Below are 72089 nucleotides of genomic sequence, written 5' to 3' on the forward strand. Positions count from 1 at the left end.
TATTATAATTAGTGCAGACTAGATTAAGTGAAGGCACGAAGTTAATATCTAATTTGATGTGTCGATACGAGAATTCTCAGCTATAAACTGTGACGTTTATGAGAGCAATAACCGAGGGCAGTTAATAGTTGTTCTGCTACGATGCCCTTTACTCCTCAAAAGCGTACAGCGTGAGAGTATTCAACCTGAAAACCGTGGGGGTGGTGGAGGGGGAGTTTCTAGGGCAAGGGAGCGACAGGAAGGTGAATCAGCGAAGACAAACTGAACAGGAAGCTGCTACATGATAAAAAATTTCAAGATAATGCACCGGATTCATAAGTCGGGTTATAGTATTTTAACTCGTAATAAAACATTCTGAGTTGGAGTTCTTAAGACAATGGACAGTCATTTGGTGGGAGAGGGGCTCGATTCGATGATCGAAACTCAAGATCTATGCATTCCACGATTATCATAAAATTCTTATTGGCTGTCGACCATTTCGCTTGATTATTTTCACATTCGGTCTGCTACTCGAAAAAATTTCGTGGAGGCTAACACTGGTCTTGGAAACCTACGTAACTTTCTCTGCTCGTTCCAGGTAGAGCCGAGTTGACTTTTCTTTCTATTTTGCGTCATCAGTCTTTCTGACTGGATTTATATGGCCCACTACGAATTCCTCTCCTGTATCAATCTCTTCATCTCAGAGTATCAATTACAACCTATGTCCTCAATTATTTGCTGAAAATATTCCAATCTCTGTCTTCCTGTACAGTTTTTACGCTTTGGACCTCCCCCTAGCGCTGCCATGGAAGTGATGCCTTAACGGATATCCTACCATCCTGTCTCTTCTTATTGTGAGTGTTTTCTATATATTCCTTTCCTCTCCGATTCTGCCGAGAATCTCCTCCTTTCTTATCAGTCAACCTAATTTTCAGCATTCTTCTGTAGCACCACATCTCAAACGCTTCGACTGTCTTCTGATCCGGTTTTCCCGCAGTCCATGTTTCACTACCATACAACGTTTGCAGCGTTCCATTTAGGGGCAAACAACCACTAAATCTCCTCATCTGTTCTTCCTAATATTAGAGATATTTCCCTTTCTAAAGATTTAACTGTACTCCTTCAGAGCGATTTTATACTTGTGGCAATTTGCAATTCAGTTTTATGTAACTTTAATTTAGTTGGGCTGAGTACATCGTAATGTAAACAAAAAAAATTAAATAATATACATAGTGAATTTCAGAAATTAAACAATGATAAAAGTTATAATAATAACCATCATTATCACTATCCATAATAATTTACTTCATTTAATAGATTGTAACAACGGGCGCAGTATCAAGAACGTTTCGAATTTAATCCCGTTCACATAAAAAATATTCAAAGTTTTCAAGATACGTCGTGACTAGTTTACATTCGATTCATCTAACTCATCACATTTTTGTAATACGGTATTTTTATAGGAAGCAAGAAGAGTTGTCTGAAAGAGAAAAATCATTCCAAACAGTGACTGCAAATGAGTTGGAAAATTTTTTATTTTCGTTTATAAGGGGCAGTCAAATGAAAACCGTCACAATGGGACCATGAAATGATTCCATTAAAAAGTAATCCTCATACTCATTTGTCCCACTGGGAGACGAGACAATCGACTCATGTTTCGTAGAACGTGCTCGGCCGCTGACGCATCCACAAACGCAGCCACTCTTGCACGTCCTCTCGTCACTGAAACCGACGTCCTCGCATGTCCTTCTTCAGGTCGGCGAAAAGTGGAAATCACTCGTTAGATGATTTGGCCAGTGTGAAGGATGTTGCAAACCAGATCGGTGAAGTGTATACATAGTCCGACTGGCATTGTGGGGGCGAGCGTTATCGCACTTTGTGGTAAATGATATACACTGAAGTGCGAAAAAATAGGTATAGACACGTGTATTCAAAGAAGTGACTGGCAACAGACCTTGGTATATCTTATTGTTATTATACTGAAATATTATTCCCACGCCCGGGTTCCCGGGTTCGATTTCCGGCGGGGTCAGGGATCGTCTCTACCTCGTGATGACTGGGTGTTGTGTGATGTTCTTAGGTTAGTTAGGTTTAAGTAGTTCTGAGTTTTAGGGGACTGATGACCATAGATGTTAAGTCCCATAGTGCTCAGAGCCATTTGAACCATTTTGAACTGAAATATTATAGACTGAAGCACCAAAGAAACAGACATAGACATGCGTATTCAGATACAGAGATATGTAAACAGGCACAATACTGCGCTGCGGTCGGCAACGCCTATGTAAGACAACAAGTGTCTGGCGCAGTTGTTAGATCGGTTGCTGTGTAAGTAGGCTGTTTATGTTTTCTTATTGGCAACGTTACGTAGCGCTCTATATGAAAATCACTGGCTGTGCTGTGTGCAGTCTGTGGCTAGTTTGCATTGTTGTCTGCCGTTGTAGTGTTGGGCAGCGGCAGCTGAATGTGAACAGCGCGTAGCGTTGCGCAGTTGGAGGTGAGCCGCCAGCAGTGGTGGATGTGGGGAGAGAGATGGCGGAGTTTTGTAATACAGGATGTTAATTATGAATATTAAGGTAAATACAGTGTTTGTTCTCTATTAATATCTTTCATTTGCTAACTATCCCTATCAGTAGTTAGTGCCTTCAGTAGTTTGAATCTTTTATTTAGCTGGCAGTAGTGGCACTCGCTGTATTGCAGTAGTTCGAGCAACGAAGATTTTTGTGAGGTAAGTGATTTGTGAAAGGTATAGTTTAATGTTTGTCAGGGCCATTCTTTTGCAGGGATTTTTGATAGTCAGATTGCGTTGCGCTAAAATTATTGTGTGCCAGGTTAAGCACAGTCTTGTACAATTGTTCTAAGTGGACATTTCATATGTAAAATTATTCTAAGGGGACGTTTCATATGTCGACCCTTAGCCTAGGATACCTCACTGGAATCTTCTGATTTTTTCTTGTAGTTTGTGTATTTAGTGTAGCTTTTGTTTATAGCTAGCGCGTAATTGTAGAGAGAATCTCCTTTGTAGTTGCAGTCTTTCATTGTTGTACTGTAAAACAGTTGTGGCATGCATGTAGATTTGCACCAAGTATTTCGCAGCTGCAATTAACTAGATATTATTTTCAGTGCTATGTTAATGTGTTCTCTTATTTTTGCTATTCAAATTGTGCTTTTCTGTGTTATCGTGTGAAATATTGTGACAATAATGGCGTGTGAAAAACGTAACACTAGGCTCCAAACTAAATTGAGAAATAATAGTGACGACGAGCGTAGCTTATCAGCACCACTGGGTAGTGAATTAACTAATATTCAAAGTAGTAATTTGGTAACTGTGCATAGGGAAATGGAGCGGGCGTCAGACAATGGCGTAGGCAGTGAAACAGGTAGTGAACAGGGAAGCATTATCGATCGATCGGTCGGCAACAGCTCGCCTCAGGAATCCGAAATGACAGGACACAATTTTGCAAATACTGTAGATTCAGGTTTTGCGTCCTCACCGTTTTCTCAAATGAGTCAAGACACATTTTCTGCTTGTCAAAATGTGAATGCTGCCGGTGAAAACGCACTGCCAAAAAGCATAGAGAAACAGATTCCAGACACTAATACATTATTATTGCAATTAATGCAACAAATGGAACAAAATCAGAGACAGATGAGACAAAATCTTCAAAAGTTAGACACAATGGAACAAAATCAGAGACAAACACAGCAAAAGCTTCAAAAGTTAGACACAATGGAACAAAAGCTTCAAAAGTTAGACTCAGTGGAACATATGCTTGAACAAACACGTGAAGATTTAACTACTGAGTTACATAAAATAGAATCGAAATGTCAGAAAGTCTGTAATGACGTAAAAACACAAATTTGTGAGCATTTCCAACCTATTTTTTCGCGTCATGAGAATGTATTACAGAATCACGAAGCAGCCATAAAAGAACTGCAAACCATTGTTCATGAAAATCATGAGACCTTGTGGGCTAAAATTGACTCAGTTGCATCTACCGATTCGGTTACGCAACTGGCAAAAACTCAGGAAAACTTAAAGAACACAGTAGATTCGATTTCAACACAAATGGACACTCTGAAACTTGGTTCAGAAAAACACACTGAGGAAATGTGTTCACTATCGGAGAAAGTAGCTGAACTTTCGGATCAGGTCACTAACTTATCTACAAAGGTAGATGATGATCTGAATGACACAAGACCCGTAGCCTTCACTGACACAGAACACTATGAACAAATAAGAAAATTCAAACAAAATCAAAATCAAATTAATACACAGTATAAAAGAGAAATCCGGGAAGTACAAGATCAGTTGACGCAGGTTATACAAGAATTACGTATTTCAGAGGACACTCGCGCTCTAACACGGGAAGAGGAACTTAGAAATACGGAAAAGCCACAAAATAATAACACAGGGCATTTCGGTAATTATGAAAGAAATTGGCAAGGTACACCGAATTTTGAGATGGAACCGCCGAAACGACGTAACAATGACCGATATGTGACTCGCCGACATGATGATTTTGACTATAAGCTGTTCATTACTACACGTAAATTCAAAACATTTAAGAATTCTGGCAACGACATTCATCCACAAGCGTGGCTCCATCAATTCTCTCATTGTTTTCCTCCCAACTGGTCATTAGAACACAGATTAGAATTTATGTGTGGCTACTTGGAGAATGAACCAGCTGTAAGAATGCGATCGGTCATTCACGATTGTCACAGTGAAGGAGAATTTTACCACGCCTTCCTCTCAGCATATTGGTCTCAAGCTACACAAGACCGCGTAAAACATAGCATCATGATGATGAAACACTTTGAACAATCTGAATTTTCCAGTCTTGTCAAATATTTTGAAGACATGTTGCACAAGAATCAGTACCTATCAAACCCATACAGCCCCTCAGAACTCATCCGCATTTGCTTAATCAAACTGCCTGAACATTTACGACACATTATTTTGGCAGGACGTTGCAAAGACGACATTGAAGCTTTTCAGGGACTGTTACAAGAACTGGAAATTGACACAGACAGTCGTGGGATGCGAAAACAGGAAATCAATCACTACAGGTCACATCCGTCACAATTCCGTGACGACAGAAACAATAAATGGCCACGACAAACCTATTCTTACAACGTAAATCGTGACCAAAACAGACATCACCCGTATGATAACCACTGGCAGAGTAATAGTTACAGGGAAAGATCACCTTTCCGCAGTAATGACTATCACAGAGACAATCAGAGAAACAGACAATATGGGAACCAAAATAACTATTATCAAGGGAGACAGAATAACTTTAGACGCAACGGTCCAGCTCGCAGTTACGACGCAGGCAGAAATTCTCCACCACGTAACAGACAAGAAAGAAACTATGTAAACTACCGACATGACGACAGGCGATATGATCGTAATGACAGACCTGAACTCCATCAGAACTGGCGAGCTTTAAACAGAGCTGGGCCCTCTGGGCAAGGCGAATTTGTGGAAGTTAGGCCTCCTAATCCCAATAACGGCGCGCGCCAACAAAGAAACAGACAATGACTCGCACCGCAGGCAGCTGCGTGCGTCGGCTGGCTCCGAGAAAAATAACATTGACGCTAACCTTGAGCAAAATTCCCGTATTCTTTACGGACGAATACCGCATGATACTTGCATTCAAGTTGAAACGCTGCGTACTGAGAAGAGCAAAGGGTAAAAGATTGCACCACATTTCTCATGTAAAACCATTTATTGACAGATAATCTGCTTTTTAACTTAGTCTTTGCAATTTTCACTTCATGCTACTTGTACAGTTTGTCAGACTTAAGAAACTGTTAACATGCAACTATGTTTTAAAGCTAACTAACTATCCAGTCAAGAACATAGCTAACTTAGACAAGTAATTGCGAATGCATTGTTATTGCGAACAGACGACACAGTGTTGTTATTTATACATTCCTCCTTGTTAGTTGCACGATTAGAACATTTACCAGCCCTGCTAATGAAATTTTCATGCAACATTTTGGTTTGCTTGAGAGTGGATTCTGGATTTGAGGTGCTTTCTGTGAAATGCCAGATGACACAGTGGTTAGTTTATGTGACAGCTACACGATTTTATCACGACGCTGCTAATGCGTGACAATTTACAATGTTGCTTTTGCGGTGTATCTGTTTGATATCTGCACAGTTTTTCTGAATTCTTCTATAAAGTGAGACATGTTTTAGTAGTAACTTTTGTGGTATAGCTACAAGGAGACAGCCTTTTCTGTAGCACAACAATACGTTACAGCACTGTACTTTCTTCATCACGGCAATAATCGTAATAAGTATGATATCTATACGCAAAGCATTTCACTTTTGTGTATCATGAGGTAAGTACATTGACTTCTGCAGAACTTAGCTTTCGGAGGACAATAACTACGACACTTCCCAGAGATTATCTTACAGCAAGACGCATATTTAGCGCTACAGGACACGTATTTGAATGATTGATTTTGTACTTAAAACATTTATTTTTAGAGATTTTTGAATTACAAAGAAAGTTTTTCGTGATACATTTCATTCCATTGCTGTAAGCTATTATACCTGAGGATACAATTACAATAAACCTCAGGGGGGTACACGCCTACTTTGTGTACCATGTGTTTGGCAAGCACAAGGAGCCCTAGCTAATATGGTATTTGCTTATACAATTTAACACATCGGTACCATATTTCTCTAACACATAAATTACACAGCTATCTGATCATTTAACAGAGAAACAAACATCTTTTTACTACGTCAGCGACACATGTTTACGCCATTACAGAGTTGGATTACTTCACACTTAAGAAATTGTACTTTGTCTGTACTTTGTGCACTGTTCATATTTTTTTGGAACCATTGTGATACTATGAGAACTTTGAATGATGTATTTGGTAAGGGAGTATGATTTTAAAGTACGTTGGAGGCAGATGACACTTTTGACATGAGCAGAGAATTTTGTTAGGTTTTGAAATTATTGGAGGAAGCTACGACGATTTTGAGATTTGACTGAGGTTTTATGATGTTATTTTTACGACGACGATGTGTATTATGCTGTTGAGGTAAGTTTATGATCCATAAGCTGATGCTATATGAGTTATTTGATTATGCTATGTATCTGTTAGGATGAAATATGGAAAAAGTGTCGACGAATAAGGTAAGGAGTAATGAATAGTGGTTAGGGACTCTTGACTTGTGAAAAAGGATGTTGAAAACCAAGAATCGTACTTTGAGAGTTATGAAATATGTGTAAATGCGTAAATGTATCACAATGCAAGCGAAAATTTTTTGGACTCTGTTATGTCAATTTGATTTTGTCTCTACAGATTTGTAACGCAAAATTCTTGACCTGTGAAATATTTTTATATGAGACTGTCACTGTAGTGGAAACTGCTGTCGTAAATATTTCCATAAGAATGTTAAGTGACCACCTGCATGTGCGTCGTGGGCACACAGCTGTGTCAGACACCTGGAGAACAAGCCATTAGTTTGAGTGCCTCGTTAGAAGCACAGGTAGAAAAAAACAGAAAGGGAAGGCCATTGTCCGCGCTACTGAAAGCATACTGTGGAGCTCGTAATTTGTGATATTTACTGAAATGCCTAATGAAACGATGCGAAACATTTCACAGCTATTGTCTTGCTAGTTGAGAAAAATGCCATATGGCTTGCTTTATGTATTTATTTACACATTTTGTTTAATATCAAGTTTCTAGCTGCACTGCAGCATTGGTTAAAATAAAATTTAATATATGCACTAATATAAATATTTTATGCCTACAGATCCAGTAAATAATTTTATGATCTATCCAAAAAAATGAGGGAGCACAAAAAAGGACATTTCCCTTCACAGGAATTGTATAAATTATTTTTTTATGATTTGGTAACTTATCTACTAGCGTAAGTTTTTGTGATGCATCACTCTAATGTTAAGATGTGACATAGGTATTAGACATGGCCATTTTAGTGTAATATTTTTTCTGCTTGAGCTATGTCATGTTTAGGTATAAGTTGCTGCTGTTTGTCAGGCATAGTGTTACTGAATTTGACTTTGTGTTACTCTTCTAAGCTAGTTTTTCTTGTTTCCTGCATTGCCTTATATTAGTTGTAATATTGCACTTGCTTTGCTAATTTATGCTGCTAGCTTTGCCAATTTGCATTTTTTGTCATTTCTGTTTGTGTTGATTTGGTGTGATGCTGCATTGCCTCGTCCCTTGGTATATATATCTGAGCTCAGTAGATTTAAGTTAGCTTAAGAGGGGGTAGACTATATAAGAAACTGACTATGGAGAATAGGTAAAGAATGCATTGCGAAGAAAGATTTGGGCCCCAATGAGTATTGTACAATCAGAAATAATTATTTTGAAAGAAATATGAATAGAATACAGGAAGGAGGTATAGGTAGGATTATCTTGGAAATAAATAATGAGGTAAGAAATATGTGAACACATAAATACAGAAAGCATGCTTGGATAGGATTTTTTTTGGTGGAAGCAAAGGTTGAAATAAGACGAACGATCTATGGAATGAAGGGAGATCTCCAAGCAAAATACTGCAGTAAACCAAACCCTGTCCTTTCCTCTTTGCTGCTTTTTCCAAATATGTAATTGTGTGTTGTCCTTTCCTTTTGGTGTTATCCCACTATGTGTTTGTGTACCCTTGTGTATTTGTGTTTTTCCTGTCTTTATGTGTTTAGCTGATGAGAGCTCTGTTGTAGACTTTTTCTAATAATATGTTATTTACTTTGTAAAGATGCTTAGACATTATTTATTCTGTGTTGTTTTCATGCTCATGTGTGAAGTTGACGTTTCAAAAGTGATTCTGATCTTTTATGTATGTACTCATGTTATCATTCCTGTAACACTGATGTATATGTTTATTTCTATTCTTTTGTAAAGCCCCTATTACTACAAATATTATCTGTATTGTTATGTCTTTAATGTTGTATTTTGTATCTTTGTAATTGTATTCTTATGTTATATAATTGTAATTGACACCAGTTCATCATATTATTAACTTGTAAGCATTCATTTCACTGCACACTTTTCTGTTGGTCATACTATATGGACACTATGTGAGAAGTTGGGACTGTTAGTGTTTGCACGTGTGTTACTAATTCAGCAAGGGACTGGATAACAGCATTGCTGGTTCTAAGGACAATTCCAAAAACTTTGTGAGTGCACAAGTGGTGGTTATGGACTTGCTCTATTATCTGCAAGACTCTTCAATGGTGGTTGTGCACATGCACAGTCGCAACAGATGGCTGCTGGCCATCTCTACAAGGACTACAGTGGGTCTGCACCTCTGGTGGCCCACCAATACCACAATCTCTACCAGGACTACAGTGGGTCTACTCTGTGATGACCTACCTACCAATATTCGTCAGAACTTCGAATGACTCTGCTGTGGGTTTGCTCTGTTGTGGCCCATTACATGTCAGCATGTCAAGAGTCAGCACTATCTTACCGTTGGAAGGACAATACTACTTCTTCAAGACTGCATGGACATCCACTACTTCCGTGTGCATTGCCTTTTATTGCTCAGACTTTGATAAAAGAAATGGCAGTTTTACTGTGGTGAATGATCAGGACTGTCTTTATTGACTGTGAGAAAATTTTAGCTGTTGACCAACATTGTATTAATAAGTGTGCGCATTTGATATCTTTCTTACTGTAATTATGAAAAAATTTTTCAAATCTGTATTGGCCACTGGCCAAAAACATTTGTAAAATTTTTTGTGGGGAGCATGGGGGCTATGTAAGTAGGCTGTTTATGTTTTCTTATTGGCAACGTTACGTAGCGCTCTATATGAAAATCACTGGCTGTGCTGTGTGCAGTCTGTGGCTAGTTTGCATTGTTGTCTGCCGTTGTAGTGTTGGGCAGCGGCAGCTGAATGTGAACAGCGCGTAGCGTTGCGCAGTTGGAGGTGAGCCGCCAGCAGTGGTGGATGTGGGGAGAGAGATGGCGGAGTTTTGTAATACAGGATGTTAATTATGAATATTAAGGTAAATACAGTGTTTGTTCTCTATTAATATCTTTCATTTGCTAACTATCCCTATCAGTAGTTAGTGCCTTCAGTAGTTTGAATCTTTTATTTAGCTGGCAGTAGTGGCACTCGCTGTATTGCAGTAGTTCGAGCAACGAAGATTTTTGTGAGGTAAGTGATTTGTGAAAGGTATAGTTTAATGTTTGTCAGGGCCATTCTTTTGCAGGGATTTTTGATAGTCAGATTGCGTTGCGCTAAAATTATTGTGTGCCAGGTTAAGCACAGTCTTGTACAATTGTTCTAAGTGGACATTTCATATGTAAAATTATTCTAAGGGGACGTTTCAGCTGCTGTTACAATGGCAGGTTATTAAGATTTAAGTGACTTTGAAGGTGGTGTTACAGTCGGCGCACGAGCGATGGGACACAGCATCTCTGGGGTAGCGATGAAGTGAGGATTTTTTCCGTACAGCCATTTCACGAGTGTACCGTGAATATCAGAAATCAGGTAAAACACCAAATCTCCGACATCGCTGTGGCCGGAAAAAAGATCTTGCAAGAACGTGACCAACGACGACTGAAGAGATTCTCTCAACGTGACAGATGTGCAACCTGAGCCGTGCGTTGCTCGTGTTCCCGCCATCATGTATTTTACACCCTGTTTATGACGTACTTCCATCTCACTACGTTAATTTAAATTACTACTGTCACTGTGTTGCTGCTTTGCCAGACCGTGACCGGCGCTAGCAGCGATTATCGATGTATCCTCTCTCGTAGTATCTTTGCTCGACTGCTATTTACTTCCCCGTCGTTGTCTGTCGTAAGGGCGTTCGGGTCGCGAGTTCGGGTCTGCCAGTCAGTTGGAACGCATCTGGAGCACGGTCTGGACCTGCCAGTCTTGGTGGATCGTCAGTCGGTCGCCCTACCGGACACGCGTTTTGGCTCGCCGATCGTTCATGAGCCGGCTCTGTGTGTGTGTGTGCATCGACTCCCGATTTGTCTTCGTGTCTGCTTAGTTACTGTTGCGTATCGTTCAGGTCTTCGTGAAATTTGTTGTCAGGTTGTGTGTGTATCTACGTCTACATTCATACTCCGCAAGCCACCTGACGGTGTGTGGCGGTGGGTACCTTGAGTACCTCTATCGGTTTTCGCTTCTTTCCAGTCTCGTATTGTTCGTGGAAAGAAAGATTGTCGGTATGCCTCTGTGTGGGCTCTAATCTCTCTGATTTTATCATCATGGTCTCTTCGCGAGAATTACGTAGGAGGGAGCAATATACTGCTTGACTCCTCGGTGAAGGTATGTTGTCGAAACTTCAACAAAAGCCCGTACCGAGCTACTGAGCGTCTCTCTTGCGGAGTCTTCCACTGGAGTTTATCTATCATCTCCGTAACGCTTTCGCGATTACTAGATGATCCTGTAACGAAGCGCGCTGCTTTCCGTTGGATCTTCTCTGTCTCTACTATCAACCCTATCTGTTACGGATCCCACACCGGTGAGCAGTATTCAAGCAGTGGTCGAACAAGTGTACTGTAACATACTTCTTTTGTTTACGGACTGCATTTCATTAGGATTCTTCCAATGAATCTCAGTCTGGCATCTGCTTTACCGACGATTAATTTTATATGGTCATTCCATTCTAAATCAATCCTAATGTGTGCTCCCAGATAATTTATGGAATTAACTGCTTCCAGCTGCTGACCTGGTATATTGTAGCTAAATGATAAAGGATCTCTCTTTCTATATATTAGCAGCACATTACACTTGTCTACATTGAGATTCAGTTGCCGTTTTCTGCACAATGCGTCAGTTCGTTACAGATCCTCCAGCATTTCAGTACAATTTTCCATTATTACAACCACTCGATGTACTACAGCATCATCCGCTAAAAGCCCTCAGTGAACTTCCGATGTTTATATATATATATATATATTTATATATATATTGTGAATAGCAACGGTCCTACGACACTCCCCTGCGGCACACCTGAAATCACTCTTACTTCGGAAGACTTCTCTCCAATGAGAATGACATGCTGCGCTCTGTTATCTAGGAACTCTTCAATCCAATCACACAATTGGTCTGATAGTCCGTATGCTCTTACTTTGTTCATTAAACGACTGTGGGGAACTGTATCAAACGCCTTGCGGAAGTCAAGAAACTCGGCATCTACCTGGGAACCCGTGTCTATGGCCCTCTGAGTCTCGTGGACGAATAGCGCTAGCTGGGTTTCACACGATCGTCTTTTTCGAAAGCCATGCTGATTCCTACAGAGTAGATTTCTAGTCTCCAGAAAAGTCATTATGCTCGAACATAATACGTGTTCCTAAATTCTACAACTGATTGACGTTAGAGATATCTGTCCGACGTCCCTTCTTGAAAACGGAGATGACCTGTGCCTTACCTTTGACTAATGTGAGGAAATATGCTGGACGCCAACGGTGTACGGAACGACATCACTGGGGAGAGGGATGGCATCAGATAGTGTGCGCTTTCACGACCGGATGTTTCAGCTGCTGAGATTTCTTTCGGGTTGTATGGCCGTGGTCCATGGAATTCTTCTATCCCTGACGTTTCGTCCAAAGCTACGCTGCACATCTTCGGAGGTGCTCCCGATTGTGCTGAGTCTTGTTTTCGGACGAATCCAGGTTCTGCTTCTTTGAAAACAATCGCCGCATTTTGCTTCTCCGCAGACAGGCAGATTGGCCTCATAGTGACTGCATTCACACAAGATGTACAGTGCCAGCTCAAGGCCTTGTAGTGTGGGGTGCTATTGGCTATAACCACAAATTACAGTTGGTGTGTGTCCAGGGCACTGTGACCAGTGTGACCTACGCGAATCCACCGATCCATAGACGTAACCTTTCTGCAGAACACTCCAGATGCCATTTTTAACAAGACAATGCACGACCACATGTTTCTGCACGAACAGGTGCCTTCTTGGTGTTACAGGATGTCAGCCTTTGACCCTGACCCGCCATATTACCACACTTGCCGCCAATCGAAAAAGTATGCGACATGGTGGAACAGCGGCTGCAGTGCTATGACCCAATGCCAACCACCACAGATGAATTTTGGAACCAAGTGAATGCGGCATAGATGGCTATACCATAGGACGGCATTCGCGTCTTATACGCAACGATGCCCTCATGCATAGAACACGTTATCAGGGCCCATGGTGGACCCAGTGCCCACCAGGTAACAGGTCACATACTGAACCGAGGTGACTGAAACGCTAATAATTTCTGCAGAACACGCTAATGTACAGGGTGTTTCAAAAATGACCGGTATATTTGAAACGGCAATAAAAACTAAACGAGCAGCGATAGAAATACACCGTTTGTTGCAATATGCTTGGGACAACAGTACATTTTCAGGCAGACAAACTTTCGAAATTACAGTAGTTACAATTTTCAACAACAGATGGCGCTGCGCTCTGGGAAACTCTATAGTACGATATTCTCCACATATCCACCATGCGTAGCAATAATATGGCGTAGTCTCTGAATGAAATTACCCGAAACCTTTGACAACGTGTCTGGCGGAATGGCTTCACATGCAGATGAGATGTACTGCTTCAGCTGTTCAATTGTTTCTGGATTCTGGTGGTACACCTGGTCTTTCAAGTGTCCCCACAGAAAGAGGTAACAGGGGTTCATGTCTGGCGAATAGGGAGGCCAATCCACGCCGCCTCCTGTATGTTTCGGAAAGCCCAAAGCAATCACACGATCATCGAAATATTCATTCAGGAAATTAAAGACGTCGGCCGTGCGATGTGGCCGGGCACCATCTTGCATAAACCACGAGGTGTTCGCAGTGTCGTCTAAGGTAGTTTGTACCGCCACAAATTCACGAAGAATGTCCAGGTAGCGTGATGCAGTAATCGTTTCGGATCTGAAAAATAGGCCAATGATTCCTTTGGAAGAAATGGCGGCCCAGACCAGTAATTTTTGAGGATGCAGGGACGATGGGACTGCAACATGGGGCTTTTCGGTTCCCCATATGCGCCAGTTCTGTTTATTGACGAAGCCGTCCAGGTAAAAATAAGCTTCGTCAGTAAACCAAATGCTGCCCACATGCATATCGCCGTCATCAATCCTGTGCACTATATCGTTAGCGAATGTCTCTCGTGCAGCAATGGTAGCGGCGCTGAGGGGTTGCCGCCTTTGAATTTTGTATGGATAGAGGTGTAAACTCTGGCGCATGAGACGATACGTGGACTTTGGCGTCATTTGGACCGCAGGTGCAACACGGCGAACGGAAACCCGAGGCCGCTGTTGGATCACCTGCTGCACTAGCTGCGCGTTGCCCTCTGTGGTTGCCGTACGCAGTCGCCCTACCTTTCCAGCACGTTCATCCGTCACGTTCCCTGTCCGTTGAAATTTTTCAAACAGATCCTTTATTGTATCGCTTTTCGGTCCTTTGGTTACATTAAACCTCCGTTGAAAACTTCGTCTTGTTGCAACAACACTGTGCTCTAGGCGGTGGAATTCCAACACCAGAAAAATCCCCTGTTCTAAGGAATAAACCATGTTGTCTACAGCACACTTGCACGTTGTGAACAGCACACGCTTACAGCAGAAAGACGACGTACAGAATGGCGCACCCACAGATTGCGTTGTCTTCTATATCGTTCACATCACTTGCAGCGCCATCTGTTGTTGAAAATTGTAACTACTGTAATTTCGAAAGTTTGTCCGTTTGAAAATGTACTGTTGTGCCAAGCATATTGCAACAAACGGTGTATTTCTATCGCTGCTCGTTTAGTTTTTATTGCCGTTTCAAATATACCGGTCATTTTTGAAACACCCTGTACATGCGCTGTGAATATCCACGTCCTGTATCTAGCCATTCTGTTGTTTTCTCTGAACATGACTGTAATTTCTCTAGTATCACGGCGTGGCCTGGATATTCGGGGATGCGCAAATCCGCACACAGACATCTTTCGACGAGCTCTGCGCCAGATGCTGGCTGCACCTGCAGTTCTCCAATCAGAGTCTCGATTGGAACCTTTGCTATGTACGACACTATGTCACATCAGCCACCATACGCTGAGGGAGCCGTCTGTGTTTGCCTCCATCATCAGCAGTGTTGTGAGTGGGAGAAACTACTTTCGTCCGGCCACAGCTGTGGGCTCTTTCTGTCCTCTGGGAGATGGTTTAGTTTTAATTACAATAGATGAAATAGTAGTCAGCTTTATTACGTAAATGGATAAAAGATTTACCTAATGCACAGATTGCCAAACGGTTCTCTCGAAGAACAATGGTCTGCATTTAAATGAACAAGTCCATCAGAAACATCCTCTATCACGTTGGTCCTTGACACCTTCAGATAAGATCATGAACTGGGCAGTGTTCTTGCTAGCTCGACGCTATACTGAACTCAGCTTGAGGGCGCTGGTACACTGCGAGGGAAGGCGTACCTCCCGTACGTTATTGTGGACTGCAGGGAGCTCTCAATAATGTCTGTGGTATCGATTCGCATTGCCAGCTTCAGTGTCATAACGTGATCTCCTCACGGCATCGGAGTTGACCAGGAACTTAATCTTCCATCATTATTGCCTTCAGCCTAAGTTCTGATCTGTGTAAATTCAGTGATGATCATGAACTTCCACGACCTACTGTAGTGTAGTGATTAACTGTTCTCCAACGAAGGAGTATTTTAATTCATGTATAGTTCCATAATACTGTTCTACATATTTAAACGTAGACTTCAGCGGCCATTTTCAGAGTCAATAAAATTCTTCAAATTAGCAAAAACAGTTCGAGGAAGGCCACTTACAGCAGTGGCCGAAATGTCTGAGAATTTTACACAATTACAATGCAGTCACATACCTAGAAGAATTTCATTGACTGTCCCACATTGTTTACCCGAGTTTTGTTTCCATTGCGCCTCAAATAGCTCACGCCTTAGCGTTGGGACTGTTTTGTATTCCACGAATGGGTGCTGTTTCTTTTATACAAAAATCTCGTAAGTTAGTACGGAGACAACTGTCTAAAAATTCCTAACCAATATGCTTTAGGGCCTATATGTGCGCTGTTATAGGGCGCATTTTATAAACGTCATTCATATGTTCCCGAATAGTTTAAAACTTAGTTTGCCGGAGAATGGATTTATATTTAGGACAGCCATCCATTTCCGCTTATCAGTGCGCGTGATTGGCGTGCGCACTCTGAAGGTAAGCTCTAACTGATGTGATTAAACTTCGGAAAAAGATCCATTTCCATCTGTCCAGGGAGCTACATTTTATTCGTTTAAAACCATCAATCAGCGTGGAACCCATAATGAATTGGCGGGCGGCGACCGCGATCGCCGCTGATGAGGTTTCGATTACGCCTCCGTAATTACGCGCCGCAAGAGTAATTTAGCAATTTGCGGCGCAGCTGGCGCTGATGGGGGCCGCCTGGAAGACGCAGCGCCGAGCCGAGCCGGGCCCGATTAGCAATGCGCCGCGGGTAATCCCCGCTGGTGGCGGAGTGTTGGCTGCCGTGGCTGCCGCGCGGGCGAGGCTACTCGGGTCGCCGTGTCCCGTCTCCTCGGTAACTAACCACTTGTTGCGGCAGGTTGCCTCCACTCCCAGGGGCGCTCTCGTTTCACGCTTGTGGTCGGGCGTCTTGTTTGTCTTAACGCTCTGTCAACACTAATTACTGCCAAGTTTTGCGTTGACTACAGTCTCGTCTCCATAATTTGATCTGTGGGTGTAGTCTGGACTGGCAGACAGACAGCACATTGTATTCTACACTACCGGCCATTAAAATTGCTACACGAAGAAGAAATGCAGATGATAAACAGGTAGTCATTGGACAAATATATTATACTAGAACAGACATCTGATTACATTTCCACCGAATTTGGGTGCATAGATCCTGAGAAATCAGTACCCAGAAAAACCACCTATGGCCGTAATAACGACCTTGATATGCTTGGACATTGAGTCAAACAGAGCTTGGATGGCGAGTACAGGCACAGCTGCACATGCAGCTTCAACATGATACCACAGTTCATCAAGAATAGTGACTGGCGTATTGTGACGAGCCAGTTGCTCGGCCACCATTGACCAGACGCTTTCAATTGGTGAGAGATCTGGAGAATGTGGTGGCCACGGCAGCAGTCGAACGTTTTCAGTATCCAGAAAGGCCCGTACAGGACCTGCAAAATGCGGTCGTGCATTATCCTGCTGAAATGTAGGTTTTCACAGCGATCAATGAAGGGTAGAGCCACGGGTCGTAACACATCTGAAATTTAACATCCACTGTTGAAAGTGCCGTCAATGCGAACAAGAGGTGGCCGAGACGTGTAACCAATGGCACCCCATACCATCACGCCAGGTGATACGCCAGTATGGCGATGACGAATACACACTTCCAATGTGCATTCACCGCGATGTCGCCAAACACGGATGCGACCATCATGGTGCTGTAAACAGAATCTCGATTCATCCAAAAAAATGACGTTTTGCCATTCGTGCACCCAGGTTCGTCGTTGAGTACACCATTGCAGGCGCTCCTGTCTCTGATGCAGCATCAAGGGTAACTGCAGCCATGGTCTCTGAGCTGATAGTCCATGCTGCTGCAAACGTCGTCGAACTGTTCATGCAGATGGTTGTTGTCTTGCAAACGTCCCCATCTGTTGACTCAGGGATCGAGACGTGGCTGCACGATCCGTTACAGCCATGCAGATAAGTTGCCTGTCATCTCGACTGCTAGTGATACGAGGCCATTGGGATCCAGCACAGCGTTCAGTATTACCCTCCTGAACCCACCGATTCCATATTCTGCTAACAGTCATTGGATCTCGACCAACGCAACCAAAAATGCCGCGATACGATAAACCGCAATCGTGATAGGCTACAATCCGACCTTTATCAAAGTCGGAAATGCTATGGTACGCATTTCTCCTCCTTACATGAGACATTACAACAACGTTTCACCAGGAAACGCCGGTCAACTGGTGTTTGTGTATGAGAAATCGGTTGGAAACTTTCCTCATGTCAGCACGTTGTAGGTGTCGCCACCGGCGCCAACCTTGTGTGAATGCTCTGAAAAGCTAATCATATGCATATCACAGCATCTTCTTCCTGTCGGTTAAATGTCACGTCTCTAACACGTCATCTTCGTGGTGTAGCAATTTTAATGGCCAGTAGTGTAAATTTACAGACACAGAGATGACAAAAATCAAGGGGCAGCGATGTGCCCATATAGTATCGCGTACACAGGGTGCAAAAAGGCGGTGGATTGGCGGAGCTGCCATTTGTATCCAGGTGATTCATTTGAAAAGGTCACCTACGTGATTATGGCCGCAAGATTGGAACTAACAGACTTTCAACTCAGAATGGTAGTTCGAGCTAGATACATGGGGCATTTTATTACGGAAATCGTTAGGGAACTCACATTCTGACATCCACAGTGTCGGGAGTGTACTGAGAACATCGATTTTCAGGCATTACCTCTGACCACATACAATGCAGTGGCTGACAGTCTTCACTTAACGATAGAGAGCAGCGGCGCTTGCGCAGAGCTGTCAGAGCTAACAGATAAGCATCATCAGATAACCACAGGAATCAATATAGGACGCACAACGAACGGTTCCGTTAGGATAGTGCGGCGAAATCTGGCGTTAATGGGCTATGGCAGAAGGCAACCAACCCTAGTGCGTTTGCTAACAGCACGACATCACGTACAGCGTCTCTCCTGGCTCGTGACCCTATTGGTTTGGTCCTGGACGACTGGAAAACCGTGGCCTGGTCAGATGAATCCCGACTTCAGATGGTAAGAGCTGATGGCAGTGCTCGAGTGTGCTGCATACCAGATGACGCTAAGGACCTATGTTGTCAACAAGGCAGTGTGCAAGCTGGCGGTGGCTCCATAACGGTGTAGGCTGTGTTCACATGGAGTGGACTGGGTCTCCTGGTCTGGTTAAAGCGGTCATTGGCTGGAAATGGTTATGTTCGTCTACTTGGAGACGATCTGCAGTTATTCATGCACTTCATGTACCGAAACATGTAACCGGACCACAACTGTTGACAAGTGGTGATAGGAACATTCTAGCGAATGATTTGGGCAGCCAGCCGGCCGAAGTGGCCGTGCGGTTAAAGGCGCTGCAGTCTGGAACTGCAAGACCGCTACGGTCGCAGGTTCGAATTCTGCCTCGGGCATGGATGTTTGTGATGTCCTTAGGTTAGTTAGGTTTAACTAGTTCTAAGTTCTAGGGGACTAATGACCTCAGCAGTTGAGTCCCATAGTGCTCAGAGCCATTTGAACCATTTGGGCAGCCAGATCGCCCAACACGAGACAGAATCGAGAGGTGAATTCGTGCACAAAATCCTGCACCAGCAACACTTACACAATTATGGGGGCTATAGAGTCAGCATGGCTGAATATTTCTGCAGGGGACTTGCAACGATTTGTTGAGTCCATGCCATGTCGAGCTGCAGCTCAACACCCGCCAAAAGGAGGTCTGACATGATGTTAGGAGGTGTCCCATGACTTGTGTCACTTCAGTGTATACATCAACATATATAATCTTCAAACCACTGTGAAGCACATGGCAGAGACTACGACCCATTGCAGCAGTCATTGGGGTTCCTTCCATTCACGTATGGAGCATGGAACGGATTATTATTTAAATGCCTCTGTGCCTCGTGCAATTAATCGAATCTTGTCCTCACGATCCATCTGGGAGCGATACGTAGGAGGTTTTAGTATTGAGAACAATGTAAAATGTTTGCCTTGTCATTGATCCTCCACGTATGCCAATACACAATAGAGGACTTCAAAAATTAAGTTACACATTATTGCGGCAGGCCAAGTAGCTTTCTCCAAATGCTACACTACTCTTCAAAGTGACGCAGATATATGACACTACTTGCCAATATATTCACCGAGTCTATGTAAACAACGGTCGGAACGTTGTGCCAATCGTTCAACTCCTCAACAATAGAAATCGGCACCTTGGCAAAGGAGCCATGCCTGAACAGCTGTGTGAATATCCTCACTGTCAGACAATCTGTAGCTGCTGCGAATCGCTTTCTCAATTGCCTCATTGTAGTCTGGTTCGATGTCCATGGCTTTCCTTTCCATCAACATCGCCTTCGTCTGTGAGGTCCTGGTTAAATTATTGCCACTGTTTCACTACAACTGGCAGCGAATTGCATTTGGTCCACATACTGCCAGAATTTCACGGTGAATCTGCGTGAAGTTTAGACGCACTGTCCTGGCTACTTCAACTTTGGAAGACGTTACCAACTGCCCCGCCATTTCTTTCCTATGACGTAATGCACCTTTCATCTCTACCATAGCAGCATTTTGTCTGCAGCAGATCCAAATCATATACACTCTCCTCACCATTCCACTCTCATTGCGGAATAGTGTGAGCGTGGTACACATGAGTAACTTACTTTTTGAAAACACCTCATGTACCAAAGCAAATAAAAATCACGTGTGAAAATACTGAAGTACTGTAATAATTTTTTGCGCCCTACATGAGAATAAAATTGTTGTGTCTAGACAAGACAGCCTAGACACAATGAGAGGAAGCCGAAAGGCACGCGGTTAAACTCACGCAGGCTGGCGTGAGGTCTGAAACAGGATACGTAATGAATGCTATAAAGAAAAGTACGTAGCTTCTGGAATACTTAACTTTAATCCACATTTGTAGAACATCGCTCTTGATGATACATTAATATAATCTCAATATCAATTGAATACGGCGCCTTGCTAGGTCGTAGCAAATGTAGCTGAAGGCTATGCTAACTATCGTCTCGGCAAATGAGAGCGTAGTTGTCAGTGAACCGTTCCTTGCAAAGTCGGCTGTACAACTGGGACGAGTGCTAGTACGTCTCTCTAGACCTGCCGTGTGGTGGCGCTCGGTCTGCAATTACTGACAGTGGCGACACGCGGGTCCGTCGTATACTAGCGGACCGCGGCCGATTTAAAAGCTACCACCTAGCAAGTGTGGTGTCTGGCGGTGACACCACAAAAATAATAAGCCTTACGGTGTCGGGTACGACTGTTGCTATTTTTAAAAATATTAGTAATTCGATTTATCGATATCTAAATACTATCGTTGTCGGCACTCGATGTATTGAAGAAAGGTATCGATATATAGACGGCTTATAAAAACATCGGCTGCAAATTGCAAATATAATACCGGTTTTAGAGCTGTGTATTTAAATACTGATTAGATATCCTATTAGATATTCTGTACATCAACAAGCTAGAGGCCTTCCTCTCCTCGTTAGAGGAAGAACTGAAAGGAAAACAATGCACATTAGGGCTTGGCGATAATCACTTTGTTAACGAAGATAACTGCAGGTAAGTGGCACAGTAAAAGGTGTCAGATGGGTCCGTCGTTCGGTTTCGTCACGTATTGGATCTGCGCAGAACACTTCATGTCGACTTCTCTGTTTTTTCATTTCTGCCAACGCCAGAAACTTAGTAGCTGTAGCGTCAAAACTGCGTGATGAAGTTAAACGTTGCAGCTTCCACCAGTAGTGCGGACCGCCGATTACGTCAGCATTAGGCTCACACGTCTCCGCCCACCGCAAAGAAAAGTCTTGTCACTGAGGTTTTTGTTCAATATTTTCAGTAACTGTCTTTGAAGAATGCCGATGTGAAGAATCAGCACACTAGTTGCGTTAAAAATTGTTTTTTAAGGCAGATGGTGTGCTACTTCTTCAGCCCAAAAGTATTCCTTAACACAATTAACGTAAAAGTATCTTCTATTACACTAAAACTTTCTCAAAACGGAGTCGCGTGGGACTAAAATAACTTTCCAAATTGGACAAGTTTGCGGGTTACACAGAACTCACTGTGATACGTAAAATTTGTTAGGTATCATGCACAAAAGTACAGTAAAAATTATTAATTATGCATATGCTGTATTTACCTACCTTCACTGCAGCATAGTAGATGTTCATTTACTGTATATTGGACGATGGAACACTCGACTATATTTTTACTCGAACTTTAAATTCGATTATTATTGTATGTACATACATATTATTCCCACGTTTATTTGTTTTACATTTCATTTTTTTCGCCACATATTAAGTAGGGAAACTTGTTTTAATTTCCTGTTCAAAATTGTTTTTTTTAGGCAATTTTTTGCACCACACAGTAGTTACAACAAGTAGGAAGAATTTGTGTGTGCTGCAAATTGCACAACATCGTTTATGCATGCAGTGGCTTCTTCAGACGTATTAATTTTTCTGGGGACATCATTTTGTTCCTCTTCTTTTTCATCATCCCTTGTGTTGCGGATTTCTATTAAATCTGTTCCTGAAGTGAAAATGGAGTGAGTTGACAGGAAGTCATCACTTCGAATGTACTCATCTGCTCCACATGAAATGTTTCGCATTTTCATTAATTCAGCAATTGCTGCTGCATTTTATTGAACTTCGATGGCTACAGAAGCGTCTTGTTCTTAACCCCAAACCCCGATTTGTTGAAGCACTTGGTGACAGTTTCAGTTTTTATTTCCTTTACTGTCAAGCCAATCCAATTTACTGCATCCAGGACAGAAACTGGTCGTGCAGGAGCAAACGCACTTTGGGCTTCTACAACACTAAGAATAAGAGATTGCATCAATGACACTTGAATGTGTAAATAAACTCCTGGTCCATGGGTTGTCTGAGGCTGGTTGAACCTGGAGTGAACCAAGCCAATTTCACGTTTGATAACATTACTTTCGGGCAACAGGTTGCATTGTCTAGGAAAAAGAGAACTTGGCGATTTCTTTTTTTCATTTTGTCATTGAAAGAGCCCAGACATTCTCCCATATGACCACTCACCATCGACGCCTTTTTATTGCTTCGCCATGTGACGGGAAGCTTACTGACGTCTATGCTTTTTGAAATAACGAAGTTTTGCCTTCTTACCAATCAGCAGTGGCTTCTACATTTCACCTAGTACGTTTACACATTGCAGTACAGTGAGTCTTTCCTTGGACCTTTTTCCGCCAGTGCACTTTTCAGCTCGAATTGCTAGAGATTTTTAAGGGAGCACGCGATAATACAATCCCGTTTCATCGGCATTGAACACGTCTTTCGGATCATAATTCACAATTCAGTTGGACAGTATTGTCTTCCATTCTGTTGCTACACTTTCCTGCACATCCTTAGCTAGCTTCCCCACACACTTCATTCCACACGATGTTGTGCCTAGCTTTGAAACTGCCCAGCCATCCTGTGGATGGCTTAAACTCCGTAATTCCAAGCTTTAGCGACTTTCAGAGTCTTACTCTGCAACGTGGGTCCAGATAAAGGTAGGTTTTTTGCCCGCGCACTTACGAACCATTCCCACACACATTATTTCGTTAATTTCTTCACTTCCAGTCTTCTTCCCCTTTCTTTTCTTCTGCCGGTTCCATTTCATCCACTCGTCCCGAATCTTATCCTTGTTTCTTAGTGTCATAAATTTGTGTTTTACCGCATTTGAAACACAACATAATTTCGCGCACAGAGAGTTTGTCTTGCTCACTCGCCTCGATTACATTAATATTTTCGTAAAGTGTTAACGACGCATGCCGTTTATTCGTCATCATGTTACTGTATCTCTCAAAATGCTATTAGTCAACTGGAACTGGCAGAAAATAATGACCTTGCTGGGTGAAGCCATTGTTTAACGGAACAATACCCACTTCTTTCAGTGTGCGCATTGCAGCAGAGTGTTGGTAGATTCGCAATAATGTTCCTGCATGCGTCGGCGTGCGTCAATAATGAGGAAAATGAGAAAGCCGACAAACAGAGCGCTGAGGAGCGGACCAGTTCCTTTGATGTTCTGTACCGACAGTGAGCGTAACTTATTCGTTGTTGCACAGAGCGGCGCGTTTTAGGTCCACACCAGCAGCGCCGCGCTGCGCTGGACATCTTTTCCTGGCCACTTAACAGATGAGTTAAAATTTACGTGGTTGTAGAGTCTTGAATAACTAATGATCCGTAATACAGTAGTACTGTATAGGCTGTTTCCCGCACTGTACAACCCTAGTTGGAAATCCCCTGCAGAAATACTGAGCTATGCTGTCTGTATAGTCAGCCATAATATCGGTGCAGGATTTTCTAAGATGTGGTTTCCGTTTCAGCTTTACACACGTTCCGCTTTATACAAAAAATCAGCAGATAAAAGTTCATTGAATGCGTCGGGACTGAAAATACTTGTACGGTTTAGGCAGATTTCCAAATTATACATGTGCCGATTTGAGCAAATTTTACTGTACAATTTGAAAAGAAAACTTCAGGTATCTACCGAAAATTGTAATAAAATACATAAGAAAATATAAATATCGACACAAGAAATTGCCATTTTGATACCGATATATCGTAAACTTTCGCTATATGTATATCGAATTTCTTGGAAAAGTATCGATATATAGATAGTTTGTCAACAGCCCTAGTTGGAAGTCCCCTGCAGCAATACTAACAAGGGAACATCCCCATCGCACCCCGCTCAGATTTAGTTATAAGTTGGCACAATGGATAGGCCTTGAAAAACTGAACACAGATCAATCGAGAAAACAGGAAGAAATTGTGTGGAACTATGAAAAAATAAGCAAAATATACAAACTGGGTCGTCCATGCGTAAGATAGGCAATATTAAGGGCAATGTGAGGCGAGGATCACCGTGGTCCCGTGGTTAGCGTGAACAGCTGCGGAACAAGAGGTCCTTGGTTCAAATCTGCCCTCCACTGAAAATTTTGCTTTTTTTATTTTCGCAAAGTTATGATCTGTCCGTTCGTTCATTGACGTCTCTGTTCACTGTAATAAGTTTAGTGTCTGTGTTTTGCGACCGCACCGCAAAACCGTGTGATTAGTTGACGAAAGGACGTGCCTCTCCAATGGGAACCGAAAACATTTGATCGCAAGGTCATAGGTCAACCGATTCCTCCACAGGAAAACACGTCTGATATTTTGTATACGACACTGGTGACAGCATGTACGTCACATGACAGGAATATGTTGTTGATCCACCTAACTAGTACACTTGGCGAATGGGTGAAAAGTTTCTTCTACCTTGCCTGATTTAGGTTTTCTTGTGGATGTAATAATCACTCCAAAAAAGTGATGAAAACATAAGAGTTTTTCACATAAACTGAAAATAAAAAGTTAAAATCTTCGGTCGAGGGAAGATTTGAACCAAGGACCTCCCATTCCACAGCTGTTCACGCTAACCACGGGACCACGGCGCTCCTCACCTCACACTGCCCTTAATATTGCCTATCTTACGCATGGACGACCCAGTTTGTATATTTTGCTTATTTTTTCATAGTTCCACACAACTTCTTCCTGTTTTCTCGATCGATCTGTGTTCAGTTTTTCAAGGCCTATCCACTGTGTCAACTTATAACTAAATCTGAGGGGGGTGCGATGGGGATGTTCCCTTGTAAGCTATGCTGTCTGTATAGTCAGCCATAATATCGGAAGTGTTGCCGGTGCAGTAATTGACCTCTCGATTATGTCCTGGGTTCGAAGACATTCGTGTCGGGCGATCTGTATAGCCAAATCATTCGCTCGAATTCTCCAGAATGTTCTTTAAACTAGTCGCGGACAGTTGTGGCCCAGTGACATGTTTGGGAACGTGAAGTCGACGAAAGGCTGCAAATGGTCTCCATGTAGCCGAACACAACCATTTCCAGTCAATGATCGATTCGTTTGGATCAGAGGCCCAAGACCGTTCCATGTAAACACAGCCCACACCATTATGGTGTCGTCACCAGTTTGCACAGTGCTTTGCTGACAACTTGGACCCATCCCTTCTTGGATCTGCGCCACACACGTACGCTACCATCAGCTCTTACCAGCTGCAATCTGAACTCACCTGACCAGGCCACGATTTTCCACACACTTGTAGTACAATCGATATGGCGACGAACTAATGAGAGGCGCTGCAGGCGATGTCTGCTGTCAGAAAAGGCACTCTCGTCTACAAATCTTTAACATATTGCAGCGTGTCAGCAACTGTGAAATGTACAGCAAATAAACAATTTTTTTTTCAGCCTTCAGTTGCAAGGTAATTTTACGTTCGCCTTAATGGTTTTAATTTTGACTGACATAATCTTATGATTATGCGTCTTTACTGTTTTAATTTTTAATCTGTGACGTCGCCAGTGTTTGGCTCACAAAATAATTTAATTTTTTGTTCTGAAGAAGATTTCATTACTGGAATCGAAACCTAGGTAAACGAGTAAAATTACCTTGCAACTGAAGGCTGAAAAAAAATTGTTTATTTGCTGCACTCTCGTCTGTCGTCTGCTGCCGCAGCACCCATTAGCACCCAATTTCTCCCCACAGTCCTAAAGGATACGTTCGTCGTACGTCCCACATTGATTTCTGCTGTTATTTCGCGAAGTGTTGCTTGTCTGTTAGCAGTGGCAAACCTTCGCAAATGCAGCTGCGTTCGGTTGTTTAAAAGATGGCCCTCGGTCACTGAGTTGTCCCTGCTGAGAGGTAACGCCTGAAATTTGATGTTCTCGCCCCGCTCTTAGTGTTGTGGGTTGGCAGGAGAGCCAACACCGGGTACTAGAGGAAGCCGAAAGGCACGCGTTTTAGCTCACGCAGGCTGGCGTGAGGTCTGGAACCGGACAAGGAAATTAGACTTTAGAAAAACGGACGTAGCTGGTGGAATACTTAACTTTAATCCATAAATGATGAGCGTCGCTCTTGACGGTACATGATTCACAGCATCAATAGTAACTGGTAATGGCGCCTTCCTAGGTCGTAGCAAATGACGTAGCTGAAGGCTATGCTAACTATCGTCTCGGCAAATGTGAGCGTATTTTGTCAGTGAACCATCGCTAGTAAAGTCGGTTGTACAACTGGGGCGAGTGCTAGGAAGTCTCTCTAGACCTGCCGTGTGGCGGCGCTCGGTCTGGAATCACTGATAGTGGCGACACGCGGGTCCGACGTATACTAACGGACCGCGGCCGATTTAAAGGCTACCACCTAGCAAGTGCGGTGCCTGGCGGTGACACCACACTTAGCACTGTGGATCTCGGAACATGGAATGGCTTAACGATTTCCGAAATGGAATGTCCCTTGCGTTTAGTTCCACCTAACATTCCGTGTTTAGAGTCTGTTAATTTCGGTTGTGCGACCATAATCACGTCGGAAACGTTTTCACATGACTCATCACAGCTCCGACAATACAATGCCTTGTTATACCTTGTGTAAGTGATACTACCGCCATCTGTATATGTGCATATCGCTGTACCATAACTTCTGTCACCTTAGCGTGTTAATTACGAGTATTAGGTAACAATATTATAGTTCTAAATAGACAAAAGATCACAGAAACCCATTAATCGCTTAATAAATTTTATGTAGGCCATTAAGTACAATAAATGTTTCTTGTTACGGGGCTCTGAAAAGGTTTCTACTATTTAGTTGATATGTCATTGCTAGGAGATCCTATGGATAGTCTGGCTCTTCCATTTAAATAATCGGTTGGCGAACGTAAAACTGGAAGTAAGTTTCAGAGGCAGAATTCTTCGTCATAATTGGAACCCAAAATATCTTGGTGTCATCCTCGACCGTACACTATGCTTCAAACAACACCTTCTTAACTTAGCTCAAAAGTAGGACTCGAAACAACATTCTCCATAAGCTATGCGGAACTACCTGGTGATCTTCAGCAACCACCCTGCGATCTTCAGCTCTGGGCTTGGTGTACTGAAGTGCTGAGTATTGTGCACCTTTTTGGACGAACAGTCATCGTACAAGGCTTCTTGACACCCAGCTGAATACGACAATGCGCATAATATCTGGCGCAATCAGATCTACTCCAGTTTCCTGGCTTCCACTGTTAACCGGTATAATGCCTCCTCATCTATGCAGATGTTCTGCCCTAATGAGATAATTCCACAAGATTTCCAGGAATTCTAACCTACCCGTGGATAGCGATCTGCCACTTTGAAATCGTAAGAGACTGAGATCACGCCATCTAGCTCTATGTGATGCAGCTGACATGGTTGCTAAGGATTTCAGACCTCTTGAAGAATGGGAAGATCGGTGGGAAGCTGTGACAGATGTTAGCCTGCATAACATCTTCTCAGGTGCTAAACTTCCAAGAGGATTCGACCTACCACGCAAGACCTGGACTGCTCTCAACAGTATCCGTACCGTCCATGGCCGATGCAGGGATGCTCTCTCTAAGTGGAAGAAGCTGCCTGATCCAGCCTGGGACTGCGGGGCTCCATACCAGACTGTTCACCACATCGTGAATGCAGGATTCGAGCCTATCACGGTGCTGAAGAGGACTTCCTGCTAGCAACAGATGCAGTGCGCTGCATTGAACGACTGGATATTCAATTGTAAAGACAAACTTGTGTGTCAATACGTACATATGTATATGTAATTTAATTTTATGATATGCCTGATAGCCACACGCTAAATAAATAATAAGTACAATGAAACCAGCGAAATCGTTGTCACTGCTGTAACAGAATATGAATTGCTAAAATTGTTATTGGATTAAGCTTGTCCATTATGGATGTGCTAGAATCGTGACTGTGTATTGAACAGAAATACAAATAAATGCAGCCAGCCAGTTTTTGAAATGTTTGTTTATTCTTATAAACTAGTTTTCTAGCCTTTCCAGGCTCAGATGGGGCATATGGAAGTTACATATTTATTTCCAGAGTATCATGTTGGGTAATGCTTTGCGACAGAATGGGTGGCAATGTAGTTCGTGTTCACCTGGTACCTTCCATCTTAATTGCTGGTTGACCACAGTCACTTTCGACTACAAATATAAGGTACGCAATCGATCGACCATGATTCAAATGTACCTATATTTAGGATGAAGCGTCAATTCCAAACAATATGAACCGAAAGAACGCGGACAAGTACGTTACTAGCTTTTATAATGACAAAGAAATGAGATGCACTAATAATAACCGAAAACGAAACTGTGTAATTATGTTCATTAATTTTCATTAATTTGCTGAACATCTGATCAATTATGAAACTAAAATTTACGGAAACTATGTTTAATAAATTAAATACTACCCTCGGCATACCGATTAGTAACTGTGATAATTGCTGTGTTGGACTGAAACTTATGTAACAATTAATGAAGCGTACTTGGGCGACAACGACAATTACACGCGCATTAGCGCAATTGAATTTGCAAAAGGCTGTTCGATTTTGATAACTTAATTACCATTACAAAGAGCACTTTAGAATCATTTGAAACAAGACCAATTTACTAACTGCAGGACGTAACGCGGTAATATTTGAGAAATGTGACCTCTCTATAACGTTGTCACTATATTTTACCAATTATTTCTCCCAAATGACAGCAGAAAAGGCGAGGCCGAAAACACAAAAGCCCAGGTCGACACAAAAAATCAATAAATGCAAGTTTGTGGAACATGAGTTTCATATAAAAATTCCTTTTATTTTCTTCTTCTCCGCGGATGGATCACTTAGGACCACGCGTAATCAACATTTGTTGGCATTCCTTTTCGCCCAGTATTCCTTCATAAACAACGAATGGGCTAGCTTTCGTTGCGTAGACCATGTATGTCGGTTACTTTTTCTCTCTTCTTCCTCAAAACCCCGTGTGTTTGTGATTTTTCTGATTTCATTTCTATCATGTAGATTTGGAGACCCTAATTCTCTCAGGTCTTTTTCCGTCTGTTTGTACCAGTTCGGTCTTGTAGTTTTGTTCTTTAAAAATGTATGGATTTTGTGCGTTAACCAGTTTGAGTCCATTCTTTCTAAGTGCCCCATGAATTGGATTCTTCTCATGCGCATTGTGTCTGTTATTTTGGAGATATTTTTATATATTTCTGCGTTGGGTTTTGGATAATGTACAACATCTTTAGTTCTTGGTCTTAGGATTTTCCTCATTATCTTACGTTCTTTCACTTATAATTCCTCTTTTAGTGTTCTGTGTTGAAGGTTTAGTGTCTCAGATGCGTAGAGAGCTTCGGGTCTAATTACTGTTGTATCGTGTCGTATTTTGCAGTTCCACGAGAGACTCTTTTTGTTGTAAATGTTTTTTTGTTAACTGAAACGCCGTCTCCATTTTCTGGACTCTTGATCTGACAGATTTCTTTTCATTACAATTTTCTGCAATCCATTCACCTAAATATTTAAATTCTCTTACTCGAGAGATGCAGTTATTACCAATTTTGAGATCAGACGGTGCATCTTTGACGTCAGTCATAAATTTTGTTTTTTCAAACGAAATTTGTAATCCTATTTTAGCTGCCTGTTCTTGTAATAATTCTAGCACCGGCTTTTTTCCATTCTCTAACAACTTTTTCAAGAGCACAATTGAAGAGCACTGGGGACAGTACATCCCCTTGTCGTACTCCTGTGTCTATTTCAAATTCTGTGCTCAATTCTCCCATAAATTTTACTTTGGATTTGGTCTCCGTGAGTGTTTCTTTCATGATGTTTGTTGTCTTTTGATCTAGTCCAAATTCTGCTAATACTTCAAAAAGGGATTCTCGGTCTATACTGTCATATGCTTTTTTAAAGTCGACAAACATGATGACATAACTTTTGTTTGAAGTACTATGTAAATATTTCATTGAGTTTTTCAAGTTAAGGATTTGTTCTACGCAAGATCGACCTTTTCTGAACCCACCTTGGTATTCGCCTTGTTTTGAATCCAGCTGAGGTTCTGCGCGGTTTAGTAGGGTTTTAGACAGAATTTTGTAAGTTATTGACAATAAAGAGATTCCACGATAGTTTTTGGGGTCTGTTTAACTTCCTTTTTTGTACAGAGGATGTATGATTGCAGTCTTCCAATCTGTGGGGATTTTTTCAGTTTTCCAGATTTCATGTATAATTTCTTTGAATTTTGCAATAAGATTTTCTCCTGTATTTTTCCATAATTCTGCGATGATTTCGTCTTCTCCTGATGCGTTGTTATTTTTCAGTGACTGAATTATCTCTTTAATCTCTTGTAAACTTGGTGGCTTTGAGTCTGGGTTTCGTTGTGTACGATGGAACTCAAATTTTTCTGCAGGCTTTTCACAATTCAGTAATTTAGAAAAGTATTTTGCAAGAATTTCACAGTTTTCGGTGTTGGTATGAGCAATTTCCCCATGGTCATTTTTGAACTGGAGTGATGGAGGAGAGTACTTTGTTAATTTTTGTTTGAATACTCTGTAGACATTTCGGGAATTGTTTTTCTTGAAACCATTTTCTATGTCTTGCAATTTTTTGTCTTCGTGTTGTTTACGGACTGTTCGTATTGCTTTTGTGACTGTTTTCCTGGTATCTTTGAGAACTTCCAGGGTCTTTTGATTTTTGTTGCACAATAAATTTTGCCACGCCTGTTGTCTGAGATTTATCAGTTGGTCACACTCATCTGTCCACCATGGGTGTTTACGTGTTCTTGTTTGCGGTGCTACAGTTTCAGCTGCATTTAAAAGTCCTGCTTGCAGTTGTTGCCAATTTTGTGGTTTTAAATTTTGCGTTTCTTTTGTAAATTGTTCATTGCCATTTATCTTTTGTACATCATATTTACGGTGCGGAGATTTATTAGTGAATTTTCTTTTTTCTGGAATGATATCTAGGGAGAATTTTGTTGGGTAATGGTCGGAATTAAGGACTTTAAGTTTCATGATTTCTACTGTATTTACGCGGGAGATCATTACATGATCCAACTGATATTCACCTAGTAATGGATTAGGTGAGATCCAAGTTTTCGTTTTCGACGCTCTTTTCTTGAAAAATGTTGATTTGAAAAATAGGTCATGGTTTTTGAAGATTTCAATGAGTCGCATGCCATTCCGGTTGGTCTGTGTATGCCCTGACCATTTACCTACCCAATATCGATATTTCTTTTCTTTATCGATTTCTGCATTGAAATCGCCCATAAGGATTTTGACATGGTTATTTAAGATTTTTTGGAGAATATTACCTAATTGGTTCCAGAATACTTCTACTTCTTCTATTTTATTTTTGTTAGTGATGTTAGTTGGTGCATGTCCGTTGATTAAGGTGTATATCTTATTAGCTGATTTTATTGTCATCGTGGAGAGCCGACCCGATTAATATTTGAAAGTTGGGACTGAATCAAGTATTGATGTATCTACTATAAATCTATGAAACGTCCCCTTAGAAAAATTTCTGAATTACTGTGCTGATAAACCTCTTACACTATTTGCTTTTCAAACAGCTGAGCAAAACTGAACGTACTCAAACATTCACTAAAGTGACACACAATATTTTTAGCGCAACGCAATCTGAGTTTCAAAAATCCCTACAAAAGAATAGCCCTGACTAACATTAACCTATACCTTTCACAAATCACTTACCTCACAAAAATCTTCGTTACTCAAGCTACAGCAATACAGCGAGCGCCACTACTACCAGCTAAATAAAAGATTCAAACTACGGAAGGCACTAACTACTGATAGGCATAGTTAGCAAATGAAAGATTTTAATAGAGAACAAACAATGTATTTACCTTAATAGTCATCAAAAGTCATAATATATATATAGCAGTTCATGACATCCAGTCTTACAAATTTCAAAACTCCGCCATTTCTCTCCCCACATCCACCACTGCTGGCGGCTCACCTCCAACTGCGCAACGCTACGCGCTGTTAACATCCAGCTGCCCAACACTACAATGGCAGACAACAATGCAAACTAACCACAGACTGCACACAGCACTGCCAGTGATTTTCATACAGAGCGTTACGTAATGTTGCCAATAAGAAAACATAAACAGCCTACTTACAAATCCAGTTCCAAATTGTGGACAATTTGCCATGGCTCGTTTTCCAGGTTTTCCTTTGTATATTCTGTATCCTTCCGAATCAAAAGGATTTTCATCTGTATATCGTGATTCCTCAAATGCAATAATTTTGATTTTACGTTCTCTAGATTTGTCTAGGATGTGTTTTAGTTTTCCCATTTTTAAGAGAGAATTTACATTAAATGTCGTTAGCCAAATTCTAGATTTTGGTTTGATTTTGTTATTACGGGGTTTTGAGGTACTCCGATTTACCTCATGCACACTTCTGTGGTCTCACCAGAATCCGAATAGACCACTTGCGGTTTTTCAACCGTGGGATTTGACCCACTGGGGTAATTTGTCTTTGAAGGTGCTGTATCCATGTTGATTTAATTGGACTGGGTTTGTAACTGAAATTTTATTTTAATAATACAACACTCGATAATTTTAGTGATAGAAAAAGGATCCAATTGTTAGAGTAATGAAGCAGCAAAATCATAAGCACAGGTTACGGGCTGAAGTTTCACACAAGCACTGTGTACTTGAAATAAGTTGATTCTATGACAGTGATAACTCTTATAAGAGTATTTCTAAACGTCTGAAATGGTACAGTTTTACTTTGAGATGGAATTCATGTTGGCGCAACTTAATGGTTAGGCAGCAACAATTATTTGGCAGATGGTTCTAATTCCAAATATGTCCAAGTTTCTGTATACTTAGATATGCAGTAATCACCTTCAATAATTCTCTTACAACCTCATCTGAAGGAAATTCTGTACTGTGGCTCATACAGCGGCCTGCCTCTCACATCCACAATGCCTTGCCGTACATTTTCTCAAGACGCCGTCTATAAACACTTACCGCACATGCTCTCGCAGTTACAACGCGTCCAACCTCTTTCACTGTTAACCTGCGATTTCTCTCTCGCTCTTTCACGTACCTCTGGATGCTATACAATGATAAGTCACTGACATTGTCGGCCTGTCTACTTATAATTAACTTTCAATAGTTTGCAAAAATATCATTTCACAATATTTCAATAAATCAGCATTGATAAAAACATTGAGAATATATACATTTATGGTCGAAGAATAACAATGAAAAATTGAAAGAAAAAAAACTGTACTAAGTGTGATTAATCGTGTTGTAGTGTTATATCCTCGCAGTTGTCGCTGTGCTATTTTCCTGCTTTTATCTCTTACAGGAAAGTATACTCGCAATTGATTAGATATCTATCTATCATTCATTGTTGATAATCACATTCAATTATTCACAAAATTGAATGTAAAATTTCTTTACTTCAATTTTCCTACAGTATATCCCATTTCAGTAGTACATGAACGTAGTACTGTCTGTCAAGACCATAAATCACACCACGAGCTGTCAATGTGTCGTGGCAACCACGTTGGAACAATGGCACTGCTTGCTCAGTGGAACAATTCCGCATTCCGCTATCTGATCCTGGTAATTGTCGACGAGTGAAATTGTGGCAGCCGCTGTTTACGCCCTGCCATTTCAGAAGATTCCTTTTCCTTTATACCAAGTCAGTCATTTTTATAAATTCATTATCTACATTAGGTGTATTATACAGGGAAATGCGGTTAATATACCGTATGTAAAATATTCAAGAGGAAACAATAAGACTGGAAGACCAAGAACGAAATACTCGGATTAAAAAGGGTACACAGTAGGGTTGAGTCTTTCACCCCTGCAATTCAGCCTACATGTCGAAGAAGTAATGACGGAAATAAAAGAAATATTCAGGATTAGCTTTGAAATTCAGGGTGAAAGAATATCGACGACAAAAATTCGCTGCTGACTATCCTCAGCGAAATTGATAAGAATTATAGGACCTGTTAAGCGGATGAACAGTCTAACGACTATAGAATTTGGATTGAGAATCAACGAAAGAAAGACAGTATTGGGGAGTATCAGTAACACGATTAGCGATAAACTTAACATCAGAATTGGTGACCCAAAGTAGATGAAGTGAAGGAATTCTACTATCCTGAACAAAGTAACACATGACAGATGAAGCAAGGAGAACAGTCTAGTACAAGTGAAGGCGGCATTTCTGGCGAAAGGAGTCTACTAGGATCAAACATCAACCATAATATCGAGAAGATATTTCTGAGGATGTCCGTTCAGAGTACAGATTTGTATGTCAGCGAAACATGGACTGCAGAGAATCTAAGCATTTGAGTGGTATTGATACAGAAGAATGTTGAAACTTTGGTTCTCTGCAGAATGGACGATGAGAGGAAAATATGGAAAACACTGACAAGAAGACAGGATAACAGGATATACTTTATGGCAGGAAGGAATACCTCCTTTGGTACTAGGGGGGGGGGGGGGGGAGCTTCAGAGCATAAAAATAGTAGGAGAAGACGCAGATCGGAATACATCCAGCAGGTATCAGGATATTGGGTGCAAGTGGTTCTCTGAGGTGAAGAGATTGGTACGGCAGCGGAAATCGTGGTAGGTCGCATGACACATGTCAGTAGACTGACATACACAAACACACACACAATGCACATACAAAGTGTATCATCGAAACCTTTTGTTGGTTCTATTCTTAATTTATAAGGCGTCAGATTTACCAGATTCTTAATTTTGTCAGGTCTGTCCTGAAAATACTTCTTCGCTCAACAGCAAAATCTCTCTCAAATCACCTTTCTAGCATTCAGTTATTCCCTCAAATTTAGAAATATAGTTTTCTAATTTAATACAATATCACGCTGTTTCAGAACAGTCGTATTCAGTTACTCTCTTGGACTAGTTACAAGAATTCATGTAACCACACACATAGTTGTACTGATATTATTTCTGCTAATCACCAAAAAAGATAAAAAAAGTTCCAAGACTGGCTCAGGAACGAGGCATTACGACGATTTATAACACTCAAAAATCCCTTGTCAAAACATATCTGTCTTATTTAGGGCCGATTATATAAATGTCGGCAGCTGGAGGTCGATTTTGATCTTTGTTCAGAAGACGAACCCAGTCCACAAATTTGCTGCTTGTATATCACTATACTTGGATCAAATGAACGAGATCCAGTGTTGATCCATTAAACCAGCTGTCAACACTATTATTATTGATATTAGTCATACATCGCAGATACAGAGTATTCATCATTGATAGTTTCTGTTGTAAAGGTACAGAAAAATAAATAGAAGAAACTTCCCTATCTTCTTCAGCCAACATCTTCACAGCCAGAAGACATCGAAATAGAAATCCATAAATTAAATGAGACAATTTGATACTGAGTGCTTAAGGTTCTTGGACACAGAAGGGTGTCCACCACAGTGGCCCAGAGTACTAGAGAAACAGCAAGAGGCGTTTTCAGGGGTATAATTTCAATACGCGTAATCACCACCACAGAGGATACATTTTTCGACAACTGATAATTTCAAACCACCTGGGGTTGATCACTAGGCAGCCTGTTTAAGTGCAGACAGAAACTATAGCCGCTCATGGATTTGTGTGAGGCTTTCAGCTACTGGGTGAGCATGATGAAAACATAAATATTAGAGATAGCTGGCCACCAACTTAGTCGGTTTTCTACGAGGGCTAAAGTTTCAATAGTTTGCAGGTTTAAATGCCATCATTACTCAACGATAAAGAAACTATCAGTGAAGAGTGCGGCAGAAATATACATCTGTACTGTCTGCTTCGGTGGAGCTGTCAACATAAAAATCGGTTTGATGACCACACAGACTTACTGGGTGCCATGCTTTTCACGTGATACATCCTTGCCGTCCTCAGACTTTGAGCAGACCTACCCATCCTGATATATGGAGACCTTCAATTTATTGAAGCCTCCGAAACAGTGCAAGTCAGCATTTAGCACATTAACAAAGGGTTGAACTGCGATAGAATGCAGACCGTTTATTCCATATTGTAGCCACTAAACCACATCCACATAAATTTATTACCAATAAAACATGCCACTTTGCTAATTTACCTGTATGTGCTCGGTATTTCTGCTGAACCCACATTTTGTTGCCATACAAGTTACAAGTTAAATAACACGTGGGCGGTTGATAATTAAAAATTTAATATGAACTATGAATTATTTTGAACTTTAGCGGTGTGGCGTTGTTAGTCATCACCGTCTTGGTCATTTATTTTTTACGCCTGTAGCTGTGCAAAATGAAACCCTTTCTTTTGCGGTGTCGCTAATTTGGTGACTGAGGACCAAAACTGAACTTGACTTCATGCAAAAAAAAAATTGTCAGTCGACTTTGATTGTAAATTATGGCGAAATAACATACGATTTACGTTCATACAACGTACATATCTGAGTTCAGATGGATGCAAGTTCATTTTTTGTGCAAGTATAAGATTCATTGCTTTATACATCGATACTTATCACTGAAAAATGGAGTATCATCATCCCACGATGGTAGCCCATGAACCATATTACAACATATTTGAAACTGCACCCATAATTGTTGTACGCCTGAAGCCGTCACTTATATCATGATGCAGTAAACTTAGTGATATCTAAAATCTCTTTGTTGGTCGAAGTAGACGACAATGTAGAACAGATGTGCTTCGCTCAGGGTTTGTACTATTCGCTAACTTCACTGCACCTAAGAAATATTTCTCTCCAATGTTCAAATGTTGTAGCTTTTCTATTATTTTCTCATATATTAATTTATTAGAAGAAATTTTATGAACAACAAGGTCAGCTGTATGTCTGCTTTATTATTTTTATGTAATTTATTTAGTGATTGGTGGGCTGCACTAGATGCACCACAGATGAGTAAGTCTGCATAAGCCGATGTTGCCAGTCAATTTATGGTGTCGATTACAATCGATTATACGACCACCATCTGCCGTAGACTGGGTTGATGATGATGAAGTGGACCATCGAAAGCGGTCACAATTGAATAAATAATGAATACAGACACACGATTGACGGTGTAATTAGTTGCTTCACGTATATTTATCAGCTGCTGTCCGAAAATCCATTTCAAAACCGATGAACGAAAATTTGACGGTACGTGCTGCGTCAAAATCAATCCACATGGCAAGCATTTCACTCCACTGTCCAAACGACGTAGTACATTGTGAGATGCTAGTAGTCTATGACAAGAAGATTTTCAATAGTTTTACACGTTTACTTTTCAGCTTGCGCTATGCACCGAAAACAGTCCACTTACGAAATACTCACTCCACTGTTCCAATTTCGCAGCTTTTATGTTGTTTCCAGAGGTATCATTCGTAATTTATGTCAAGAAGCACTTTCATGCCGATATACCTGTAGTTCACACTCGGCGGTATGAATCAACAATTGTTTCTGTAGCTGCTGGTAGACACATATCAGCCTCTCGTTTACCAGCTAGAATGACGTCTCTTCATCTACGTATTCGCACTGTTATCGAGTCACACTGCTCCCTATAGATACGAAACTAAACTCTTTCTCACAGACAATTAATAAAATCACAACTTTTTGCACTTTTTCATACTAACATGTTATCGATACGGGTGTAAATAACGCAGTATAAAACGCATTGTAAACATACATGCAGAAATATATATATATATATATATATATATATATATATATATATATATATATATATATATGTGTGTGTGTGTGTGTGTGTGTGTTTATAGTGTTTTATTTACAATATCTGCCTGAACTGGATATCGAACTGCAGCTATCTAAATGCGCCCGCCAAAGGTCCTTCTGTCCCGTATCTTGCCTAGGTACAATATGCCGGTTACGCAGTATCATTAGAGTGCAAAACAGAATATATCTATATTTCTGCTTAAGAACTAAATGAACTGTTTCAAAACTGGTGCAACAATGATGGTGGTTCTGCACTTTAAAATTCGTGATTTGGACACTGACAGGTTTTCAGAAAATTGATTCCTTTATTTTTCAATTTTGTTTTATCCGTGCATGACTGTTAGAAGAAAAAACAGATCTCAGTGAGATACACTATAAATCAATAAATCGTCATATACCAGATCAAAATTTAACTGCAGGTAAGTGCTATTTTTAAAGACAAATCTTGTGAGCATTCTGACGCATACTGATCAAATTCAATGTCATTTGCTTAGACTACTAATGATAAAAAATATAAATTCACTAAAAAGGCTACATTAATTATAAACTGACATTAAAATTTGTCAGTGCATCTACTTTTTAATAAAAAACACTCTAGATATTGTGAGTGTGTGGGTTTTATTTTGTCAAGTTGCACAATGGAATGAGCTATCAAGTACCCTTTGTCTCCTGCAAGGAACAATTTCCACCTCACACTACTACAGAAGTCAGACAGACGCTCCTAATGTACCAACAAGAAATTCTTGAAAAACATTCAGCAACAAATATCTTCTGGAGTCGTCCGCTGTAGGGAAAAGACAAAAAGATCTTCAATATTCTTACGTAACTAGTGAAATACTTGGGTACTGGACTATTCATAGTTAGTGTAAGAAAAACGTTAAGCGAACGAAAAATATTATTTATTGCAAAAAGAAATTCTGAGAAATCAATTGAAACTTTTTCTTATAAACTAATAAACTTCCGGGCTCTTTTCGGAACAGTAGATGGCCTCTTATGGATAGGAATGCTATTATTTTACAAATTATGGAAAGGTTCTTTTCTCTCTTTTCTTTGAGAATGCTATTTACTCGTCAGAATTGCTGAGAGCCGCGCCTACATAACTTGACTAACTTTCCTAGGTACGGTCAAGGCTGTCGCATGAAAAATGTAATGGAGTCTACTGCTATGGAGGACAGATGGGGCTCGCATACGCTGAGAGTACAATACCGTGAGCTGCGACGACTGCTGCCTGCGTCGCTCGCTGTTGACAAATAACACAACTATCTATTTCTATCTGGATTTACCTTCGCCAATCAAACTCTCCCTACGCCCTGATGAATATACAATATTTGTAGATTAAGTGTCGATGGTGATCCAGTGCCTACCACCACTTACGTTGTCACTGTGTGTCATAGAGATACATACTTACAAACGAGAAAGTGAATTCACTCAACAGGATATTAAATGTGGAGTTTGTGGCTACATCATTCTCATTTGTGTGTGGTACATGTAGTGTGTTTTGACAATAAAGATAGGTACATGCACAGGGTGACGTACAATGGATTTTGTGACTAGTATCGCAAATGTTCTCAATTTCCTGCAGAATATCAACAGGAAAGCGCATAAAATGTTTTTCGAAGCACAAGTTTTCTGTTATTATTTACAGGAACAAAACCACAAAAAAGATTCCAAAATTTGTAACTTGTACGGGGTGGACAAACGCGTGGAAATATTTCATGCACCTTAATATAGGCAACTCAACTTACATCATATGCTGCAGTTGCAGCTAAGACTACTTCCGTAAGCAGTGATCATCAAGCCCTGAAACCTTCAAACTATGCAAAATACGTAGTTCTCATGCCCCAGAAAAAACAATTTCGAAACGTTATCTGACTCGTGAAGATGAATAGAAATGATCACGACACTCACGTTCTCTTAATTCAGCGAGAGGGATATTATCGAATATGGCACAGTGAGGAGTGTTTGTAAAAGACAGTGAATTAAACTGAACATATGTTGGGGTTCTGCTTATAGCGTTCAGGGGTGCGACAGGTATGTCTAGGCAATTTTGTAATTATTGACTGAGAATATAAAGAAAAGTTATAGATGAATGCCACTTTCAGGTAGCATAAACGCAATATGTGTGACATATGTCCGCAAGCTACTCACATATAACCAACAGCAGTTGGCGAAACAGCCCCCGTTCACTTGCCTTTAACGAACCTGGAAGCTAATGGCATGCATAGGTGAACTGCTCATTATTAATGTCTTGTGAGATCGGAATCCAGTGACTGACTTCCGATACAGCCTAAGTGTTTGTGGATTGTAAAGCGATGCCACAAGGTTCAATAACATGGCGCCCATGCAACGGGACACACTCCAGTGGCTTAACACAAATTATGATATGGTTCTCATAGCTCTGCAAGAAGTGAGTAGTAAACAATTCTATTGCAGCTAAACACAAGCATCTTATATCCCTGAAAAGTTAGTCAGACCTACAAGATTAAGACTGGCAAGAAGCAGTTGGAACTTCATATCTTTCGCACGTTTCCTGAACAAATAAAAAGTATTTTATACTTCAGGAGAGGGTAACATCTTTGATTTTGCAGCATAACGATGTGAAAAAATAGTGTACAACAATATATTCAACAAAATATGAGCAATCCATAAACTTTCGTTTCCATATTCACAAGCACACGGTCTGATCCATACTACAAAATGATCACAACCAAGCTATGCCACAATTACTGAACTTCACCATGGCAAGTAAATTCAGATGGTCTTACCCAGTTCCCCAGGAGCGTATGGAACGCCTCCAGACAAAGGCAGCTTTTTCTCAAAAACACGGCCCATCCAGTCGGTCCCAACAAGAACACAGACTCGAATTTAACGTAATGACACCATCTCCTTCAAACAAAAATCGCCAACCCACTAACACTCTCATTGGTCGAAAGCAAACTGACTGCTCAAAGAGTTAAAATTGCTTCAGTATTCAAGCAAAAAGGTTGCTACAGTGCTTGTATCTGTTAATCGAAAATGATTCCAGTAGACTCATATAAAATATTTCAAAGATAAATATTGCTATCTACCAGAAGCGAAATATAATGGGAAGAAATGAAAGTGAATACTCAGAAATGAGTGACGATTTTACCTTGTAATATACTGAGTTCTAGCAGAGTAATATTTACATAACATACAGCAATGTAGTCAATGAATACATCTTAAAACTACACAATATTAACATTTAACGGATCAATTCTTTCCTGTTGAGGGACTGACAGCGATAACATACATCTTATTTACTAGATGAGCAACCCACTCGTGGTCTCGCGGTAGCGTTCTCGCTTCCCGAGCACGGGGTCCCGGGATCGATTCCCGGCGGGGTCAGGGATTTTCACCTGCCTCGAGATGACTGGGTGTTTGTGTTGTCCTCATCATTTCATCATCATCCAGGAAAGTGGCGAAATTGGACTGAGCAAAGGTTGGGAAATTGTACGGGCGCTGATAACCACGCAGTTGAGCGCCCCACAAACCAAACATCATCATCTCAACCCACTCTCCTCCTGCAAGAAGAGAAAATAATTTATGTACACTCCACGACTGTTCTCCTGAGAAATACACTTATGCCTAATGAATAATAAAGAAATGTAAGATACGAAACTATTCGAAAAACATCGTCACTTGTGTGTCACCCAGCCTCTGATGCGCTTCATCCTCTGCAGTACTCTTGTTGCCTAAAGTGATGCCACTCATCCCAGGAAATGATACCTAAAGTGAAGCAAACATTCTTAATCATGATGGAATGATCAGAAATAAATGTGCATGATGAGGCATCGTTGGTGGTTTCACCTTTGACAAGGCTAGCACAAAGCAAAGACTTTGTGAATGTTTTTCTTCATACTCAAAAAAATAACATATTTCGCAAATGTTGTGAAAACATTGGTGCAGCAAAATATTTAAGCTGATAAATATTTTATAAATGTTAATTAAACCTAAGAATACAGAAATCTATTTGCTTGTTTTATGAAGAGGAAAGTCTCTAATTGCCTCAGTTTTCTCTGGAACAGGTAGAATAAATGGCTGTGCAGTCACTCCTGACTCCTTCCAAACTCTGATATTTCTAAATTCACAGTCATACCATACTCTTTGAAAATACTCAGTAACCTGCCCTAAACATCATTACATTTATCCATCTATCTTCTGCAATCAGTACATCATTAACATAGATGCTTAGTCCTCAGCTCAGATATGGTTGAAGAATGCTATTAAGACCTCTGATAAATGCAACCAAACCGACATACAACTGAAAGTGTAATTTGATAGCTATACCTGCAATGCAAGAACGTTGTGAATTTCCGAAATGATGGATGTAACTGAATCTGCCAGTAGCTCACTCTTAATTCAATAGAGGGTAGGACTGTAACACCATGAAATTTTTTTCAAAGGCTCATCTAACATCAATGGTCTATCAGTTTCTGGTACAAAAATTATATTGATCTTTCTAGAATCTGACACCATCATAATATCAACTCATCTTTTGGCACTACTAACAACAGATTTTAATATGAACTGATAGCAGGTTGAGTCATTCTTTACTATAACATCATCTCAGTTTCAGACTCATCTCTCTCTCTCTCTCTCTCTCTCTCTCTCTCTCTCTCTCTCTCTCTTTCTCTCTCTCAATAAATTAGTGGTATGAGATATGACTTGATAAAGAATTTCTTATGCCACTTAATCGTACCACGATGTTCGGAAAACGCTGAATGACTGTGTTGGACTGCACTAAGCAAACTCTCTTCCACTACCCCATTTTCCTCTTCAACATGTTCAACTTGATTCCACATTTACTTTGTAGTAGAAACGCTTTCCTAGCAATCTAGTAATAGAACTGAACTGGCACTACCGTCCCTTGCAACATGCTTAGCCTAAAAGAATAACTCAGATCTGTAATACAATCATTTGAACACTCCTCCATAAATTCACATTGATCGAAATCCAACATCAGAGTAGACACATCATAGTTCAATATCGCTTAATCAGAGTCCATCACTGCTACGTCTGTAGGCAAAAAGTAAACCCCTAAAATTGCATCAATCGCCAGCCTCACCACAATCACAAAATCTGCAGGAAACCTATTACCTATTTGCTAGTAATATTTTTACCTCAACGCTTTTTACTCTCCTTGCCGCTTCCCGTTAGTCTATTGTGAAAGTAGATCATGAACCTACACCTTCACACTTCTGAATTGCTGACTCTCTCAACAGCGACACCTGGCTACCCATATCCAGAGCACGAGACAAAGCAGCTGTGTTAACATCAATTTGAAGCACTAGACTCACCAAAAATGTGTTAAGAAATGGTTCACCTGCTCATAGCTATTGTTTTTAATCGTCTGTGTCGGCTCTCTGCACATATACAGGGTGTTGCAAAAAGGTACGGCCAAACTTTCAGGAAACATTCCTCACACACAAATAAAGAAAAGATGTTATGTGAACATGTGCCCGGAAACGCTTAATTTCCATGTTAGAGCTCATTTTAGTTTCGTCAGTATGTTCTTCCACCTACGCTCAATGGAGCACGTTATCATGATTTCATACGGGATACTCTACCTGTGCTGCTAGGACATGTGCCTTTACATGTACGACACAACATGTGGTTCATGCACGATGGAACTCCTGCACATTTCAGTCGAAGTGTTCGTACGCTTCTCAACAACAGATTCGGTGACCGATGGATTGGTAGAGGCGGACCAATTCCATGGCCTCCACGTTCTCCTGACCTCAACCCTCTTGACTCATTTATGGGGGCATTTGAAAGCTCTTGTCGACGCAACCCCGGTACCAAATGTAGAGACTCTTCGTGCTCGTGTTGTGGACGGCTGTGATACAATGCGCCATTCTCCAGAGCTGCATCACCGCATCAGGGATTCCATGCGACGGAGGGTGGATACATGTATCCTCGCTAACGGAGGACGTTTTGAACATTTCCTGTAACAAAGTGTTTGAAGTCACGCTGGTATGTTCTGTTACTGTATGTTTCCATTCCATGATTAATGTGATTTGAAGAGAAGTAATAAAATGAGCTCTAACATGGAAAGTAAGCGTTTCCGGACACATGTCCACATAACATATTTTCTTTCTTCGTGTGTGAGGAATGTTTCCTGAAACTTTGGCCGTACCTTTCTGTAACACCCTGTATTATTCTGTGGATCAGTTAATCACATCTCCACAGTGCACAGATCTGAATCTCCGTCATTTCAGTGACCTGTTCTACCATTTTCTGTTCTTCCTCGATTATGGCCAAAGTACCTGCCATTCGAACCATCTCAGCCTTTTCTGGAATTTTTATTTTAATTTCAATCAGGTATTTCACCCTGATGCATCCGTCTACCATTTATATATATATATATATATATATTTATATATATATATATATATATATAAATATAATCACAATGTCAATCAAATCACGTAAGATGGTAATTTCCCCTCCTCTTTGGCCTTGGATTAGGATAAGAGAACTGATTACCATTCTGCGACTATTTTCATCCTAATATCCCAACTCTTGCAGAAAACTGTGAAAACCTTCTAAAACATTTTCAACATGCCCAGATAGAAGAATCCAATGTATGCACGTAGGATGTTTCATGAGGCAAATGTGAATCAACTCAGTAGGACTGTAGGGAGCGTAAAAGAATTGTTTTCTGAACGATATATGTTCAAAGAATCTTGCAGGATTGTTCAAAACAGAATGATTGAAATTTTGTGTCATCAGAATATCCTGTTTCAATCTGGTACCTCAGATCAATATGTAGAAGAGAACAAATGCCTGAGTTCCTCATAACATTTACGCTTCCTAACCAAGCTATGCATCCACACCAACTACTTACATAAACTTCACAGGAATTCAATCTTACGACCAGCAGGTCAAGTCGGTGGGAATGAAAAATCGAACTGTTCCGACCAAACATGAGAATGAATGACACTGGACGTACTTCTGAACACTTAGAACGCTTTAACAGATCAGAAATAACAGAGCCTGTACAAAGAAGAAATAAGACAAGATATACAGAATCCCTAGTAACAGTAAAAGGCCAGTTACTCATTCAGTCACACATAGAGCTAATACTTGAGGGGAAATAAGGAATAGGATTGCGTAGGATGCTGGTGTGAAATATAATGAAATTAAATTAATGTACAATGGTTCTGTAGCCAGCCTTCCACCCAGCTCTCATTTTATGTACAGCAACAGCACCAGATTCACCTGCTAGATTAATCGGACGTCAGTTATATTGCCAGAGCAATATTACATGAAAGGAGCTGATACAGTATCCGTTTATGCTGGTCCATTGAAATATTTACAGTCTATTCTCTCATCCTATCTCTACTCTCTTTCTAACCACTTGCACTGACATCTACTGATTTGCCTTATTTCTCATCAAATCCCATCACAATGGTATCTATTTTCTCAGCAAATTCTTACTCAGTTCTTTATCACCATTGTTCATTTCCTTTATACTAGCGTCTAACCTTTCTTCTAGCTTATCATTCTGCTCTCTTGTACTGTCCTTACGATCCTCAAATTCTCTCAGTAATTCCAATGATAAGCCACTAATGTTCTGATCACAAATGTTTACTAATGGTGAAGAAACATTTTGAGATACATTCTGCTCATGAAAAGCAGCACAAGTTGAATAAGCGCCTGCTGAGCCATCACAACTACTTCTAGACTCAAGTGGTGGAATCACACCATGTCCAACTGCTTCCTCATTCATGACATCATTGACCATCTGTGTGGAAACTGCAGTATTTTGTCCAACTCTTTCTATCTACCTGACAGATATATTAACTGAATCACCATGAGACACATTTTCTTCTCTTTATGTAGCTGCAGCAGCATGTTCTATAACCTTAATTTTTTCTCTCTCTCCTGAATCTTTCCGAAACGTGCCACCCCTGTCTTCCTCCGACACATTACAAGCTTCTCCATACTTTACTGAATAATATAACCACCCACAGTCACACAACAACTTCTGGGGTAACCTCAGTATTCAAAACTGACAAAAAATTCAAATGTTGAACCCCTCTTCAGAATAAAAAATCACCCATTAAATCTTCAGTTATTTACAAAGCTCTTAGTTATCAAGACAAGGAAGAACTCCGCTCAAACTTCGTTACTACTCGAACATTCTTCTTAAGATCAAAACTAGCATTAAAACCTGAAATTCAATCAAAAATCACGTGATATGAAAAAGTAGTCAAAACTGAATAAAATACTACTGCAGGAATGAAATATTTAAAAATATACTGCTAAGTATTCATTCGAAGACTATGTCACTGTCCACAAAAGCTATACGTCAAAACTCTTCCGGCATGCCTAACACTGCCTCAGATCCTGAGGAAAATACAAAATTATTTTTCCCAAGTCACTTTCTCCCAGACAAAAATAAATGAGGTAAATTAATTCTGCTCACTCTTTAGTCACCTAGAAATGTCTCGCAAGTCAGCTGTTCACCATGGGATAACACAAAGCGAAGGAGGAGGGAACTTTCTCACATCTCAAGTCACAATAAATGGATCGCCAAGAAAGGGTATAGTACAGACTGTCTAATACAAATATTAATTTCTGCAGTAAGCCTGCTGATTTCCACACATGGTTCCGCTTATTAATATTTGATTCATAAAACACATATGTGTGGAAGTAGACATCCCAGACAGCCGGAATGAAAAAAATAAATATTTACGAAATCTACCCACACAATACGTAACCAACAGCATTCGGTACAACAGCTCCTGTTACTTACTTTGACTGGACCTGTACACTTACAGCATGCAAAGCAAAGTCGGTAATTTAAGTGTCTTTCCGATACACCCTGAGTGGTTGTAGATGGTATATCGATACCACCGAGATAAACAAAATGGCACCCATTCAACGTGCTGCACTGAAATATTTTAATTCAGAGAATGATAACTTATAGTTTCCATCAAATCATCAAGTAGTTGATTCCTAAACAGCTATATTCTAACTGAGCAAAGAAAATGTTTTACATCATCTCAGGGTCACTGAAACCTACAAGATTAAAATTCACGACATGCCATAGGAGCATCTCATTTCATCTCGCGTTTCTTGTCTAAGTAAAAGACTATTCTATTCCTCAGGAGAGAGTAGCATTTTTGAATTTACAACACAGCGAAGTGAGAAGTTTATGCATTAACACATAGTCCATTTTACACTCTTAGAGTGATCGAAGCCAAGCAGTGCCAATCTAACCTCGCCGCAACAACTAAGATTTACCATGCCAAGTAAATGCGAATGGTCTGACCCAGGTCTTTATTCACTCTCCGATGTGCACGACAGTGTGGTCTACCACCAGACAAAGGCAGCGTCAACAAACTTCTCCAGTGACAAGAATCCAACTGATTTCCAGCGGCACACAGGGTCTCTTGTAAAGTAATTAAGTCAGTAAAGGTGAATTTTCTTTCAAACGAGGGCCACATGGGCTGCAATCACGGTGCGACTCTCATTGCTCGAAGGCAAACTGACTCCCCAAAGACGTAAAATGGCATCTGTGTCCAGGAAAAGAGACTTCTACAGTGCTCATATAGATTAATCAAAACTGATAGTATCAGTATTGCAAAGATAGGTGTTACTACCTATTGGACACACAACAGAATGAGAAGAAATGGAAGTGCCGAAGGCACGTACAATTTTCAAGGTGTATGAAGTATTTTGTGGGTCAGTTTTCATTTACCTACCATGTATGAAGCAAGGAATTATGCCGCTTATTTTGGTACTTTATAACATTTAATTGGAATCTTGCGCAGATTTGATGACATATTGGTTTACAAACTGTTGCAGTCTGTTACCTAAGGTTTATACATAAGGTTTATAGCTAGAAATAAGTGAATAATCCCTTTAATGAAGTATTTTGATTGTCAACAACTTGGCATGCGATACTGATGAGAGGAATTTGCAGGCACCTTCAGTTTTTACGTTTCTTTCTCTGTAAGACCAGAGTTCTATCTCCGGGAAGAATAGAGATCACTGACATTATTACATCATTTAGGACTTTGGTTTTTCATCATCTCTGCTTCATCTCTGATGAAGCAGTAAAGAATATCATGAAGTCCATGGAATTTAAAAGCTTTTATGCCCTTATCCTTGTACTTTTATGTAAGTCTGATGCAACGAGTTCACCAAAATTTAGTATGTCACCTTACCTCATACCGTATGAAACAAAAGTCGCAAAAGTTACTAGAATACAAATAAAAACAATTTAACCCCCTTTTTCATACGACGTTATGTGCATTTTATGGATAGAGATTTAAATTATAATTCTATATTTTGCAAAAAATCGCAGAATTTACTTCAGATACTGTCCTGTAATAAAACTGCAGGAATTTGGAAATCATCATCTTTCCGGTAGTCACCAGGCAATGTAAAATCTGCCACAGCTGCAGAGCATGTTGTTTGAACGTCACAGAAGCTGACTGAAATGATATTCCACTGCCAGCTGTTGCTATGTTGGTTTCGCTTTTTAGCGGTCATTACTGCTTCTACAGCCATTACGAGAAACGTGACGTTCTCCCACATGGCCGTATTTTATAACAAACAATTTGTCACCGTCAGTAGGTAACGCCATTAAATCTCGTGAACTGATTTATTGGGAACTGCATACACATATCTGCGCTAATTACATGTTCACTTGCCACCACCTAGGAAAGCACATGGGTTTACTTTGCCTTTTTATCCATGCGCATGTCAATGCTAGAACCCTCCGTGATCACCGTCTCAGGATGTCAAGAAAAAGGAGAACTGAGAAACCATAAACACTCTTTGCTGCTTCGGACCATGTTCAAATTTTGTCGAATTGTTTTGAATGTTGTCTGCTGGTCGCAAACTGTATAGCAGAGTAAAAGCTGCGGTCGCACTACACTTGAAAGGAGTCCACAATGTTCGGTGGGGCTGCAGTACTATGCTGTTCTCAGAGTAGGGTTGAATCGTCCTTGGGTTGTCAGCAATGCCGAACGTTGTCAAGAACGTCGACCAGTTGCTAATCGCAGTGCGAACTGTCGTTTTCTATTGCGAGATGTGTGGCAATTGAGCCGTGAATGGCTCGTGTTCCCGCCATAATGTATTTGCACCCTGTTCTTAACGTACTTCCACCTCACTACGTTAGTTAAAATTACTACTGTCACTGAGTTGCTGCTTTGCCTGACCGTGAGGGGCGTTAGCAGCGCGTGTCGATATATCCCCTCTCGTAGTATCTTTTCTCGACTGCTATTACTTCCCGGTCGTTGTCTGTCGTAAGCCAGTCCGGATAACGAGTTCGGGCTGGCAGGCAGTTGGAACGCGTCTGGAGCGCAGTCCGGACCTGCCAGTCTTGGTGTTGCAATGCGCCACTAGTGCAGTCGGGTTGGAGCAGCAGTGAGGTCTGCGTCGACATGGCTCGCCCGACCATTGCCGCCACGCATCACTTGAGCCAGGCCACGGTCTTGGTGGATCGTCGGCGAGTTTTGGCTCGCTGATTGTTCACGAGTCGGCTGTGTGTGTGTGTGTGTGTGTGTGTGTGTGTGTGTGTGTGTGTGTGTGTGTGTGCATCGACTCCCGTGTGTCATCGTGTGTGCTTAGTTATTGTTGGGTGTTTGTCAGGTCGGGTGTGTAGTTGGCGTTATTTCCACTGACGATTGTGTTAGATGTTGTCGGCATTCTGAGAGGGGTCAGTCGGAACGTGCGAGGAGGAGAGTTCACGGCGGCAGTTCGGGTCGTGAGTTGGGCCCTGGCAGTCAGTTGCAACGCGTCTGGAGCGCAGCCCGGGCCAGCCAGTCACGGGCTTTCAGCAGCGGTGAGCCCTGCGTGGACATCGCCCGCCCGACCGTTGTCGCCACGCATCACTTAAGCCGCGGTTGACTTTTGGTGGATTGGTGGTCGGTCGGTTCGTCCATCTCCGTGCGGCGTAGTCGACTGGGCCCCTGGCGCTCTCTGCACAGTGTCGGAGTCCGTCTGGAGCTGTCCGATCAGTACGAGCATAGTCGCTCGCCGACCCAGGTTGGTTGGTTGGTTTGGGGAAGGAGACCAGACAGCATGGTCATCGGTCTCATCGGATTAGGGAAGGATTGGGAAGGAAGTCGGCCGTGCCCTTTCAGAGGAACCATCCCAGCATTTGCCTGGAGTGATTTTAGGGAAATCACGGAAAACCTAAATCAGGATGGCCGGACGCGGGATTGAACCGTCGTCCTCCCGAATGCGAGTCCAGTGTCTAACCACTGCGCCACCCCGCTCGGTGCCGACCCAGGACGTGGAGGTTCACTGGTTTTGAGCATTACGTTGTTGGTTCCGGAGTTGCTGTTGTGCAGGTTTTCCTGTCAGCAACAACGAGTGAAGTGTTCGAGATAGCCGCCGTCAGGTGCAATTGTTGTTGTTGTTGTTGTGGTCTTCAGTCCTGAGACTGGTTTGATGCAGCTCTCCATGCTACTCTGTGCAGGCTTCTTCATCTCCCAGTATCTACTGCAACCTACATCCTTCTGAATCTGCTTAGTGTATTCATCTCTTGGTCTCCCTCTACGATTTTTACCTTCCACACTGCCCTCCAATGCTAAATTTGTGATCCCTTGATGCCTCAAAACATGTCCTACCAACCGATCCCTTCTTCTAGTCAAGTTGTGCCACAAACTTCTCTTCTCCCCAATCCTATTCAATACCTCCTCATTAGTTACGTGATCTACCCACCTTATCTTCAGCATTCTTCTGTAGCACCACATTTCGAAAGCTTCTATTCTCTTCTTGTCCAAACTAGTTATCGTCCATGTTTCACTTCCATACATGGCTACACTCCATACAAATACTTTCAGAAACGACTTCCTGACACTTAAATCTATAGTCGATGTTAACAAATTTCTCTTCTTGAGAAACGCTTTCCTTGCCATTGCCAGTCTACATTTTATATCCTCTCTACTTCGACCATCATCGGTTATTTTACTCCCTAAATAGCAAAACTCCTTTACTACTTTAAGTGTCTCATTTCCTAATCTAATTCCCTCAGCATCACCCGACTTAATTTGACTACATTCCATTATCCTCGTTTTACTTTTGTTGATGTTCATCTTATATCCTCCTTTCAAGACACGGTCCATTCCGTTCAACTGCTCTTCCAAGTCCTTTGCTGTCTCTGACAGAATTACAATGTCATCGGCGAACCTCAAAGTTTTTACTTCTTCTCCATGAATTTTAATACCTACTCCGAATTTTTCTTTTGTTTCCTTTACTGCTTGCAATTAATCAAATTAATTTGTCCATAGTCAAGTGCACCAACGGAATTTTCTGCCTTGTGGCCGTTAGTGTTCTGGTTACTGCACCGGCCGCTAACGTAAGTTTTAGGCAGTGTCTTCCTCAGCTGTTGTTGCTGCCCAACATGGTGTGTAGTTTTGGCAGCTCACTTCACATACCCGTTTGTTTGGGGATAGTGATGCTTGTAATTTTTTTTGGGGGGGCCTTGAATTCTCGTGTATTCACTCGTGGCAAGCAAGCGGTTGGTTGGTCGGTCCGTGACTGTCCCTTGGTTGGCTTTGCACGAATTAAGTGTAGTTGGACTCATCACCTGTGTCGCCTAAGTGAACAAGGGCAGACCGATCCACTGGAGAGACTTGAGTGCCGTTATCTTATCCTTTTGGCAGTGTTAATGTTGTTGTAATTTAACTGTATTATATATTTTTAATTTCTCTGCCTCGTGATGACTGGGTGTTGTGTGCTGTCCTTAGGTTAGTTAGGTTTAAGTAGTTCTAAGTTCTAGGGGACTGATGACCATAGATGTTAAGTCCCATAGTGCTCAGAGCCATTTGACCCATTTATTTTTAATTCGGCAAGGTTAGTTGTGGACCTTCAGCCCTGGAAACATGTTCTCAGAGTTTCCTTCAAGTCGAAACACTATCACCTTCTGCTCTTGAAAGGTTATTGTAAATTCCCCTGAAAGATTTTACAAGTTATTGTGGGCGTTACGCCGTTGGTGTTGCAAAAGGGAAATTTGTAAACTTAATGTATTGTTTTACCGATTGTTGCAATATATATTTCCTTGATTTGCAGAATTTAACCTTGCGGCCTTCAGCCATCTTATTGCGTTTGTTTATCTCTTTCTGTGCACCTTGTGGGCCATCAGCCCTGTTAGCATCTTAAAACATTGTGGCCTTCTGCCTTCAGTAATCATCATAGTACCGGGTGATCAAAAAGCCAGTATAAATTTGAAAACTTAATAAACCACGGAATAATGTAGAGGTAAAAATTGACACACGTGCTTGGAATAACATGGGGTTTTATTAGAACCAAAAGTAAAACAAAGTATTGCTAGATTGGTGATGATCGTGTGCTCAGCCGCCACTTTCGTCATGCTTGGCCTCCCAGGTCCCCAGACGTCAGTCCGTGCGATTATTGGCTTTGGGGTTACCTCAAATCGAAAGTGTATCGTGATCTCTAGGGATGCTGAAAGACAACATTCGACGCCAATGCCTCACCATAGCTCCGTCATGCTGTTCACAACATTATTCCTCGACTACAGCAACTATTGTTGAGGTATGATGGTGGACATATTGAGCATTTTCTGTAAAGAGCATCATCTTTGCTTTGTCTTACTTTGTTATGCTAATTATTGCTATTCTGATCAGATGACGCACCATCTGTCGGACATTTTTTGAACGTTTCTATTCTTTTGGTTCTAATTAAACCCCATGTTATTCCAAGCATGTGTGTCAATTTGTACCTCTGTATCTACATTATTCCGTGATTTATTCAGTTTTCAAATTTATACTGACTTTTTAATCATCCGGTATATTTGGAATTTTGAAGGTTTAATCCTGCGGCCTTCAGCTGCTCCGCATGCTGATCTCATATATGTATACGATTTATCTTATTCTTAAATTTAACTGTTTGTTATGAATTTTCAAAATTGAACTTATTCTAAAGCATCTCTTTGGAGGGCTTAAGCCACGAAGCAAATTTAATTCTTTCAAAAGTGAATTTGTGAACTAAATGATAATAAATTACAACTGTGAAATGAATCCGACCGCAACTCCCTTGGCCCTTTCCACAATCCTAATTACCTGTTAGCCCTGCGTGATTTAGCGGGAGTTCCAGCAATCACGGGCCTCATGGAAGGAGTGGTTGCGTTTACGCCCTTTATGACACTTCCTGAGGACTTTTCATGTCGATTCTGAGAGTCGGTGTGTCTGAAATGTTTTCCTCCGCCACACATAAGAAAACCGCGTGATTTCTACGCTGATAATCGCGTTTCTGACCTGCATCGCAGTGGCGCCAATAGCAAGGTGCCATGTCCTGACACAGAATAGACGGATGACGGGGTTTGAGGTCAATCTGCTAAATCCGAAAAGTGACGACCAAATGCAGAGAGACAAATTCCCAGTAAAGGCAGGTTGGTGACTTGGATCAGCGGAAAACACTCTCACAGGGCACTTACGAGAGGCAGAGAGTCTGGTAATCGACAGCATGCCTGCATCAGGAAACTCATGGAATTCAGGGGTCTGATAATGTATTTGCGACCAGACATTAGAGAAACCAAAGGAGGCAATTGCTTGCACAGAAGTCAGTGTTCGAAGCCACGGAATGGGTGCTAACAGAAGTAGCGGACACTAGTAGCACATTAAGTACTAACACCAGAGCAGCGCTGTAAGTGAGAGAAACATACATATCGGAGCTTACCGAGGCTGGCCACGAGCGACATGTAGGTGGCTTCCCAGCGAACTGAATGAGTATGGTAAGACTGATGATGATGATGTTTGGTTTGTGGGGCGCTCAACTGCGTGGTTATCAGCGCCCGTACAATTATCCAATCTTTGCTCAGTCCAATTTCGCCACTTTCCTGGATGATGGTGAAATGATGAGGACAACACGAACACCCAGTCATCTCGAGGTAGGTGAAAGTCCCTGACCCCGCCGGGAATCGAACCCGGGACCCCGTGCTCGGGAAGCGAGAACGCTACCGCGAGACCACGAGCGGCGGACTAGTATGGTAAGACTGTCGATATATCTTTGTTCCTTACGGGATAACGTATACGTCAATTTCGTTAGCCGCACCTGGTTATTCATAAAATTTTAAGTTTAGAAGTACACGTTGGTACCAGTGTTAACAAATACGCATGACACACCATCGCGCATGCGCTCTCGAGGCTGTAGCCAGTTCCAGTACAACGTCCGTTGCTGACGGACTGCGGTCGCAATGTGGGGCCGAGGCTGTTTCCCAGATAAGTTATTGCAATATGACGACGTATTACTATATTATAGTTTTCGTTTTTGACGTTGTCCATTATGGACAAATCGTAGTTTTATTCTGCACAAGGTTGGATTATCCGAACTGAAACCTAGGAAATTACAGGTAAACATTGCAACTGAGGCTGTTGTTAATTTAAAATTGAATGACAACTCTCTCTGAATACAAAAACATGGCCTTCTAAAGAATCGCGGCGGCGCACCATTTCTCCCTTCCTATACTCGACCCACCAATTCACCGGCATTTAACAGGCTTCTGCCAATCTGGCGAGTCGTTCTGCACCTCCAGGGCACCTCTGAGCAACTACATTTAGATTCCGCCCCTACTCCTACTCGATAGGTACGGTTGCTAACGGATTTTACGAGGGCAGTTCAATAAGTAATGCAACACATTTTTTTTCTCGGCCAATTTTGGTTCAAAAAACCGGAAATTTCTTGTGGAATATTTTCAAACATTCCCGCTTCGCCTCGTATAGTTTCATTGACTTCCGACAGGTGGCAGCGCTGTACGGAGCTGTTAAAATGGCGTCTGTAACGGAAGTGCGTTGCAAACAACGGGCAGTGATCGAGTTTCTTTTGGTGGAAAACCAGGGCATCTCAGATATTCATAGGCGCTTGCAGAATGTCTACGGTGATCTGGCAGTGGACAAAAGCACGGTGAGTCGTTGGGCAAAGCGTGTGTCATCATCGCCGCAAGGTCAAGCAAGACTGTCTGATCTCCCGCGTGCGGGCCGGCCGTGCACAGCTGTGACTCCTGCAATGGCGGAGCGTGCGAACACACTCGTTCGAGATGATCGACGGATCACCATCAAACAACTCAGTGCTCAACTTGACATCTCTGTTGGTAGTGCTGTCACAATTGTTCACCAGTTGGGATATTCAAAGGTTTGTTCCCGCTGGGTCCCTCGTTGTCTAACCGAACACCATAAAGAGCAAAGGAGAACCATCTGTGCGGAATTGCTTGCTCGTCATGTGGCTGAGGGTGACAATTTCTTGTCAAAGATTGTTACAGGCGATGAAACATGGGTTCATCACTTCGAACCTGAAACAAAACGGCAATCAATGGAGTGGCGCCACACCCACTCCCCTACCAAGAAAAAGTTTAAAGCTATACCCTCAGCCGGTAAAGTCATGGTTACAGTCTTCTGGGACGCTGAAGGACTGTTCGATGTCCTTCCCCATGGTCAAACGATCAACTCTGAAGTGTATTGTGCTACTCTTCAGAAATTGAAGAAACGACTTCAGCGTGTTCGTAGGCACAAAAATCTGAACGAACTTCTCCTTCTTCATGACAACGCAAGACCTCATACAAGTCTTCGCACCCGAGAGGAGCTCACAAAACTTCAGTGGACTGTTCTTCCTCATGCACCCTGCAGCCCCGATCTCGCACCGTCGGATTTCCATATGTTTGGCCCAATGAAGGACGCAATCCGTGGGAGGCACTACGCGGATGATGAAGAAGTTATTGATGTGGTACGACGTTGGCTCCGACATCGACCAGTGGAATGGTGCCGTGCAGGCATACAGGCCCTCATTTCAAGGTGGCGTAAGACCGTAGCATTGAATGGAGATTATGTTGAAAAATAGTGTTGTGTAGCTAAAAGATTGGGGAATAACCTGGTGTATTTCAATGCTGAATAAAACAACCCCTGTTCCAGAAAAAAAATGTGTTGCATTACTTATTGAACTGCCCTCGTACATTAACAAACTTCAAGTTTGGTATCAACAGCGTTCAGCCGAAAACTAAACGTCACTGCCACTCCTGCTGCGAATGCACGAAAGACGCCCGACCTCCTGAGGGAATTCCAGAGTAGCGAAAGGGAGTATAGTGGACAGGGACTGCCGACTGGTGGCGCTTCAGTGGGAGTGTCGATCGGCCATGAGCCGTAGCGAGATAGTCCGTGCAGTTGCGATAACGCTTGTCACGGATGACCTGCCGGCACGGTAGCTGAACGTGTCTGGTCACAGGGCTAGGTGCCCCGTATAATAAAAATACTGAGTTAATGGATCAACAACGAACTGAAACGGGTGTCTTTCGACGTCCGCCCTGAGCGGATACAACGAACGAAAACGAACAAAATGAGATTTAAAAAAAATGGCGCAGTGGTGTTCGCACCTGCCTCGTAAGCAGGAGATCCTAAGTTCGAATCCCGCTCAGGTACACATTTTCGTTCGTCGCCGCTGATTGCGCTTAAAGTCCCGCCACCATACACTGCTATTATGGCCAGCAACAATAGTGTCTTACGTCACGTGACTTCGTCATCAGTCCTTTTGTGAGTGGGGACTGCTGTAGCAGCACTCGAACCTGTGTAAATGCACTGACGTTGCAGTACTCAGGAGCAAGTATCAAGCTTGCTGGCTTTTTGTGGACATCTCCTACTGTGACGCCTTACAACAGCGTCTAGGCGGTGGATACAGCTACCAGTTAATTCTCTGAAGTGAAACTTTTCTCCTAGCCAGCTGGCCAGACATTTGCAGTTTGTAGGAATGTATTGTTATCATTTAGCTCCTATAACCTAAACGCCACAATTTTTGCCTGCTATATGCATTGCCTCTCTGATTTCCAATCTTGGAGTGCCCTTGATGGCGCCCAACAGTCTTAAGGGTAACAAGCTACAAGTCATTAACTCGTGAGTATAGGACAAGAGGTAAGAGGGGGCATGATGACCTTCCTATTGGTTCACACGTCCACGGTGCTGCTGGGTAGAATTGAGGTGAAATTTGGTGTTCCAATGGCTCCGTGCACTATGGGACTTAACGTCTGAGGTCATCAGTCCCCTAGAACTTAGAACTACTTAAACCTAACTAACCTAAGTACATCACAAACATCCATGCCCGAGGCAGTGACGCGGTTCCTGACTGTAGCGCCTGGAACCGCTCGGCCACAGCGGCCGGCGAAATTTTGAGCTGTGACCATTTCTTTCGCAAGTGTCGGCACGTTGTTGTTTGAAGAGTTACTGAGCTCGAAGATGACGTCAGAAGGCGTCACGCTTTTTCACCATGACAGAGGGAGGTTGTAGGCATCTTTAAGCCAAATGTCAAACTTAAACGCCGCAATGGGAGAGAGTTACGGGGGTCCGAAAAAGTGATACTTTTCTGTGCACTGCATCTTTTAAAACCGACAGTTTCATTTGGCAATGTGATAAATACAGACAAATATCGCCACGAGATGCTGAATTTTACATCTGTAGTCAATAACTAACACGAATCTAATATACTGCGATCCGACAGTAATGCGCGGATTCGCAGTCGCTGACGATAGGAGGAACTGTACCCCGTAGTGATCAGCGCCGGTTTATATAGGGTGGTCCACTGATAGTGATCGGGCCAAATATCTCACGAAATAGGTATCGAACAAAAAAAAAAACTACAAAGAACGAAACTCGTCTAGCTTGAAGGCGCTATGATGGCCCGCTAGATGGCGCTGCCATAGGTCAAACGAATATCAACTGCGTTTTTTAAAATAGGAACCCCCATTTTTTATTACATATTTGTGTAGTACGTAAAGAAATATGAATGTTTTAGTTGGATCACTGTTTTCGCTTTGTGATAGATGGCGCTGTAATAGACACAAACGTGTAAGTACGTGGTATCACGTAACATTCCGCCAGTGAGGACGGTATTTCTTCGTGACACATTACCCGTGTTAAAATGGACGGTTTACCAGTTACGGAAAAGGTCGATATCGTGTTGATGTTTGGCTAGTGTGATCAAAACGTCCAACGGGTTTGTGCTACGTATGCTGCTCGGTATCCTGGACGACATCATCCAAGTGTCCGGAGCGTTCGCCGGATAGCTACGTTATTTAAGGAAACAGGAAGCGTTGAGCCACGTGTGAAACGTCAGCCACGACCTGCATCAAATGATGGTGCCCAAGTAGGTGTTTTAGCTGTTGTCGCGGTTAATCCGCACATCAGTAACAGACAAATTGCGCGAGAATCGGGAATCTCAAAAACGTCGGTGTTGAGAATGCTACATCAACATCGATTGCAACCGTACCATATTTCTACGAGCAAGGAATTGCATGGCGACGACTTTGAACGTCGTGTACAGTTCTGCCACTGGGCTCAAGCGAAATTACCGAACGATGACATTTTTGCACGCGTTCTATTTAGCGACGAACCGTCATTCACCAATAGCGGTAACGTAAACCGGCATAATAGGCACTATTGGGCAACGGAAAATTCACGATGGCGGTTGAAGCGGTATTGAATAGCATATTTCATGACAGGTGGATTGGTCGTCGAAAATTTCTTTCTGTGGGGAACGTTGAAGGACATTTGCTTTCGTGATCCACCGGCGATGCCTGACAACATGCGTCAGCGCATTGTCAAGGCATGTGCGAACATTACGGAAGGCGAACTACTCGCTGTTGAGAGGAATTTCGTTACACGTGTTGCCAAATCCATTGAGGTTGACGGACATCATTTTGATCATTTATTGCATTAATGTGGTATTTAGAAGTAATCACGCTGCAACAGCATGCGTTCTCAGAAATGATAAGTTCACGATGGTACATGTATCACATTGGAACAAATGAAATAAAATGTTCAAACGTACCTACGTTCTGTATTTTAATTTTAAAAACCTACCTGTTACCAAGTGTTCGTCTAAAATTGTGAGCCATATGTTTGTGACTATTACAGCGCCATCTATCACAAGGCGAAAAAAGTAGTCCAACTAAAACATTCTTTACGTACTACACGAATATGTAATAACAAAAAGAGCTTCCTATTTTAAAAAACGCAGTTGATATCCGTTTGACCCATGGCAGTGCCATCTAGCGGGCCAACCATAGCGCCATCTGGCTTCCCCCTTCAAGCTAGACAAGCTTCGTTCTTTGTAGTTTTTTCGTTTGATGCTTATTTCGTAAGATATTTGGCCCGGTCACGATCAATGGACCACCCTGTATAATCCCAGGCAGTGAAGCATAGAGAGCGAACTGACAAAACCCTACCTCCTTGTGGTGTGCGTACTGTAAGACCTTCGGTACACACTCCATCAGATTATCTGACTTGTCGCTCTGACGAAGTAGGCGAGTGTCAGCAATATGTCTCGTGGTCTTATAGTGGCGTGTTTATCTTCTGCCGTTAGGTCAGACGATAGAAATGCCACTTGCACGCTTAGAGTAGCAGATTGACGGTGACCAACTTTAAACAGAACTTGATTAATTTTCACACACATTTATTAAAATAATAAAAGTCATAAACCTTACTTAACTTGATTCTGGATGCTATTTACAATTGACAATCTGAAGTTCCTTTGGTCTTGGTACGTTAATCTTATTTTCACATATCTCTGATACTTGACAAAGTGTCTGTACATTTATCTTCATGGCTATGTACAGGAATATGATAATCTTATTAGGCGCAGACTGAAACTTGACTATAGACTGGTACAGACTAATGCAGACAAATGCAGACTAATTGAGACTAATGCAGACTGACTAATCGGAGGTCTGTACACTCGTTACGTATAATACCTCGGGCGTTCAGGTATCACTGCGCGAGTGTGATCCGCGAGGAGAAAAGGTTCTACGTTAGCAGCAATCTCATTGGCTGCGTGACATATTAATACGCGGATCGGCGGAAGCAGAATTTGGTCCGTCTCTAAGACAGCGCCATCTCGTAGAGCAGAGACGGACGAGCGCTGCGCCTGCGCTGTTGTGCTTAGCGGGGCGCGCTCTAGTGGGAAAGTTGTGTACGCGCTGACTACGCGGAACTATGTACACAACACTACTCTTATAAGGTAAATTCTTTTCTTCGTAGTTTTGGTAGTAGCATTATTGTACATTTATTATGCTGTGTATCGCCTCATTTCCCACTACCAGACACTAAGAGAAAAAAATAACTTCCATAATGCAGCATTGATGTTATGTTTGAAAAGAGTTGTTTCTTTTTTTTCAGTGTGGGGAAAGAATTCACGTGTTTTTTTCTTTGGGTTGATATTGTTTTGGTGGAGTCCTTGCAGAATCTTTGCGGAGCCCCGGGGCTGTGCAGAGCACACTTTGAGCATTACTTCTGTATGTCGTTATTGAATTAAAGCAACTGAAGTACGTTAACTTTTTTATTTTTATTTCAATTATATCTGAAAACACCCTTATTGCAAACAAAAATTTTTAACCCCCTCAGCAATTATGTCTTATGTTCCATCCCAACTGAAAATATAATCGAGCTATAACCTCAAGAATTTAATACCGTTAACTTCTTCTACCTGCTTGTTATGTTTTAGGCATGTATTGGGGTGGGGGGTGTGATAAAGCATTTGCATTTCTTTTATGTTTTAGTCTTCTTTAAAGGCAAAGAGAAAAGATGAAACGGTAGCCCATCATAGAACCTATGCCTACCGTCAGGTATTTTTGATTTTCAGTTGTTAAAAAAGAGAGGAGTTTTTCTGGTACCAGTAGGAGGAAGGAAGGATTCACTCTCAGCTAGTGAACGAGTGAGAAGCACGCCATTTTTAGCGAGTAATTGTAGACCGCCATTTTGGAGTCGCTATGAATAAGTGTGGAGTATGTATTTCTTATGTGCACCGTTTAGAAAAATACAGTATTGTTTTATTAACAGGAAGGTCGTGAGAGTAGTTATTTCAAATAGTACGATAATTACAAGAGCTGAAGCCCACCTGTGTACTTTGGAAAATTACGAAGATCCGATAAGCTCAATGGGAACACGACAAGATTTCGAAGGTGAACACGGCGACCAAACGTAGCATTATAAAGAAGGGTAAGCACAAATCTACAGCGGAGAAAGAAACTACTTCGCCCTGCAAAATAATATAAGCTAATACGAAATTATTTCCAGGAACAGCTCAGCTTATTGTGCTTGTAATTCATGCCGAAAAATTAATCTCATTAATTCATTTTAAAAAGCCACGCATTTCAACATTTTATTATCATCTATTCCATTATTTTATTATATTATAGGGGGCAGGAAAATCGTTCTACATAGAGTCAAATGAAGTGTACATTTTGAAGACCCATGGAAAGATTGAGGATTAAGAAAAGTTCAAACTTGGCAAGTTAGAAGAAAAAGAATAGGTAACATATTAAGGAGAGAAGTTTCACTTTCTCGTTTCCCCTTTACTTGAACTTTCAGACCAACATCAAAAGCTTCTGGCATTGCTACAAGTAGCCAACTGTTTTGATTTTACGTCCGCGTGGACCGATAAACGTTCGCAACGTGCAAGTTAGTGCCTCCCCGGTCGCGACTTTAATTGCGTGCGGCAGGTTGCGTGCCTGCAGGTGGCGGGTGGCGAGTGGCGGGCAGCAGTTGACAGGCGACGCGCGCTGCAGGCGTAAATTCGCACCACTTCATAAGGAGCTGCCGGTGTAATTAGAAGCGTAAACAAAACACGGCTGCCGGCACGTGCGCCTGCGCGCGGAATGAATAATGGCGCCCGCCGCTCCGCCGCGATACGAATCGCGAACACCGCGCTGTTACGCGAGCCGAGTTACGGCTCGGGGGACTGATAGGCTTTGGGGGAGCACTGCTGTGCGGTGTTTACGGCGGGCGCCACTCCTGAACGCCTGTTGCAATGCTGCAGTCTCTGCTGCCCTCGGCGCCAGGTGGCTCTGCATGCAAACCAGAGACGCTACGAAATGTACCAAAGAAGTTATTTTAACGGTGATTGCTGGAGAACTCTGCGATTATTTAAAACTACAAGTGTAACAATACTTCAGTTCATTGCCGAAAGAAGGAAGTACAAAAACGTTCCAGAAAATTCAGGAATACAGAAATACAAGTCACTTAGAAATGAAACAAATTGGAAGTGCATGGAAGCTAAGCAAAATGGCTGTATGAAAAATGCGAAGAAATCAAGTCTTCGAACGAAGCACTTGGGATACGGTTTTGAATACACGATATCGAGGAGTATAAGGCACTGTATGACAATAATGTTTATTTTCGAGACATGCAGATGGGGCCTGAAGATGGAATAGTGGAATGCCGAAACTCGTAGTCAAAATAAAATAAAATCTCAGTTACACAGATGTTGGTGAATTTCATTGATAATTACTTTACCAGCTGATGTCCTCTGTCTATGACGGATCAACAGAGACTGAGACAACTATTCACGTTGGTGTGTAAAATGTGTTAGTCTGGCGATATACCATCTGACTTTCGGGAAAATGTCATCTACACAATTCCGAAGACAGCAATCGCCGACAAGTGTGAGAATCAGGAATAGAAAATTGACGGTGTCTTAAATGACGATTAGTTTGGATTTAGGAAAGCTAAGGGCCCCAGAGTGGCAGTCCTCAAGTTGCGGTTGATAATGGAAGCAAGACTAGAGAAAAAGCAAGACACGTTCTTACAATTTGTCGACCTGGAAAAAGCGTTAGATAACGTGAAATGGTGAAGATGTTCGAAATTTTGAAAAAAAAAATAGGGATAAGCTATAGGGAAAGGCGGTTAATACACAATATGTATAAGAACCAAGAAGGAACCATAAGACTGGAAGACGAAGTACGAAGTGCACAGATTAAAAAGGGTATAAGACAGGGATGTAGTCCTTCACCCCTTACTGTTCAATCTCTACGTCTAAGAAGCAATGAGGAAAATAAACGAAAGTTTCAAGAATGGGATTAAAATCAGGGTGAAAGGATATCAATGATAAGATTCGCCTCGCGGGATTAGCCGAGGCGCTGCAGTCAAGGACTGTGCGGCTGATCCCAGCGGAGGCTCGAGTCCTCCCTCGGGCATGGGTGTGTGTGTGTTTGTCCTTAGGATAATTTAGGTTAAGTAGTGTGTAAGCTTAGGGACTGATGACCTTAGCAGTTAAGTCCCATAAAATTTCACACACATTTGAACATTTGATAAGATTCGCAGATAACATTGCTATCATCGGTGAAAGTGAGGAAGCACTGCAGGATATAGTGAATGGTATTAACAGTCTTATTAGTATAGACTATGGATTAAGAGTAATTCGAAAGAAGACGAACGTAATGAGAAGCAGAAGAAATGAGAACAGCGAGAAATTTAACATTATAGTTAGTGATCATAAGGCAGATTAAGTTATGGAATTCTGCTGCCTAGGTAGCAAGGCAAAATAACTCGTGATGGATGGAGCAAGGAGGACATAAGAGCATACTAGCACTGGCGAAAAGGGCGTTCCTGGGCAAGAGAAGTCTACTAGTATCAAACATAGTCCTTAACTTCTGAGACTGTACGTTTGGATGACTGGGTGTTTGTGTTGTCCTCATCATTTCATCATCATCCAGGACAGTGGCGCAATTGGACTGAGCAAAGATTGGGTAATTGTACGGGCGCTGATAACTACGCTGTTGAGCGCCCAACCAACCAAACATCATCATCATCATCATGTACGTTTGGAGCACAGCATTCTATAGTAGTAAGACACGAACTGTAGGAAAAGTGGAACGGAATAGAAATGAAGCATTTGAGAAGTGATGCTACACAAGAATGTTGATAATCAGGGTAAGGGACTAGGTGGTTCTCCGAGGAATCGGCGAGAAAAGGAATATACGGAATAAACTAATAAGTAGAAGGGACAAGACAGTAGCACATGTTTTAAGACATCTCGGAACAACTTACATGGTACTAGGGCGAGCTGTAGACGGTAAAAACTATAGACTGAGACAAAATCGGATACATGCGGTAAATAACTGAGGACGTTATTGGTGGGATTGTAATACTACCTCGCTTGGTATGAAACGCCTTATTTTCTTATTTGTAGAAAAAGAAGATTTTGCGAAATATATCTGTCATTCATCTTCTTTGTTGAGTTTTTCCATAGATCCAACGTTTGTTATTGTTGCTGGTTACTATTGTCGGGTTGAATTTGACGTTCACTGTTGAGCTGGCATTACACGAGTCAGTTTTAATATAATCCATTATGGAGTCGAGATAGCAGTTGTCGTTATACTAGTTATCACCGTTAGCATTCAACCGCGATTCTTATACATATGTTTTAACAACGCGTTTCAAGAGACAATGCTCTCATCATCAGGTTGTAAAGTCTATGTCATGAAATTAAACTGACTAAAAAGACAAAATACCATCACAAATAGTTGGGAAGTCCATAGAGTAAAACAGAATTAAAAGTATATTGGACTGTGGGTCCTCGTCTTACATTGAAGTTGTTGACACAAGTCAATGGCCGTCCCATAGCTACCAGATATGCTGTCGCACTGCGCCGGCTCGGGAGCTGTTGTGGACTGACGTGCCTAGGTGTTGTGGCATGGTTACAGCCGTGTGCTTGACGGTAACGCTATGCTATTGGGCACCTGATTTCCTTATTGCATTGGTCTGCCATCGTTAGCCTCTCGCAACTCCGTCAGTGACATGCTACAAGTTTTAAATCGCATACCTGCCCTAAAATAATTCTAAAAACCCGCTAAAAATCTCATTTCTTTAAAATTATCTTGTGCATTTAGAATATTGCTTTGTTTCTTTTCATGGATAGCTATCTCGAATTCATATTAACAGAATCTTCCGTCGTTTCTTGATAGAACAACATTATAATAATAAATGAAAAGCACCAGTTTGCTTTTGTTCTACAATATTATTTTTATTGCTAACCGGTTTTAGGCTTACAAGGCCATCTTCAGACATTTACTGAGTATTATCACCAAAGAAGTTAAAGGTTAGCAGACAACATTGGAAGAGAAGTAACACATCTAGAGTGAAGTAGAAACATACAGTGAGTAACATCTTTGCAATGTAATAGTAAAAACTAAACAGTACATAAATAACAATGGAGTTGACAGGAAAACCTTTAGCACAAAATAGGAATAGCATGCCTACATAACAGTTTCTATTAATAAACAAAACTAATGAGATAAGATAAAATTAGTACTAGACAAGGCTGCATCAAGAGGTATGAAACATGGAGAGTGATACACAACCAATTAAAAAAGAAGAGACAGTTGTCAATGTAAATACATAATACATGAGTAACTTAAGCAATATCAATAAGATAACCAGAAATTAGTAAATGCAGGAAAATTGAGGTGTTTGAGGGAACCTACAGTTTGAGAGTGTGGTGGTACTGCATTTTAACATTAACATTATAATCAAAGCAGTGGCTGTATACCAGTTTACTTTAAATAAATAAGCAAAGTAAAATATGAACAGTATTTGATGAGACAACTACAAGGGCAGTTAAACATGGACAGTAATACAAGTACAAGTTAAAAGCAAACACTTAACTATTGAAACTACAGAATATGTGGAATACAAAGACAACTGCAACAAATAAAACAACTTATGACTACAGGAAAATGGGAATATGTAGGAAGAGAGAGTGTGGGAAGTAATGAACAACAAAGATGATTATATGAAGTTTAGGAGAGGGGAAGTGTTGGTTGTGTCTGGTCATTTAGGATGAGATCTGGACTGTGAGCAAGATGTTTGTTAATTTCCAGGGCTTCCAGCAGGTTGAGTTTATGGCCTTTGTTTGCTAAGTGAAATACATGGGACACTGGCTGGTAGTTGTGACCCTCACTCAGTACATGCTCAGCAAATGCAGAGTCTGAATTTTGCAACCTCCAGCTGCGTTCATGTTCAGCCAGCCTAGCTGATATGTCTCTGCCTGACTGACCAATGTAAAATTTGTCACAATCAGAACATGTGATTTTGTATACCCCACTGTTGGCTAATAACTGGATCTTGTCTTTGCTATTAAAAACACACTGGGCTGTAGTGTTCCTGACATAGTAGGAAACCCTATACTTGCAGGATTTCAGTGCTTTGGCTACAGTCTGTGATACCTGACCTAGAAATGGTAGAGTACACTATTTCTTGCAGACAGTGGATGGGAAAGCAGGTGGAGCATAGAGGAGGGGTATAATTTTCCGTTTTTGTTTCCTGTGCAAGATGTGGTCAGTATGAACTGGATTTTAGCCATTGGCTGAGGCAATAAATTTTATTGTATCTAACTCTGCTTTAAAATCATCTCTGGACATGGGGATCGATATGAGACGGTGTACCATTGAGTGGAAAGCTGCATGTTTGTGAGCTATGGGGTGTTGTGAGCAAGAAGGTATTGCTGTGTTTGTAGTTGTTGTTTTTCTGTAAATTTTGAAACAATGTGTGTGTGTGTGTACTGATGTCAGTGGTGAGATCTAAGAAGTTTATGGATTTGTTGCCAATTTCCATAGTGAATTGGATATTTTTATGTTGACTGTTTAGGTTTTTCAAGAATGTGTTGAGTTGTCTTGTAGTACCACTCCACATACACAGGACATCATCTACATATCTAAACCAGTTGATGTTTGCACTCAAAGATTCTGTTTTTAGAAAACTTTGTTCAAAATGGTCCATAGACATTCAGGCCAACAGTGGACTAAGAAGGGAACCCATAGCTAAGCCATCTAATTGTTTATAAAGAGTGTTTGTAATAAACAATTTTATTCTGACGATAACATTATGGATAAAATTGTTTATTACAAACGTTATGTAGACGACACTCTGTTACTTGTCGATGGTTCCCGTGAGGACATTGAGGAAATAGTAAAAAAGTTCAACGACGCACATAATAAAATAGAATTTACCGTGGAGTATGAAACTGACAATTGTTTCCAGTTGCTGGACCTGAATATGAAAAAGCAGGGCAACAAACATGCGTTGTCCGTTTATAGAAAACAAACTACGACTGATGCCGTGATCCCAAATGATTCACGCCATCCGCAGGCTTATAAAGAAGCTGCTTTCCGTAGTCTCGTGCATAGGGCAGTCAATATACCTATGAGTGAAAAAGATAGGGAGACTGAAATTAATACCGTTAAGCGAATAGCGATGAATAACGGTTACAGAATAGATATGGTTAAAAAACTGTTACGGAAAAGTAATAAGCGCAAAAAGAATAAACCTGATGGAGAGAAAGTGAAAATTATCACGATGCCATACTACGGAAAAGTCTCACAAAAGATAGCAAATATTTTTAAGCCATACGATGTCAAAATAGCTTTTCATATTAATAACCTAATGAGGTATAGCCTTAAGCATGATATTGGCGAGAAGAGAAATAAGTTTGAAAGATCGGGAGTTTATAAGATTCAGTGCAGAACTTGTGATGCAAAATATATAGGGTAGACAAGAAGATCATTCGCGATCCTGTATAAAGAACATAAAGATGCTTTCAGGTTAGGAAATTATGACAAATCAGCTGTTGCGAACCATATATGGCCTGTTTCATAACAGGCTATCCCCTTAATAGCATAGAAGACAACGTAGAAATATTGCATGTAGAAAAGAAAGGGAGGAATCTTGATTTACTAGAGGAATTCGAGATAGCTATCCATGAAAAGAAACAAAGCAATATTCTAAATGGACGAGATAATTTTAAAGAAATGAGATTTTTTAGCGGGTTTTTAGAATTATTTTAGGGCAGGTATGCGACTTTAAACTTGTAGCATGTCACTGACGGAGTTGTGAGAGGCTAACGATGGCAGACCAATGCAATAAGGAAATCAGGCGCCCAATAGCATAGCGTTACCGTCAAGCACACGGCTGTAACCGCGCCACAACACCTAGGTACGTCAGTCCACAACAGCTCCCGAGCCGTTGCAGTGCGACAGCATATCTGGTAGCTATGGGACGGCCATTGACTTGTGTCAACAACTTCAATGTAAGACGAGGACCCACAGTCCAATATACTTTTAATTCTGTTTTACTTTATGGACTTCCCAACTATTTGTGATGGTATTTTGTCTTTTTAGTCCGTTTAATTTCATGACATAGACTTTACAACCTGATGATGAGAGCATTGTCTCTTGAAACGCGTTGTTAAAATATATGTATAAGAATCGCGGTTGAATGCTAACAGTGATAACCACACGAGTCAGTATTTCATCTGCAAGTAAGGATATCCAAAGGACTTTCTAGTGAAGAGATCATGGAAATTCTATACAATTCTGATGTCAGTGACGATGAAAATGAATGGGACATTGATAATGAACTGAATGAATGTATGGAAACTCTTGACAAAGACCATATCGTAGCATCAGATGAAGCTAATGATGACATATCAGAAGACACTACACATTCACGTGAACAAGTAGAAGAAGAGGATGAAGAAGAAGAAGAAGGCAAAAACTCTGGAGATTTGTTTGTTTCTAGAAGTGGACTACAAGTTTCTAGTGAACCACCAAAAGGTGGTCGCAACATTTTGAATGTAACTCCTGGCCCAGTGAATGATGGAAAAACAATAACAGTATTTTTATTATTTATCTCACGAGAAATCGTAAGCATCATTGTATAAGAAACGAACAGGGAAGCCAAATGAGTAATTTCTTTGTGGAATGCAGCTCATTCTTCGAACAAAACAACATGGAGAGATATAAATGCAACTGAAGTATACGCTGTATTAGCATTTCTAATAGGAGCTGGTCGAACTCATGGACATCGCACAAGTGCTTCCGATCTGTGGGGAGGTAATGTTGCCTTTCGGCAACCATTCTTTTCTGCTGCCATGTCAAGAAACAGATTTTTGTCTATATTGAAATTCTTGCGATTTGACAACAGAGACACAATAGCACAGAGAATTGAAGAAACCAAGGACAAGCTACAAGCCATCAGGGTAGTGTTCGACACATTTCAATCTAACTTGTGCAAGAACTTCTATCCTTATGAATACGTGGCTATTGATGAACGATTAGCAACGTACCGAGGATACTGCCTTTTCAGGGTTTATATGAAGAGCAAACCTGGAAAGTATGGCATTAAAATTTGGCCGGCCGTGGTGGCCGTGCGGTTCTAGGCGCTACAGTCTGGAATCGCAGGACCGCTACGGTCGCAGGTTCGAATCCTGCCTCGGGCATGGATGTGTGTGATGTCCTTAGGTTAGTTAGGTTTAAGTAGTTCTAGGTTCTAGGGGTTGATGACCTCAGAAGTAAAGTCCCATAGTGCTCAGAGCCATTTGAGCCATTTAGCCATTAAAATTTGGATTTGTGCTGATGTGAAGACATCTTACTTGTTACGGATCCAAATTTGCACAGGAATGGTGGACAATATTCTGGAAGTGAATCAAGGACAGAGAGTTGTTTTGGATCTGATAAAACCATTTCTGAATAACGGTCATGGTGTAACAACTGATAATTTTTCACCAGTTTTCCAATGGCTTCTGAACTACTAAAACGAAACACGACATTGGTTGGTACCTTGCGTTCCAATAAGAAAGAGATTCCGAAGTAATTTTTGCCAAACAGAAAGAGAGAAGTTCAGTCTTCCATGTTTGGTTTCACAAATGACTTGACCCCAGTTTCCTATGTTCCAAAGAAGGGAAAGGCAGTAATACTACTCGTAATACTACTCTTTACTCAACATAATGAGAGACAAGTGAGTGGTGAAGAAAGTGAACACAAACCCGAAATCATACTGCACTACAACAAAACCAAAAGTTCTGTAAATGATGGGGACAAAATGACAAGAGAATACAGTGGTGATAAAGGAACGAGGCGGTGGCCACTAAGAATCTTCATGGAAATGATTGATATTGCAGCACTGAATGCATATATTCTGTACACTCAAAGATTTCCTGAATGGCAGGAGAATAACCGAAAGCCGACGTAAACTCTTCACGACTGAACTGGTATTTGGACTCAGCAAAGGCAACATGGAAGAAAGAGCCAAAAATATCAACAGTCTTCTTAAATATGTACAAGATGCACTGGAAGCTTGTGGTATTGCAGTTCCTACAGCAGTGATCTAGTCCCAGTGTTCCAAGTTACCAACGCCACAATGATGTCAAGATTGCAAGAGAAACGAAGATCGGAAAACAAGGTTCTGTTGTGTAACGTGCAAGAAACCTGTTTGTAATATACACAGAGAAGAAACTGTTACTGTGAAGTGCATGCAGTGCAAAAATGTTCTCGACTGAAACGTTGAAAAATGTCTTGTGTTATTTTACTGCAGTGACTGTTGAGGTACATAGATTATTAATTTTATGTTCGTTGAGTACTGAATTTAGTGAATGATATAAAGTTTTTTTTGGTACTTTGTTTCTGTGATCTGATTAAATGCTTGTAATAACCTGAAAAGCTGTTTTTCAATACTAAATAACCCATTCAATGGAAATAACGAAATCTGAGAACAAATATTACGATAAAACACAAAACTCTTTTGGGGTAGTCCAAATACCTCGCTTCTTGAAACAGAGGTGTGAAAAAGTTTGGTGAAGGGAGGGTTAAATTGGGTGAAAACGCGACGACAACATACGGTAAGCTTCAGAAGGCTTTTGGAGAGGAGGTTATGTCAAGAGCTCAAGTTTTTCATTGGAATAAAATGTTAAGTGAAGGCAGAACGAATGTTGAAGACGAAGACTTCATACAGCAGTTGTGGCCGAGCGGTTCTAGGTGCTTCAGTCCGCAACCGTGCTGCTGCTACGGTCGCAGGTTCGAATCCTGCCTCAGGCGTGGATGTGTGTGATGTCCTTAGGTTAGTTAGGTTTAAGGGGCTCCGGAAAGGCTCAAAATCATGAAAAGTTCAATTTTTACTTTTTTGCGTTTTCTGAATCTGCAGACTATTACCTTTTAATAGATATATAATTTATTCAATTCCGAGGACTACAACTATTTTTAAATTTTTTTTGAAATGTGTTCTACATGGGCGTGACCCACTGTGGCGCTGTGCGATATGTTAATTACCTTGGTGACGGTGATTCTAAAAGTTTCAAACATGTTCAAGGACTGAAGCCCTATGGTGATGATGTTGTAGTGCAGAAATTTGAGTGTATTGGACACGTACAGAAGCGAATGGGAACAAGAATTCGGCGACTGGAAGCTTCGTATAAAAAACAAAAACTCAGTGATGGTAAAGGGTTGGATGGGAAAGGAAGGTTAACTGACAGTGTAATTGACAAAATACAGTATTATGGAATGGCTATTAGGCAAAATACACAAAGTGTCGACGAAATGAAGAAGGCTGTTTGGGCTCTTTTTTTTCATACTTCTTCAACCGATGAAAATCCCCAACATAGCTTGTGTCCCAAAGAAGAAGACAGTTGGTGTAAATATTACAAAGGATTGCTAACTGGTGAAGTGTACACTCATAAGCATAGTCTGCCTCATGCAATAATGTAGGTGATAAAGCCTATTTTCAGAGACTTAGCAGCACCTGAACTGTTGAAAAAGTGTATTCACGGAAAAACTCAAAACCCCAATGAAAGTGTAAATAGTGTTATATGGTCGAGAATCCCCAAGACTGTATTTGTTGTAATAGAAACACTTCACTTTGGTGTGTATGATGCTGTTGCGACTTTCAATGATGGCAACATTGTAAGGTGCAAGGTATTTAGAAATATGGGAATGAAGATAGGTTCTAACATGGTACGAGCGATGCTTACTTTAGACAAGGTACGCCTTCAGGCAGCAGACAGGGCTGTAAAGAGTCTAGAAATACAAGCAAGAGTAAACAGGAGGAGGAACAAGAGGAAGCTGGAGGAGGAGTTTGCAGAGGATGAAGATGATCCATCCTATGGACCTGGAATGCACTAAAAAGTTAATCCAATCTTTGTCGCTCGATTCCCAAAACTTTTATTTTCTCATACTAATTACATGTTTTTTAAGGATCTTCCAAACATATTTGTTTCAAACTTTCAGTAAATGTTACACAGTACCTTCTGCATAATTTA

This window comes from Schistocerca cancellata, chromosome 1 (genome assembly GCF_023864275.1).
Source record: "Schistocerca cancellata isolate TAMUIC-IGC-003103 chromosome 1, iqSchCanc2.1, whole genome shotgun sequence".
Classification (NCBI taxonomy): Eukaryota; Metazoa; Arthropoda; class Insecta; order Orthoptera; family Acrididae; genus Schistocerca; species Schistocerca cancellata.